Source organism: Bos taurus, chromosome 5, assembly GCF_002263795.3.
Source record: "Bos taurus isolate L1 Dominette 01449 registration number 42190680 breed Hereford chromosome 5, ARS-UCD2.0, whole genome shotgun sequence".
NCBI classification, from domain to species: domain Eukaryota; kingdom Metazoa; phylum Chordata; class Mammalia; order Artiodactyla; family Bovidae; genus Bos; species Bos taurus.
In genome coordinates this window covers 98,891,375-98,963,463 of record NC_037332.1, presented here as the reverse complement: position 1 = coordinate 98,963,463, position 72,089 = coordinate 98,891,375, and the positions used below count along the sequence as shown (strand labels likewise).

At 40.9% G+C, this 72,089-nt stretch overlaps 2 protein-coding genes across 5 annotated transcripts; both read right to left on the bottom strand.

Moving 5' to 3' along the window:
• Nucleotides 1-352: 352 nt before the first annotated feature.
• MAGOHB (mago homolog B, exon junction complex subunit) lies at nucleotides 353-10,838 on the bottom strand. The gene is given in 5 exon segments (NM_001076252.1): nucleotides 353-1,140; nucleotides 1,903-1,985; nucleotides 4,504-4,614; nucleotides 5,259-5,317; nucleotides 10,688-10,838. Coding segments are annotated over 5 exon segments (447 nt in total). The 5' UTR covers nucleotides 10,782-10,838; the 3' UTR covers nucleotides 353-1,040.
• A 6,510-nt stretch (nucleotides 10,839-17,348) lies between these two features.
• STYK1 (serine/threonine/tyrosine kinase 1) lies at nucleotides 17,349-71,534 on the bottom strand. 4 transcript variants are annotated; one of them, XM_024991664.2, is made up of 10 exons: nucleotides 71,249-71,534; nucleotides 36,481-36,577; nucleotides 35,703-35,837; nucleotides 32,849-33,115; nucleotides 28,586-28,767; nucleotides 27,962-28,045; nucleotides 25,989-26,197; nucleotides 23,178-23,218; nucleotides 22,020-22,116; nucleotides 17,349-19,087 (listed from the first exon to the last, which is right to left on the bottom strand). In XM_024991664.2, exons 2-10 carry the CDS (start codon nucleotides 36,542-36,544, stop codon nucleotides 18,883-18,885), a joined length of 1,284 nt encoding a protein of 427 aa, XP_024847432.1. In that variant the 5' UTR covers nucleotides 36,545-36,577; nucleotides 71,249-71,534; the 3' UTR covers nucleotides 17,349-18,882. The 4 variants fall into 4 exon arrangements, with proteins under 4 accessions (XP_024847432.1, XP_024847434.1, XP_024847431.1 ...); XM_024991666.2 differs by lacking the exon at nucleotides 71,249-71,534 and adding an exon at nucleotides 45,234-52,283; NM_001143868.2 differs by lacking the exon at nucleotides 71,249-71,534 and adding an exon at nucleotides 31,777-31,814 and having other exon boundaries at nucleotides 18,560-19,087; nucleotides 32,881-33,115; nucleotides 36,481-36,523.
• Nucleotides 71,535-72,089: the final 555 nt, after the last annotated feature.

Below are 72,089 nucleotides of genomic sequence, written 5' to 3'. Positions count from 1 at the left end.
ACAGAGAGCATCTCTATTATTGCACAGAAGTTTACCAGAGTTGCTCTAGTCTAGCTGCTCCAGAGCCCTGGCTAGCTGTCAGACCCCAGTTCTTCCAGCCTAAGGTCCCTAGAGGGGACCTGACTGATCTTTGGGCAAAGTGGATGATGACTGCCAGGACTGCATACTTTCAGAGTGAAGGTGCAGATGGAAAAGTAACAGAATACCAGGGTATGAGTTACTAACAGGCAAAGTAATCAAGTCTATCAGAAAGAGGTTGAAGGGAACTGGGAAATATGACTGGGACTTGTGTTCATTAGGAGTTAGGATGTAAATACAGACACACACAAACGCACACACACGGAAGTCCAAATTTTAAATAATTTGTAGAGATGAGAACTCATTTATTTCCCACAGATATACAAAACATGTGTATTGTGAAGTATGGGAATAGGCACATAATTAAAGATGTGTCTAACTTTGGATACTGACTTTACCTTTGTAACCTTGAGGAAATCACTGCTTATACAAAAATATTTAAATGTGAATAACCCCTAAGGAGTTTGTGACAAACATAAAAAATCCAAAAGCTTCTATAAACTTCTATGAGCACCAAAAAATTAAATTCGGTCAGGTGTGGCAGAAACAAGGGGAGATCTACAATTGCTTTTAAACAGATGGGAATCTGGCTATATGCTTCTACAAAAAAGATCCTCTGTCATAGGTTACACCTTCTAGAACAATTTTCATCTTTAAAATGAATCAGAGATCTGGCCTTCTGAAGAACCAAAAGCACTCTCCATCCAGGCTGTGATGTTTAATTGGAGCAAAATTTCAACAAAAGGTGGCTTTTATTTACAGTTTAATGTGTGTGGTGACTGCTCAACCCACTTGGACTAGGTGAAGATAACAATTAAGCCTGCTTAGATATTGTCTTATTTTCAATTTGCATACAAAAAAGTTTGCTTCACATTCATACAACCCGCAATATTATAAATGAACAAATCCTCCCTCACCCACCCCTTAATTAAATATAAACCCAGTTTCAAAAAACATATAGTTTAGATTGGTTTAATCTTGAAATGTAATCCAATAAGACTAAACACTAAACACTTCAGGTCCTGTACCAAATAGTAAAATACTCGAAGGCCTTCAGGATCCCTAAAATTTAAAAGATAAAAGTTAGTTTTTTATTCCAAGGATGAAACAACATAATAATATAAATTAATTCTTAAAACAAAACAGAGACCAAAAACCAAAAACAATTAAAGGAACTGAGGAGAAAGGATTTTCTGATAACTATTAATATAACTGATGTACTGGACAATTTCTATCTTTATCTTTTCTCTGAACTTTTCTCTGAAAGTCCTATCTCTCTTTTACACTGTAACCAGTTAAGCAAACAAGTAAGTTATTACAAGTTACGCTGATAACTTGAAAATAACACTAGAAGAACATTTTGAGGGGAAAGAGTGGAAAGAAGTAGTAGGAGGCAGAGAGATTTTTCAGATAATAGTAAGAGGTATCTGTCACACACAGAGCTTGGGAAGGCACATATCGCTACAGCCATACTTAAGCTATATCTGTGTTTTCTCCATTTCTTTCAAGTATTAAACCCAAGGAGGCAAATGATGTCACACGGAACTAATAAGGCTGAGATATTCAAGAAGGATTTCTTTTAAATTCTGTGGGGCTGCATCCAGACTAAGATTTTTTGGCAATCAGTAAAATACACTGTTAACTTCTTTGATAACAAGTCTTCACTAATATAAAAATGAGGATTACACATACATAATAAATTGCTATAGGATACAATTACAGTAATCTCAACAAACTGGCTATGGTTCTAAAATGAGCCTCTCTAATAAATCATGTCAATTTAGTCAAAATGCTTTAACTTTTATTAATGCTTTTAATACTCACTTTGACTGATTGACATCAATAAGAGAACCTATTTTTGATGTGGTAAAAGAAATGTGTTCATCTCCAATTACAATTTCAAGCTCCTGAAAAAAATAAAACAGAGAAATGTAGTTAATGTAAAAATTCACCTCTTACAACCAAGAGGTCCCGATTTTAGCTGCAAGTTTTCTAGCCATAATAGAGGAGGGGGTAAAAATAAAAAAGAAACAATTTGTTAACTATAAACTATGTCTGTAAAGTAAAAATCTCATCAACTCCTCAGAGTTCCCCAGTATTAGGATGAATCAAGAAATGCTTTCCGAGATCTCATAAAGAAGATGCTATCGAATGAATGACAGACTTCAGAGTTACACAGAAATGTTTCTTATGATGTCAATAAAAACTAATAATATGGGTTTAAGCCTATTTTTAATATAATAAATACAAATACATTTATCCTTTCTACCAGGCTCTACAAATAAACTGCATAATGTTAATAATAGCACTATTTAACACCTACTGTGTATCAGGCCTGCTGATAGGGACTTTAAAAACATATTCTCTGTAATCCCCAAAACTGGGCTAATAAAGCCTGTCTTTCTCAGGTCAGCTTTATTGACTGATGTTACACATGTGAAGCCCAAGACTCAAAAGCAGACAAAAAAAAAAAACTTTGTATTTGCAACCACTAATACGTGGTGGTACTAATATTTAACTCTCGGATTGTAAAACTGAAAGATTCATATTCTTTTGACTTCACAAAACAATTGCAATTAAGAACTAGGAAAACAAAACAGCATAAAACAGATTTATGCTTCCAGTGTACAAAATTAAGTATAAATTTTTCTCCATATTTTATCTGCAAATCTAAAATGAAAAATTAAGAGGCTATGTCTGTATTGAGTTTTCAGTTTAAATTAACAGATGCCATTAAAGACACTCCCAGTTCTGTATTTGATCAGAATAGATATAATCATGCCCCTTTATGGCACACACATGGGAGAAGGAAATGGCACCCCACTCCAGTACTCTTGCCTGGAAAATCCCATGGACGGAGGAGCCTGGTATGCTGCAGTCCATGGGGTTGCTAAGAGTCAGGCACGACTGAGCGACTTCGCTTTCACTTTTCACTTTCATGCATTGGAGAAGGAAATGGCAACCCACTCCAGTGTTCTTGCCTGGAGAATCCCAGGGACAGAGGAGCCTAGTGGGCTGCTGTCTATGGGGTTGCACAGAGTCTGCACACAACTGAAGTGACTTAGCAGCAGCAGCAGCATGGCACACACACAGAATGGATAACTAACTAAAGCTCTCAAGCAATCAAAATCTTTTACCTAAAAATCCAACAGACAACTTCAAGAGCATAAGTAATCCTCCCCATTATCCAAAACACATGAACACATGATCAAGTGGGTAGATGAAAACACTGCTTTCTCCTTGAGTCTAAGAGATAATAAAAGGTTTGCTGCTGTTGTTTCTGATTTTTAATGCCTATATATATACATATATATATGTCTAAAACAAATAGGGATTTAAATTTACTTCTTAAAAGTGTTCACAGTAAATACAATAAATACTGTTAACTATTACCTTTGCTTTCCTAATAATGTTTCTTTAAATAGAAGCGTTAAGTTACTGCTACAGAGCATCAGCATCTATTCTCCACATTTTCTTCTAGTCAAAGAAGTTGTTATAGAGTATAATCCTCAGGAACACACAAAAGCGAAATTAAGTGTTTCTTCCTCCTGCAGTCATATCTCATTCTTCCAGCAGTTGAAAAGACCCAATTCAGAAATCAAACTGTCTTTCTACAGAGTGAAATCAGGCCTTCAGAGCTCTTCAGCAGCCCTTTGAGAAATACCAATTTTTCTGAAGGGAATATGACAGGCAAAGGCAATGGTCAGTTTGAACAAAGAAACCAATCAAATCTCTCTCTGGAGTGTAAAGAAGCAAATAAGAATTTTCAAAGTTGTATATCTAGAGAAAGTGAATTTTTCATAGTGAGAATCCTAATTCTCAAATTTAACAAACATTTGTGTTTTTTTCTACGTATTTTTATTATTTATTAAGAACTCATTGGGCTTCCCAGGTGGTGCCAGTGGTAAAGAATCTGCCTGCCAGTGCAGGAGATGCAAGAGACACGGCTTTGGCTTTGATCCCTGGGTCGGGAAGATTCCCTGGAAGAGGAAATGGCAACCTACTCCAGTATTCTTGCCTGGAAAATCCCACGGACAGAGGAGTCTGGTGGATTACAGTTCATGGGATCAAAAAGAGTCAGAAAAGCCTGAGCATACATGCAGGCAAGATCTCATTAGTCCTAATAAAAGTACTTAACCTATAATGGAAATTAATCCTAATACTGTGAAAACATCCTAAGGTTAGCTGCGGTGGCTGCAGAGAAGACTGTTCAGAAAGATGTCTAAACTGACTTCTTTATTACTAGGAGGTAGCTCACAAATTGATGGAAAGTGAAATCCAATTATAAACCATTTACCAGGTGCCTACTAGATGAAAAAAATCTAAGATTTAATGAGGATCTATTCTATACAAATAAGGAGAAACACAACAATTCTATTAATAATGTTTACAATTTATGCGTTTAAAGAATTATTAAATACAAACCTGCCGGCCAACCCTGTCAGGGGGAGGCCACAAAGCATCGTCTTCTTTTGTAATTTCACTGTCATCAATAATTCTCTTCAGTTCTTCCATTACACTCTTGTGTACATAAGCCTGAAAGCAAGGAATAAAATGTCAGGGTCTACGTCTTGACACAACTTAGAAAGAAATAATAAAACGTGGTTACCAACCCTAAGTATTCAAATAGAACATTAGAGAAAAATTTAATTCTGATTCTAAAAGGAGAGAATCATTCATCTCTCTTACTGCTTTTTCTTCACTCTCTTGCCCTTTCCTTTAAAACGTATTTTTCCCTCTTCGTATCATTATTCCCTCCTTAAAACCTTGTATCAAATATCTCTGAGTGGTTAACACAAAATTTGTGAGGTGAACAGTGACAAATGCAAATACACATCAGAGTGCGGTAAACTCTTTCTTATACCTAACTTTTGAGACTTTCATCTAAAATGCATCCTGTGTTTAAAACATGATTGTCAATTATTTTTAAATAATGAGCAGAGTAAAAAGACCAAGTTAATTATAAAATGAATTAACTGATATGCTCAAATGTGGGACTACAACTTAATATATTCAGATTGATTCTTCTGCTGTTATAGATGCTACAAAGAATCCTTTTTCAATCTATAAATCAGCCTCTTCTCTATAGCCTTCCCTGTACTTTAAATAGGTAAGTAAAAACACAGACATGAGGAAAACAGGCTTAATGTAAAAAAATTAGACATCTGAAAAGAACGTACCTCCTTTCTGATCATGACATCATTTTTATAATTGCTGTTGTTGGCATATCTAAGTTTTCCTATAGGAAGTACAAAAAAATTCAATCTGTTAACAGCAAAAACTGCTAAAAAAAAATAATAAAGAAAGGACATCATACGCAATTTTGAAGGTAAAAACTATATTATACTACTTTTATTAATATTTCCTCCCTCCTGGTATAAGATCAATGTTGGATATGCATTTGCTGTTAAGCTGGCTGAAGTTGAAGCCAATCAACTGTTTATACTCCATGCCTTCAATATAATTTCATATAATAGGAGGGTCATTTTCAAAACCCATTTTCTTAAGCAACATCATGATTTAAACAGGGAATCTGAAAAAAGAACTAACGTTTCTTTTAAAGTTTACCTTACTTTATTGTGTGATTGTCTTATTTATGTCTTATTGGTGCTGAGTTACCCAGAGCACTTAATCTAATCTGTAAAACAACCCTAAAAAGTAGGTTTCATTCTCTCACCTATTCACAGTTAAGAAAAACAGAGAGTTAAGTAACTTGCTCAGAGTCACACAAGATTCAGACTTAAATCTACTTTGTACCAATATACACTCCTTCCTCACGACTCCAAAACGTTTTCATTTATTTTCCTTCAATTCAATGTATTATGGTAATGCTACTATTTTAGAACTGTAATTAAGAAGCAATACAAACTACATGCTGCTTCCAAATAAAGACTGGCTAGTTTGTTTTCTGATTTACATTGAATGTTGATATACTCCCTGATGTACGCTTCTCCTCATGGCTGTTCAGTTGCCTAGGTACAGTTGTTACGTGATCCAGATCCTCTAAAATGATAGGTTATCTTAATAAGGTGAATCTCTAAGGAACTGCTGTCTTTGGGTCTCATTATTACTGATAGAAAGGTTGTCAAACAGTGGTGGCAGATGAGAACTACTGTTCTGAAATGAAACTTCCCTGAAAATACTCAATCGAAGATTAAGAAGCCTCTTATCCTTATCCATCAGAGGGCAGATAGAATGAAAACCATAATCACAGAAAACTAATCAAACTGATCACATGGAACCACAGCCTTGTCTAACTCAATGAAACTATGAACCGTGACCTGTAGGGCCACCCATGACAGACAGGTCATGCTGGAGAGTTCTGACAAAACGTGGTCCACTGGGGAAGGGAATGGCAAACCACTTCAGTATTCTTGTCTCGAGTACCCCATGAACAGTATGAAAAGGCAAAAAGATATGACACACGAAAGATGAACTCCCCAGGTCGGTAGGTGCCCAATATGCTACTGGAGAAGAGTGGAGAAATAACTCCAGAAAGAATGAAGGGACAAAGCCAAAGTGAAAACAACATCCAGTTGTAGATGTGACTGGTGATGGAAGTAAAGTCCGATGCTGTAAAGAACAACACTGCATAGGAACCTGGAATGTTAGGTCCACGAATCACAGTAAATTCAAAGTGGTCAAACAGGAGATGGCAAGAGTGAACATTGACATTTTAGAAATCAGTGAACTAAAATGGACTGGAATGGGTGAAGTTAACTCAGATGACCAGTGTATGTACTACTGGAGGCAAGAATCGCTCAGAAGAAATGGAGTAGCCCTCATAGTCAACAAAACAGTCCAAAATGCAGTACTTGGGTACAATCTCAAAAATGACGGAATGATTTCTGTTTGTTTCCAGGCAAACCATTCATTATCACAGCAATCCAAGTCTATGCCCCAACACTAACGCTGAAGAACTTGAAGTTGAATGGTTCTGTGAAGACCTACAAGGCCTTCTACTAGAACTAACACCCAAAAAAGACGTCCCTTTCATCATAAGGGACTAGAATGCAAAAGTAGGAAGTCAAGAGACACCTGGAGTAACAGGCAAGTTTGGCCTTGGAGTACAAAACGAAGCAGGGCAAAGGCTAACAGAGTTCTGCCCAAAGAACACACTGGAAGAGGCAAACACCCTCTTCCAACAACACAAGAGAAGACTCTATACATGGACATCACCAGATGGTCAACACGGAAATCGGATTGATTATATTCTTTGCAGTCAAAGAAGAGAAGCTCTATACAGTCAGCAAAAACAAGACTGGGAGCTGACTTAAATTGAAGAAAGTAGGGAAAACTACTAGACCATTCAGGTATGACCTAAATCGAATCTCTTACGATTATACAGTAAGAGTAAGAAATAGATTCAAGGGATTAGATCTGATAGACAGCGTGCCTGAAGAACTATGGACAGAGGTTTGACACTGTACAGGAGGCAGTGATCAAGATCATCCCCAAGAAACAGAAATGCAAAAAGGCAAAATGACTGTCTGAGGAGGCCTTACAAATAGCTGAGAAAAGAGACGCTAAAGGCAGAGGAAAAAAGGAAAGATATACCCATTTGAATGCCGACTTCTTCCATAGCAAGAAGAGATAAGAAAGCCTTCTTCAGTGATCAATGCAAGGAAATAGAGGAAAATAATAGAACGGGAAACACTAGAGATCTCTTCAAGAAAATTAGAGATACTAAGGGAACATTTCATGCAAAGATGGGCACAATAGAGGACAGAAATGGTATAGACCTAATAGAAGCAGAAGATATTAAGAAGAGGTGGCAAGAATACACAGAAGAACTATATAAAAAAGTTCTTCATGACCCAGATAACCCCAATGGTGTGATCACTCACCTAGAGCCAGATATCCTAGAATGCAAAGTCAAGTGGGCCTTAGGAAGCATCACTATGAACAAAGCTAGTGGAGGTGATGGAATTCCGGCTGAGCTACTTCAAATCCTAAAAGATGATGCTGTGAAAGTGCTGCACTCAATATGCCAGCAAATTTGGAAAACTCAGCAGTGGCCACAGGACTGGAAAAGGTCAGCTTTCATTCCAATCCCGAAGAAAGGCAATGCCAAAGAATGTTCAAACTACTGCACAATTGCACTCATCTCACATGCTAGCAAAGTAATGCTCAAAATGCTCTAAGCTAGGCTTCAACAGTACGTGAACATCTACTTCTGCTTTATTGACTACGCCAAAGCCTTTGATGGTGTGGATCACAACAAACTGTGGAAAATTCCTCAAAAGATGGGAATACCAGACCACCTTACCTGCCTTCTGAGAAATCTATATGCAGGTCAAGAAGCAATAGTTAGAACCAGACATGGAACAACAGACTGGTTTCAAATTGGGAAAGGAGTACATCAAGGCTGTATATCGTCACCCTGCTTATTTAACTTCTATGTAGAGTATATCATGCAAAATGCCAAGCTGGATAAAGCACAAACTGGAATCAAGGTTGCCGAAAGAAATATCAATAACCTTAGATATGCAGATGATGCCACCCTTAGGGCAGAAAAGCAAAGAACTAAAGAGCCTTTTGATGAAAGTATAAGAGGAGAGTGACAAAGTTGGCTTAAAATTCAACATTCAAAAACTAAGATCATGGCACCTGGTCCCACCACTTCATGGAAAATAGATGGGGAAACAGTGTAAGACTTTATTTTCTTGGGCTCCAAAATCACTGCAGATGGTGACTGCAGCCATGAAATTAAAAGATGCTTACTCCTTGGAAGAAAAGTCATGACCAACCTAGACAGCACCAGAGACATTAAAAACCAGAGACATTACTTTGCTGACAAAGGTTCCTCTAGTCAAAGCTATGGTTTTTCCAGTAGTCACGTATGGATGTGAGAGTTGCACTATAAAGTAAGTTGAGTGTGGAAGAACTGATGCTTTTGAATTGTAGTATTGGGAGAAGACTCTTGAGAGTACCTTGGACTGCAAGAGATCCAACCAGTCCATCCTAAAGGAAATCAGTCCTGAATATTCACTGGCAGAGACCCTGATGCTAGGACAGACTGAAGGCAGGAGAAGGGGACAACAGAGGATGAGATGGTTGGATGGCATCACTGTCTCGATGGACATGAGTTTGAACTTAGCTTCCAGGAGTTGGTGATGGACAGGGAAGCCTGGTCTGCTGCAGTCCATGGGGTCACCAAGAGTTGGAGAGACTGAACTGAACTGAAGATTAAGAAAAGACTGCTTAATCCATGTGACTGGCTAAAATTGACACGGACCAACTAAAAGCTGTTCACGAGCCAAGACCCTGAAGACAGTATAAACCCAGGGATTGAACCCAGGCCTCCCACACTGTAGGCAGATGCTTTACCATCTGAACCACCAAGGAAGTCTGAAGAAAGAAAAGTTAAAGAGAATTCAAGTAAATTTGGCTCCTGAGCTAAATTTAGAAATTACCTGAGGGGAACCAGGAAGATTAGGGATGATTAAGGTCCCCAAATAATTGCAGAATGTAGTTACCCTGACTTCTACCTGACATGTCTGATATTCTTCCCTTTTCCTAGTATGTGATCCTCCCCTAATTTTTCTTGCATACTCTCCCAGAACTTTGTCCAAAGCATGAACACAGCACCTAATATGCATATAGCTTTACACTTAGTTTTATGTTTATGTTATCCACCAAGATATAACTCCTGGAGGGGAATGAAAACGTCTTATGCACTACTGTACCCTCAATTTTTGTTTTTACGTGTTGCCCAGCACATAATATGCATTCAAAAACACAGTCTATGCAGTTGGACTACTGTTGTTACAATAACAGTTCAATATACAGTACAACTATAAAGAGAATTAGTTTTAAAAATGTAGAATTTGCTGCATACTTGTTGGGGAACTGGCAGTTTCACCTCCCCTCCCCCCTCCTTCCCCGCTCATACGGCGCTCAGGAGTCTGACTCCTTTTTTCCCTGAGACCAAGAAAATATGTCCTCTCATTCCAATACTCATCTCAACTGTCGCTGTCGCCTTCTCGAAAGATTTCCGACTCTTTTTTGCAGAACTAACCACGCCCCCTTTTATAGTCTTAATGCATCCAATAGAGAACAACTGTATTTAAGCACCCGAAAGACATCATTACACTCGTTTTTCTACACGTTGGGCTTCCCGCCTTCAGAGCAGGACTCATTTGCTTTTTTCGACTTGTTGCCTTCCATACAGTGCCTGAATGAGTAAATTCATTCAGGATGAATGGGCCGTCTGAAAATTACTATTTACAGGAAGATTTTAAGCGTCCAAGGGTCCACCGTGTGGTGGGGATGTTTTCAAAAAATGTCCAAGTATTAGGTTGATTAAACTAGAAGGCCTTTAAGGTCCCTTCCGGTGAAATGATTCTAGAATTCTGATTACTATAGTTTGAACTTTAGGATCAAAGGCAGCATAGGCTTTTCTGAAATAATTGACACCGATTAATTCTCTTTTATTCCCCTAAACCAATCCACGCTTCCTACATTTTTAAGCTCCTGGACCCAACCGTACACTCGCGAGCCTGAGCAAGCTCACCCACCCACCCTGCCTCCTTCGCGGCCTCTCCGCCTCTCTTCTCCCCTGCTTAGCATCACTCCCAGTAGCGGCACTCGCCGCTCCTCCGCTCACCGTCCGGCCGAAACTCAAACTCCAGAAACTCGTGTCCAAACTTGCCCTTATGCCCTACGTAGTAGCGCAGGTAGAAATCGCTGGCCATAGCCATCTTTGTCCCCGAAAAGCCCGCCGAAGGACCGGCCGACGTGACTCCCGGCGCCTGGTAGTGACGTCAGTCGCCCAAGAATGAGTACACGTCACAGCGAGCGCGCCGCTTCAGCCTCCCTCGGCCCGAGAGAAAAGCGGGTGGGAGACGGGTGCGGTGGGCCAGCGTTGCACCGACCTGAACTTTGCTTTACTAAGGTCATATTATTTTCAAAATTAGTTAGATCATATTATATTGGGAAAGCACAAGTGATAAAATATGAAAACATTTGCCATGGCCTCCGAACTAAGTTCGGAGTTGCTCTAAGTTGTAAATTAAAAGTTGCTCTGACTTTTGGGTCTCACGGCATCCCGTGAGGTGGGTGTGGCCTTATTCCCCAGGTTAGTGGGATGAGTCAAGATAAAAGCCCAGAATTAGAATGCAGATCTGCAGTACAGCCATTTCTCTTGCTAGACTTCTAACACAGGCCTCTCCCATTTGGACAATGATGGCTCATTTTCAATGATGGCTCGTTTTCTGGCATCTAGAAGCCAGACGAGACAAAGTAGAAAGAATCCATCAAGACAGGCGGTCTGAAAATTTGAAGAGTACATTGAAGCAAAATCTCTTGACAGTCATGATACGAAAAAAATTTTTATCAATAATAAAACTTGTTCGGTTATTGGAGTTTCGGCAATTTGATCACAGATCAAGTGGTTTAGCCCAGATTTCTTATGCTATAGAGTTATACTGGGGAAATAGCGCTCATCTGGGGTGGGTTTTGAAGGATGGGGAAAGACAAGCTGAGCTTTACGCAAAGCCTGGTTTTTTTTGTTTTTTGTTTTTTTCCTCTCTTCGGATATATTGATTACCTTTCTTTTATCGACACACAGAATAATCCTGCTTGTTGGATACCCTTTAACCTTCAGTGGGACTTGATAAAGAGAGTGGCAGTCAGAAGACTGGGATTTATGCCCATTAATTATCTCTACCTAACTTAGTCTCAGACCCTATCTTTAAGCCGTTTTATTGGCTTAAATGAATAGACTACAATCAACTTTGTCAAGCTCAAAGAATTGTTGAAAGGACCAGATGAGATTATGTGAAATAAGATTTAAAATTTATGAAACAACATATGATGAGTTACAATGGGCATTTCCTATGTGCCAGAAATGGTTGGGCACTGGTAATAAAAATAGTCCTTTGTGCTTGTGGTCTAGAAAATGAACATGTAGATACATATTAGTCCATGAAAGCAAATGCTATAAGAAAATTTTGTTTGTTTAATGCTGGTAATATTGCAGAGGACTCAAGTCACTTTATTGGGGAAGAGGGGAAGTGGAAGAAAGGGGAAATATCAGGGAAGATTTGTGACAAGATGCTATTTGAATTGGACCTTGTTGGATAAATTCATTATATGTTTGGAGGGATGGAAAAGCAAACAGCCTGAGCAAAGGCACAGCAGTGTTACAATGCATGACTTTGGAAAGCCAAGAAATTCGGTATCATTAGAACACAAAGTTCATGGAAGTGGAATAACCAGAAAAACAGACTGAGCAGGTTTTGTGAAGTATTAGCAATTGTATAACTGTCAATATGGAAACCCATATTAACCACTATATAAATGTTAATACAGAAAAATTATTTGATTCCAATATAGGCTTCTATTATAGAAAATATACAAGAAACATAGCACCATCCCTCACCTCTTGGGTGACTGACCTCTCCAGTTTTGTCCAGACCAAGGCGTTTCCTGGAATGTGGGACTTTCAGTCTTAAAACGTGGAACTTCCCAGGCAAACTGGGATGAGTCAGTCACTGTGTTTATCACAAAAATGATCTACAGAAATTTGACCACAATATTCTATAGTATCTCTGGAAATATAGGCAGTAATCCATTTGGTCTGTTTTTTGTGCAATCTCTGGATTCCCTAATGCTTTTCCTTCCAGTTGTTGGCACATGTGCCAGAGTTCATGCTTACCTAGAGACAGCTACAGACGCCAGATCTGTGACTGTGTAAACAGGGCTTATGGAATGCAGGGTGTTAAGATTTTTATTTGTAACCCTTGACTGACTTTATCTCCTAAACAGAAATCTGAGCTCAAGACTAATCCTAACTCTATCTGTTATTAAGATGAAGTGTGAAAATATACTTAAATCCTTCTTATAATTAGCTGCAACAACCACCACAAAAAAAGTCGAATTGTGTTATCTCTTGTATCATGATAAAAATTGGAACGTGATAAAGCATTTGTGTATTGTGGTCTTGGATGTTATACTTCAGAGTAAAAATGTTCTGAATGTCTATTGAGCACTTGAAATGTGGCTAGTGAGACTGAGGAACTGAATTTTTTTTATTTTTAGATCTTATTTTAGTTGTGTGAACTTAATATTAAATAGCCAGACATGTCTAGTGGCTACCTGGGACAATAAATAAGAGGCAGTTCATAGGCTTCTGCATGGGCTAGAAATAGTGAAAATATTTTTGGAACACAGAAATTTCAATTTCAGTGGCTGTAGGCTTCAAACTAGAGCATACTTACTAGTATTAGTTTATGAAAATTAATGTTTGGGCTCAGCTTCAAAAACCTATGTGAAGTAATTAAGAAATAAACATTTTATTTTCCAACTCCAGCTGAAATTAAGGCTTAATGATTTAATCAAATACACAATATACATTTATAAAATAATGATTTCCCACTAGAGTTTTTAAGTTTTTTATTTTCAGCTTCATGGTGACAAGTCAGAGGGCTATGGTCAGAGATGATTATTTCTTCTAAGTGTTAATTTAGTCTTCTAAAATGTTCCACTTTTTCCAGTGTCTAAAATTCTCTCTTCCTTTGATCTCTTGGGTCTTCTCTGTCCTCATACCTTTTTTGCCTTTTGCCCCAGTATTTAAAATTATCAAATCATTCCTACTTACAATCTCCAGAAATATGTTCTGACTTTCCTGTGATAAATACTGGAAAGGGTAGTTTTTTGTCCTTATTCCCTTATCAGTAGCTTTTGAATAGTTTTGGTTTTGTATTTATAAAAAAAAAAAAAAAAAAAAGCTTTTAAGGCTAACTCATCCCATTAAAAGGATCAAAGTAGTAAATTCAGAATATTATATGGTCTAAAACAGTACTCTTAGGTGATTGAAATGTCTTTAAATGTAAGAATGACTACAGTCTATTTCAGTCTTTATTCCATCCACCACCTTTCTCTCTTCTCTCCTGAAGTAACTTCTCTCTTTCAACCATGTATGTCTTTTAGAGCACTCAGTGGTGTTACTTTTTTAAAATAAGAGAACCATCATTGTGCAGAAACACCACAACTTCCACACCATTGTTTTTCAAACATGTTCATATATAGTGAGCACTTGAAGGTATTGCTGATTATTAAGACATGGTGATATACTCAATTCCATTATTCAAACTAATGATTTTTCATGCATATGACAGTATTATATGCTTCTAACACATAGCATAACCACTGACTCTTATATCCAAAACAAGTAAAGCCAGTCTGCTAAATTAAGCATAATGGCTTATTTTCTCAGTCTTCTGTTGTATTTAACACATATTTATTTTTTATGAGTCATGGTAGAGCAAAAATTTAGTAACAGCTGTTGTTCAGTTGCCCCATCATGTCTGACTCTTCAAGTCCCCATGGACTCATGCCAGGTTTCCCTGTCCCTCACCATTTCTGGAGTTTGCCAAGTTCATGTCCATTGCATCGGTGATGCCATTTAGCCATCTCATCTTCTGTTGCCCTCTTCTCCTTCTGCCTTCAATCTTTCCCAGCATCAGGGTCTTTTCCAATGAGTTGGCTGGTTAAGGTTAAGATTTAGAAGATTCTATTTACTTTTTCCATTTACCGAGCAGTCAATCCTAAAGGAAATCAGTCCTGAATAATTTGGGAGGACTGATGTTGAAGCTGAAACTCCAATACTTTGGCTACCTGATGCAAAGAACTGACTCATTTGAAAACACCCTGATGCTGGGAAAGATTGAAGGCAGGAGAAGGGGAATACAGAGGATGAGATGGTTGGATGGCATCATAGACTCAATGGACATGAGTTTGAGTAGACTGCGGGAGTTGGTGATGGACAGCGAGACCTGGAGTGCTGCAGTCCATAGGGTTGCAAAGAGTAGGACACGACTGAGCGACTGAACTGAACTGAACTGAACTGATTTACTTTTTATTTAAAATGGTGAAAAATATTATTCAAATTTAATCTAAGTGCTCAGTCATGTCCAACTCTTTGCGACCTCCGTGGACTCCAGGCTCCTCTGTCCATGGGATTCTTCAGGCACAAAATACCTAAAGTGTTGTGCACGAACATGATTTGAGAACTCTGGTTCAGATTATTCTAAGTTAAGTTACATTGTCAAGTTTCAATAGGACATGATTTCCAGGTCGGCATTCGCTCAGTTCCTAGATATGTTAGAATTGTTTTTTAACCATAAAGGATAAATTGGAAAAGAAAGACTGGGAGATGAGGAAATCAAAACAATAAAACAAATCCTAACACGGATTCAACTTGATTAAATGGTAGACATTATAATTCTCTTTTCTATTCATTACCTTGGAAATACCTGATTTGAATGATAAGTGAAATATGCCAGAAATATAACTGTCCTTTTGGAAAAAGCCTGGCCAATTGAGGGGAAAATCCAGTTTTCTTTGAATAAACAATTACTATATCCAGTTTTCCAGATCTATATGTAGAAAAACAAATCAAGTTGAAAATAGCAATCGTCTGTTTCTTTGTCTTCTATCAAAACAAACATTAACATACAATGTGAAATAAGTTAGCAAAATATTTTAAAAATAAATTTATTTCACCTTTATCTTACCCCTTTAAATTTATATTGCATTTATTTTATACTGTGTATATTTTACATCTCTATATAAATTACTATACTTTTATTAGGATCAAGTGTTCAAAATATTGTTCCTAATAAAGATATGTAATAAAAAAAAATGGAGGCACCAGTTTACTACTAAATAAGTGACTTGAGGACTTGAGTCATTCAGGTTTGTCTTTATTTTCTCCAGGGAGACTAACTTTGAGCTTTGTATGTGGTATAAAATGAACAACTATTTGCAGAATTAATATTTTGTTCCTCTTACATATTTTTAAAACTGTACTTTTCCACTGAGTCTATTTTTGTACATGGTGGGTATTTTGTGAAGTATTCTCTCCTGGATCATCTAACTTATTCCCAGAATTTTGATAGAGTTGATTTTTATTATTTCTAAATTACCCGTGATGGATGAGTATCAAGTACTACTTTGAATATTGTTGCTAAAGGCGAATTCATTATTTCCCTTGGGGAAAAAAAATACAGTGTGAAAGAGCACCGCTCCGTTTCATCGGCACCACTCCCCTCCTGCCTCACTGTGCCTCCCTGCAGTTCCTCAAACTGCTCTTTTTCTTGCCTCAGTGTTTTCATGTAAATAATCTTTCTCCTGGAAAGCTCTTCTCTTCACTGTCAGGCTTACTCACCCCCTTTCTAAGGTCTCATTTCAAATGCCACTTTTTTCAGCCAGGTCCCCTCTTTTTACTCCCTTCCATTTACCCTGTACTTTTTCTTCATAGCACTTACAACGGTTTGTAATTCACAAATACACATTCTTGTTGTTCAGTCGCCAGGTCGGGTCCGACTATTTGCGATCCCAAGGACTGCAGCACACTGGGGCCTCCCTGACCTTCACCATCTCCACACCACACGTTATGCATACAAACATGTCTATAACGTCCCTTGCTTTCTAGACTCTAATCCAACACTGTTTCTTTTATCCAGCATCTAGCACAGTGTCTGGCACAGATGCCCTTAACACTCAATTCTTTGAAAATATTGAATAAATATTTTGTAAATTAGACATAAGGGAACAGCTGAGAACAATGACAATCCATAGGATTTCATTGTTTTGTGCTGAGCCATTCTACCTCCCTTCTCCCTATTGCTACTTAGCACATATTAAAATTCTGACTAGTCACTATAGTATTCCTACAGGTGCAAGAATTGTTATGCAGTTGGGTGACTCCATCAGGATTATGCAAACTTTTTAAACTGCCAGTCAGCTTTCCTATAGTAGCCTTGAATGTCTCTTCAAGAGTAACTGATGTATTCTTTAAAATCAGACCATGTGTTCAACTGAATTGTGATAGTCATGATACTTCTAGTATGTTGAAATAGTAGGAGGTGACTGCCATCATCCAGACACTCACACAAAAATAATGACTTCCTCATTTCAGTCATGTGGTATTTGTACTATAGGCTTCCCCGGGTGGTTCAGTGATAAAGAATTCGCCTGCTAATGCAGGAGGATGTGGGTTTGCCCCTGGGTCAAGAAGATCCCCTGGGGAAGGAACCCATTCCAGTATTCTTGCCTGGGAAATCCATTGGACAGAGGAGCCTGGGGGGCTACAGTCCATGGAGTCATAAAAGAGTCAGACGCAACTAAACAACAACAACAATTTGTACTATACCATCATCTTTAAGTATGTCCTGCCTTGCAATGTGACTGGCAGACCAAGGTTCTCTTCTTGGTCACCACAGATGTTAAATGAAAAATATATGAAGGAGGACCTAGGATAGTAAAGGGGTGGGTAAGGAAATTAATATTTATTGTCATATAGTACATGCCACATGTGGTACAAATAACACCCTTTCATTCCATTCTCACAACAACCCTGTGAAGTGGGTATTATCCCCTTTTTACACATGAGGAATCTTTTTTGACAATGTAGATTGTCTCTTGAATTTTCCTGTTGACATTAATTCACATTTATTTATTTTCGTCCTCCTTATTGTCAAGATTTTGGCAACTGTATAACCCAAACTGTATACTTTCACTCAATAAATATTGATTTAATGAAATAAGTTTCACAGTACATCATTGAATGATTGAAAATCAGAACCTACCATCCTTCTATCTCAGGTTACATCTTTTTCTAGCACTCCTTGAAGGCATCCTGACCTAGTGAGCACCCTTGCTGGTTTCCATATTTCCCACTTATTAAATACATACACAGTCTATTCATCATCAACCCTATTGGACTGTCTGAGCTCAGTCTCCATAGTCTCATTTGTCATTGTGCAGTCACTCAGTCATGCCCAACTCTTTGTGATCCCATGAACTGCAGCACACCAGGCTTCCCTGTCCTTCACTATCTCTCGGACTTTGCTCATTCATGGCCGTTGAGTCAGTGATACCAACCAACCATCTCATCCTCTGTCGCCCCCTTCTCCTCCTGCTCTCAACCTTTCCCAGCATCAGGGTCTTTTCCAATGAGTCAGCTCTTCACATCAAGTGGCCAAAGTACTGGGGCTTCAGCTTCAGCATCAGTCTTTCCAATAAATATTCAGGGTTGATTTCCCTATTCTAACGGGGACCAGAATGCCAGCCTGATGGATGATACATAACCAATGCTCTTAATCATGGAATCACCCCTCCAGCTTCTAGTTAGAATAGTACCAACAGGATTTACCTATCTCAGAATTAGATAAAAGGGGGCTGCATTTCTCCATATAGGGTGAGCTTATACCTTAGGGTGAGCTCAGAAATCTTCCTTAATGGTTCTCCTTCATCCCTGCACGAATGGACCAGAAGTGAAGAACTATATGACCTTCCTCTCCCTTCTCTGTGAAGGATGGACCTTGGTCTTCACCTATACTCCTGAGAAAATAGAACCTTTCATTTTCTTTTCATAAATTTCTTTATCAACTTTCTCTTCCCTCATTTGATTCCAATTTTCTGGACCTTACTATAGTCAGAGTTTGGAAACAAAGGAAACAAGCCTGTGGTAGGAGGGACCAACTTATCCATGCCATGTTGCAACAAAGATTGCAAATTTGTAAAACCTCCCTTGAATGGACACTGTCCAACCCATCTACCCTGTGTCTTCAGAATTGGGACAGCAGAAATGAACTGCATTTCTCCGTCTCAAGGGTACATGGTGAGGGCAGTCTCATTCAGCATCATTTCAGGTTTCTAGTGAAATGTGTAGGGGAAGATTCAAGATTCATGTCCCATTTCTCCTTTTAACTCCCACTAGAAAAGTCTTTGTTCTTGGAGAAACTGCTTTCAAGAGTATACGATCTCCCCAAAGTGGGTGTTGTCCCAGGACCTTCAGAAGATGCTGTAGCAGTAGGAGACACTCTCCACGCTGACACCTGCCACAGCTGCGTACAGTTCAGGTACCACCAACTCCGGTACTTGCAACACAGCCTTGTCATTTGCACTTTGAGCAGCAGTTTCGAGACATGAGTGTAGCTTTCTAAGTGAGGGGCGGCTGTCCTCACTCCAACGCCAGCAGGACTTCATGAGACCATACCTGAAAGGGGAGCAAGAGAAACTGACTTCCTTGACAAGGCAAATGTTTGAAAAACATGCTTCTTCGCTTACAAATCTTAACAAAAGAACCCTACAATTCTGTAATCTATTCATCACCCTGTCCCACACTCTTCCCAGAGAATACTATTCCTTCTCACCTTCCTAAATACTAAATCTCTTAATATCTTAATCTTTTTTATAATAAGAATGACTGATGATTTTTTTCTACTGTAACTTTTATTATGGAAAACATTGAACACACATAAGTGTAGAGAATAGTTATACTAGTCACACGAATAGTATACTAGTTAATACTAGTCAATAGTTATACTATGGGCTTCCCTAGTGGCTCAGTCAACAAAGAATCATTTTTTTTTACATGAATGCAAACTTTTTTTACATGAATGTGAATTCACATGAGTTCCTTTATTCAGCATAATACTAAAATCTTCTAATCCTATTTCATCTATTTATCACCTTATTCTTTTTCTTTTCCTTTTTTAAAAAAATTGGGATATAGTTGCTTTATGGGCTTCCCTCAGGGCACAGATGGTAAAGAATCCAATACAGGAGACCTGGATTCGATCTCTGGGTGGGGAAGATCCCCTGGAGAAGGGCATGGCTACCCACTTCAGTATTCTTGCCTGAAGAATTCCATGGTCACAAGAGCCTGTCAGGCTACAGTCCATGGGGTCAATGTCATGTTGGTTTCTGCTGTACTACAATCAGTATGACAGAACAGTTTTGTTGTTTTTTCTATTACCAAAAACTCTTTCAGAAGTTAAGTGTTTTCATCCTACATATTATGAACTTGCATCATTCCAGACCACTGCTATAACTTACCTACTAGTATGAGCTACATTACAACAGGGGAAAATAAGAAGATGTGGAATAACATGATTCATAGTAATTTCAGATACTATAATCAGATAGTTCTTTCCATTAATCCAGGTCATTTTCTCCCTTTATTATTTAGCTTCCCCAGGAAATGGCCTTAGATAATGTGTTTACCACCTTCAATCTGTCTTTGTTTCAATCCAGTTTCTAGAGAATGTGTAACACAGTCTGTTATCAAACGCTCTTTGTCAAGTCTCATTCCCGCCCAAGAACTTACAGCAGCTTCCTATTGTTCATCTTATAAAGTCGGCATCCTACCCCCAGCTTCTTACCACATAGGCCTTGCTTAGCGGGATCCCTCTCCTCCTCCTAAGACAACATCTAGCTATGCCCCAGACATGGTTAATAACACCCAGCTTTTTCTTTGCTTATGCTCTGCCCAAGGCATTAATATCCTCTCCCTGGTTATTCTTTCCTATTAGTATAAGTAGGAATTTTCAATTCCTTCCCTTATAACCTGTGTTATATGGGAAACACACTGTGTTTCCCATACTCTTTAATGTTGTACCATTAGACTTTGTATAAGATGTTATGTTACTCTACTAATACTGATACCATTTACCAAGAACATACTTATTATAAAAGGCATGGTGTGCCTAGTCGACTATTCAGTCATGTCTGACTTTGCAACCCCACAGATTGTAGCCCACCAAGCTCCTCTGTCCATGGGATTTTCTAGGCAAGAATGCTAGAGTGGGTTGCCATTGCCTCCTCCAGGGGATCTTTTCAACCCAAGGACCCAACCTGAAGTCCTGTGTCTCCTGCATTGCAGGCAGATTCTTTACCCACTGAGCCATCAGAGAAGCCCAAAAGGCATGGAAAGGAAACTTAACATGCATTATTTCATTGCAGCCTCACAATTACTTTGAGGCAGGACTATCATTTTACCTATTTTAAGTTAAGTAAACAATGTAACATATAGGACTAAGACTGAACATGTGTCTTTTTGACTATGACATGAATCTGAGCTTTTAACCAGTCTACTCATTGCTTCACACTTTCTGTTGATTTTCATGTTCTGTCAGGTATTCCTCATCCAAATATTACATGGTTCAAGATCAGGTACTTTTTCAGTTAAATGTCTCTACCTATCCCCAGTATCAAGGACAGCCATATATATACATATATATATATATATATATATATATGGCCTTCAAGAAATATTTGTCAATAATTTCATTCTAGTATACCCAGCAGTATCATCACTATACTATGTGTGTATAAGTATATACAATTATTATTTTTAGCTTTTTTTAATATGCTTGATACAATTACTGTTTGTATTTGTGGGAAACTCAGGTGCTAGAAAGTTACTTTTCCAGTACTGAAGAATTTACAAAATAACAGCAATTTAAACAGAAATGTATATCAATATATTATCCCCTGCTTTCTTAAAAATAATTGAAGCCTTTCTTATAGTCTATCATAACCTGCTTTGTACTTTATTGTTTATGAAATTCTGCATGTAATTTTTACTTTTCTGCTTCTATGTTAGTTCACCAACTGTCCCTTTCTGCTGGCAATTTGATATCTTCCCTCTGCTGTCTAATTTCTTCTCACTGTCTTTCTTCTGATGGGCTTCCAACATGCTTAGAACCAGGAAAAATTTTTTTAAGTTAAATATCAAATAAGAACCAGTGAATAACTGTGGATTTTATGACAACTATATTAGAACTGAAGCTGGTAGTCTCTGAGACTGACATTTATATAGCTAAAACAGTGCTGTACCTGCATTGGATTTCATCTGTTTTAAAAGATTCCAGAGGAACTAAGATTTAACAATGTTAGCAAATCTAAATTTCTAATATAGCATTCAGTGGCTGCCTCCATATTGTGTATGTGTGTGTTTGTGTCGCACACATACACACACACAAATGTAAAGACACATATACACATATATATAAGCAGATGTATTTTCTGCATAGGTTTGGTTTAAGGTTGTACCTTAGCACATAGAGGACAGCTGAGGATCATCTGAGCCACTTTACAAACAGCATGACTGATAAAGAGCAAAAAAGATTTTAAAAGCCACTTACATGGTGTGTGTGCAACTACTGGGTCTCTCCATGACTTGCCCTCTTTGGAGATGCTGTAGGATATTGGTAGGAGGGACTTCAGGATATGGAGGTGCCCCTGTTGGTATGGAAAGAGTGAGACGAGTAAGACAACTTTAGGGTCTTCTAGAACATAAACGACTAAGTGACTTCACTTTCACTTTTTACTTTCACGCATTGGAGAAGGAAATGGCAACCCACTCCAGTGTTCTTGCCTGGAGAATCCCAGAGTCAGGGGAGCCTGGTGGGCTGCCGTCTATGGGGTCGCACAGAGTCGGACACAACTGAAGCGACTTAGCAGCAGCAGCAGCAGAATATAAACTATAACTAACACTATTTTCCATCTACCCGGGCTAATCACCTACAAAAGTAGGAAACCTAATAGGTATAATGTAGTTGATCCCTGGTGATCAGATAAGGGTATAACTTGGAGAATTTTGGAGAAAGGAGATGTTGGGGGAAGGAGACCTGATAATTTAGGAATATGTCAAGTCTTTAGGAATGTAACAAAATAAAGCTAAGCGAGAAATAAGATCTGCCCTCTACTTCTCAAACAAGAGAAAGTGCTGCAGTTTCTCAGTCAAACGGATTAATAAATCTAAAGACAACATTTATATATTTATGCAAGATCAGCCTAGGGGCTTCCCAGGTGGCGCTAGTGGTAAAGAATCTGCCTTCCATTGCAGGAAACTCAAGAGATGTGGTTTCGATCTCTGGGTGGGGAAGATCCCCTGGAGAAGGAAATGGCAACTCCCTCCAACAAGAATTTGCCTGAAAAATTCCATGGACAGAGGAACCTGGCGGATAACAGTCCATGGGGTTGCAAAGAGTTGGACACGACTGAGCACCTGAGCACACACAAGATCATCCTTGGAATACTCCTTGGATTTTAAAATATGCCATGGAATTGGTAAAGCCTTTGGGGAAAGAAAGAGGAAGGAGGGAGACAGTTAGGGAGGGAACCATGACTTCCTAAGACTATCTCAAAAATCAAGCTTGGATTCTGAAAATGTGTCAGCTCAGTTAGATCTTCAGCAATTGTGCTGAAACCCCTTCTCACAGCAAATGCCATCTACCACACAAATAAACATCCTCGCATATTTCTATAGGGGGTGCCACTACTTTGGGGATTTTCCTTACCTAGAGTCACCATCTCGTACAGCAGGATCCCAAAAGACCAGCTGTAAAAGAAACAAAGCTGTTTACTTCACTTTTATTTCTGCCTTTCATAAAGATGGCTCACTTAAATACCAGAGACCTTCAGTAAGAAACCATGACAACGGCAGTGAATGGGAATCAAGGGTGATTGGTACAATAAGCAATGTAGTTATGCCATTAGAAAATATTTCTGTCCAGTCCCCTTCGAATCTAATTTCCTTGAGAGCTCGATTTATGTCTCCTTTCTTCACATTAATAGATATTTACTATTATTTGTTAAATATTATATATGAATAGATATTATACATTAATAGGTATTTACACACTAATAGATATTTACTCTTATTTGTTAAATGCTATGAGCGCTTATGCAAATGCAAACATTCACTCAAACATATAAAAATTCTCATGTATCTTTTTCATCTTTTCCATTCCTTCCTGCTGAAATTCCAGCTTTTATTCTTCAGTTCAGTTCAGTCGCTCAGTCCTGTCCGACTCTTTGCGACCCTATAAATTGCAGCACGCCAGGCCTCCCTGTCCATCACCAACTCCCAGAGCTCACTCAAACTCACGTCCATCGAGTCAGTGATGCTATCCAGCCATCTGCCTCCAATCCCTCCCAGCATCAGAGTCTTTTCCAATGAGTCAACTCTTCGCATGAGATGGCCAAAGTATTGGAGTTTCAGCTTTAGCATCAGTCCTTCCAATGAACACCCAGGGCTGATCTCCTTCAGAATGGACTGGTTGGATCTCCTTGCAGTCCAAGGGACTCTCAAGAGTCTTCTCCCAACACCACAGTTCAAAAGCATCAATTCTTCTGCACTCAGCTTTCTTCACAGTCCAACTCTCACATCCATACATGACCACTGGAAAAACCATAGCCTTGACTAGATGGACCTTTGTTGGCAAAGTAATGTCTCTGCTTTTGAATATGCTGTCTAGGTTGGTCATAACTTTTCTTCCAAGGAGTAAGTGTCTTTTAATTTCATGACTGCAATCACCATCTGCAGTGATTTTGGAGCCCAAAAACATAAAGTCTGACACTGTTTCCACTGTTTCCCCATCTATTTGCCATGAAGTGATGGGACCAGATGCCATGATCTTAGTTTTCTGAATATTGAGCTTTAAGCCAACTTTTTCACTCTCCTCTTTCACTTTCATCAAGAAGCTTTTTAGTTCCTCTTCACTTTCTGCCATAAGGGTGGTGTCATCTGCATATCTGAGGTTATTGATATTTCTCCCGGCAATCTTGATTCCAGCTTGTGCTTCTTCCAGCCCAGCGTTTCTCATGATGTACTCTGCATAGAAGTTAAATAAGCAGGGTGACCATATACAGCCTTGACATACTCCTTTTCCTATTTGGAACCAGTCTGTTGTTCCATGTCTTAGTTCAAGGCCAAGCAGGGTTTATCTTTTATCTACTATATCCTCAGTAGATCTAACTGCCCAAACCTAGGTAAAACATTAACAGAGCAAGTTTTGTACATAAATGGACTAAGTAGTTGCCTAAACAATATGATTTGAGAGACATATGTTTCATTATTCTACAGCATCATTGTGAAATGAGCAGTATCTCCCAAGGAAGTTTATTACTTCCAGACCTCTGTTGAAAAGCAGATATCAGGGAAACAGCAATGAAATGAAAAATCAGTGTCTTAATTGATTCACCACATTAACTGGTGTTCTAAATTTCCCCTGAAGCTCCTAACATTCATGGCTGGTAAGATATCCTGTATTATACCTACCTGCTCCTCCAAGCAGATGAGTCATATGGTTACCAAAGTCAATTGTTATTCTTTGCAATCCTGTTTATGCCAATCATACATGTAGCTATAACTACGTTATCAATTAAATACTATGTAGATTGGTTAAATATACATGCCAAAAGCCTTAGCTCCCTGAAAACTAGGTTGAATACTTTCAAAACATTCTCTAAAATCAAGCCGCTAAAAAGAGAGTGTTGTCGAACTGTGTGAGTGAGACAACTGTAGAAAACTGGGGGAAATTTAACAATAAATGCCTGCAGTCAAACTTCATCACAATTGTTTTATACAAGAAATACAACATGTAACTTCATTTAGCACAGCACGTGTAGCCTCTTGGCCTTCCTCTGAAAGACTGATAAATATCCATTTATATGTTTTAAGTTAAAATAAATTGAGTATATAAATACACATATACATGGGCTTCCCTGGTGGCACAGTGATAAAGAACCTCCCCACCAATGCAGGAGAAGTAAGAGATAAGGTTTGATCCCTGGGTCAGGAGGATCCCCTGGAGGAGGAATAGGCTACCCAACTCCAGTATTCTGGAAACTTTCATGGACAGAAGAGCCTGTCAAAGTCAGATACAACTGAAGCGACTTAGCACAGCACATACATATATATATATGTAAATATATATATTTTTTCTTTTTAATAGCTCCTAGTTTAAACTTTTGATTAAGTGGATCTGCCTCTTTCAGATAAAACTAGATAAAGAGATAGAACTATACCAAATCAAGTCCTCAGATATTGGTGTGAATAATCTATTCATTTTTCATTTTTTCTCTCCTAATCAAGGCTTCTAATCTGACACAGAGGGAATACTTCAGGAGGCACTAAAAAGGATTGCAGACAGCTGCCAACTATGAGCTCTGCCACATAACACACATTTTTGCTTGAGAGTCTGTCTGACTTCAAAGCAGAGACTTCATGCATAGACTTAATTGACAACAGACCCAGTCATGTTCACAGGCAGGAGGACACTGAAGTCAAGAAAGGAGGAACTCCACGGGGCAGGAACAAACCGTACATGTCTCCTTTGATGCCAGCTGGTTTCAGCAGAAGCCGTTCTGGGGCAAGCCACTTGAGGGGTACCACGCGAGTGGAGGAGATGGCCCCTCGGGAATGAACTTCATAAGCCAGGCCCAGCCCGCAGAGCTTAGCAGTGAGGTCACACTGGATTAGAACATTCCTGGCTGCCACATCGCCATGGAACAGACGCTTCTCCTGGAGAAATTCCTGTCAGAGTGATGTCAAAATGGATCAGCTCTCCGAGGTCATGGCTTGGGTCCCAGATAAAGTGAAGCAGATCCTCGAAAAGACATTTTCTACCCTGAACAAGCCGCATTAATAATGACATATCCATTCTCCCCCAAACTCCCTCCCATCCAGGCTGCCACATAACACTGAGCAGAGTTCCCTGTGCTCTACAGTAGGTCCTTGTTGGTTATCCATTTTAAATATAGCAATATGTATTTATATGGCTGAGTCCCTTTGTTGTCCACCTGAAACTATCACAACATTGTTTATCGGTTATACTGCAATACAAAATAAAAAGTTTAATATAAAAAAAAAATAATAACATGTCACGTCCACACAGCTACTAAGTGGCAGTGACCAGAACCAAATATTCTAATTCATAAAAAGCACAGTACTTATAATGAATCAGACATGTTTGCATTGTGTTTAAGATCAACAGTTTCCAGAAATTCATTCTTTAAAAAAATTAATAAAAACTTTATTATGTTTTTTTATGAGTTGTTTTAGGGTGAAAACAAAGTTGAGTGGAAAAGCCAGAGCACTCAGGCCTCCTGCCCCTTAGTTTCCTCTATTAACAGCTTGCACTACTGTGATACATTTGTTACAACTGATGAACCTATGTGCTCAGTTGCTCAGTTGTGACTCTTTGCAACCCCATGGACTGTAGCCCACCAGGCTCCTCTGTCCATGGGATTTCCCAGACAAGAATACTGGAGTGGTTTGCCATTTCCTCCTCCAGATCTTCCCGATACAGGGATCAAACCCGTGCCCCTTGCATTAGAAGTGCAGAGTCAACCACCAGACCACTAGGGAAGTCCCTATTTAGGTTAGTCTAAAATAAAGACAAGATCTCATTTTCACCCCCTTCTTATTCCTCCTCTTCCACTTGTTCTTTGTTCCTTTTCAAGTATATGCAATTCCTGTCACATTCAGTATTACAGCAAGTCTCCTGCCTAACACATTCTGAGCTAGTATTTCTTGTTCTTTAGGTATAAATTATAAACATTCTTCTGGCTCTGTAGCCTTTCACCCATTCGTTTTCTCTTCCCAAATCTTCTACCAACTTATCTTTTCCTCTTTTACATCTGCTAACAGTATATATAGGGAAGTATGAGAAGGGGCCAGCAGAGGATGAGGTGACTAGATAGCATCACCAACTCAATAGACATGAATCTGAGCAAACTCTGGGAGATAGTGGAAGACAGAGGAGCCTGGCTGGCTACAGTCCATACAGCTGCAAACAGTCAGACACGACTGAGTGAACAACATGTGGGCATATAGCTCTTGGCCCTGGTGCCTTTACCTTTAAGACTGAGAAACCTTTTAAAACCCTTCTTGGGACTTCCCTGGTGGTCCAGTAGTTAAGACTCTGTGCTTCCCGGGGCACAGGTTTGATCCCTGGTCGGGGAACTAAGATCCTGCATACCTCATGGTGTGGCCAAAAAAAAAATTATTTTTTAATAAGCAATAAAAGAAATAAAACCTTTCCTGTTTCTTCTAGAAACCCTAAAGTGACCACTTTCTACCTAGAATTACTAATCCTGAATTATATTATCTAAATAATTTCATAAAGAGAAAATTGAAAACAATTAGTCGATGCTTGAGTTTCTGCCCCCTAACTTCCACCAGATTTCATTTATAATATATACCCCATTTGAGAACATAAATATAAGAAATATGACATTAAATACTAGGCTAACAAAAAAGATCACTGCCATCTGTTGTCACTTCTCCAAGCCTTACCAAAGCCAAAAGGACCTGCTTCCCAATGTGATATATTTGTTTCTCTGTGAGGTCATAGGGAAGACCATCCATGGTCATCACATCCTAAAGAGATAAAGAAAAAGGCATTACATCAAAATGACATGAACAGATCTAAAGGGAAAAATAAGGAAAGAAATATTCTTAAATGCAGTTACTGAAGCTAGGGCAAAGACACAAAAATATAAGGACTTGGGAATTCCCTTGGCAGTCCAGTGGTTAGGAACCCACACTTTTACTGCAAAGGGCCTGGGTTCAATCATTTATCAGGGAAGTTAGTTCCCATTAACCACATGACATGGCCAAAAATAAATAAATAAGAATTTAAAAACAAAAAAATGTACAAAAGCTAAAAGATTCAAGGAGAGATGGTATGAGAGATTCCCAGGTATGCAGAGAAGTGCCATGATTTACTGGACCAGGAAGACAATAAAGAATGTAGGTGAATAGCAGAATGAAGGAAGAACAGAATTTGTCAGGCTAATTGGTATGTGCATAGCTAATCAACCAGGTCAAGCCTTTCTTCCTAGTCAGGCTAATTGGTATGTGCACAGCTAATTAACCAGGTCAAACCTTTCTTCCTAACACCTCTGCCCCACCACTCACCCGGCGACAGGTCCAGAGAAAGCTGAGCAGGTCTCCGTGGGCCACATCCTCCAGAACCATGTAGAGCGGCAGCCTGTCTGTGCAGCAACCTTCCAGCTGTACCAAGTTTTTGTGCTTCCCCAAGTATAGATAGAATTGGATTCGCCCTAAGAAATCCTGCACCTCTTGGAGCCCAGTTGGTTCTGTGGAGGACAGAAGAACCATGGGGAATGAGCAGTCAGAGTGCCAATAAAGTGGGGAGTATGAGGCAGGAAGCAACATCAGATATAAATTTCAAAGCTTCAAAGGGGAATGAGCGTAGACCAAAAGTAAACAGAAAGGGGATCAATTAGATGATCTTCGATGTCACTGTTCTTTTATCAAAGGTAACATAGACCCACAGTTCTTCCCAACTAGTTAGACTTTCCTCTGCCTAATAAAATTGTTCTGTTTACATTAAAATATTATCACACATGCTATTTTCTTGTTGTTACATGCTATGAGGTCCCAAAAGAATCAGACATAACTCAGTGACTAATGTCTGATTCTTTTGGGACCTCATAGACTGTAATCCACCAGCCTCCTCTGTCTATGGGATTCTGCAGGCAAGAATACTGGAATGGGTTGTCATTTCCTTCTCTAGGGGATCTTCCTGACCTAGGGGTTGAACCTGTTTCTCCTGCATTGCAGATGGATTCTTTACTGCTGAGCTACATGGAAGCCCCTGACTATAACATCAGCTCAGTCGCTCAGCCATGTCCGACTCTTTGCGACCCCATGAATCGCAGCATGCCAGGCCTCCCTGTTCATCACCAACTCTCGCAGTTCACTCAGACTCATGTCCATTGAGTCTGTGATGCCATCCAGCCATCTCATCCTCTGTCATCCCCTTCTCCTACTGCCCCTAATCCCTCCCAGCATCAGGCTCTTTTCCAGTGAGTCAACTCTTTGCATGAGGTAGCCAAAGTATTGGATTTCAGCTTCAACATCAGTCCTTCCAAAGAACACCTAGGACTGATCTCCTTTAGGATGGACTGGGTGGATCTCCTTGCAGTCCAAGGGACTCTCAAGAGTCTTCTCCAACACCACAGTTCAAAAGCATCAATTCTTCTGCACTCAGCTTTCTTCACAGTCTAACTCTCACATCCATACATAACCACAGGAAAAACCGTAGCCTTGACTAGATGGACCTTTGTTGGCAAAGTAATATCTCTGCTTTTCAATATGCTATCTAGGTTGGTCATAACTTTCCTTCCAAGGAGTAAGCATCTTTTAATTTCATGGCTGCAGTCACCATCTGCAGTGATTTTGGAGCCCAAAAACATAAAGTCTGACACTGTTTCCACTGTTTCCCCATCTATTTCCCATGAAGTGATGGGACCAGATGCCATGATCTTCGTTTTCTGAATGTTGAGCTTTAAGCCAACTTTTTCACTCTCCTCTTTCACTTTCATCAGGAGGCTTTTAGTTCCTCTTCACTTTCTGCCATAAGGGTGGTGTCATCTGCATATCTGAGGTTATTGATATTTCTCCTAACAATCTTGATTCCAGCTTGTGTTTCTTCCAGTCCAGCATTTCTTATGATGTACTCTGCATGTAAGTTAAATAAGCATGGTGACAATATACAGCCTTGATGTACTCCTTTTCCTACATGGAACAGTCTCCAGTTCTAACTGTTGCTTCCTGACCTGCATATAGGTTTCTCAAGAGGCAGGTCAGGTGGTCTGGCATTCCCATCTCTTCAGAATTTTCCACAGTTTATTGTGATCCACACAGTCAAAGGCTTTGGCATAGTCAATAAAGCAGAAATAGATGTTCTTCTGGAACTCTCTTGATTTTTCCATGATCCAGCGGATGTTGGCAATTTGATCTCTGGTTCCTCTGCCTTTTCTAAAACCAGCTTGAACATCTGGAAGTTCACAGTTCAGGTACTGCTTAAGCCTGGCTTGGAGAATTTTGAGCATTACTTTACTAGCATGTGAAATGAGCGCAATTGTGTGGTAGTTTGAGCATTCTTCGGCATTGCCTTTCTTTGGGATTGGAATGAAAACTGACCTTTTCCAGTCCTGTGTCCACTACTGAGTTTTCCAAATTTGCTGGCATATTGAGTGCAGCACTTTCACAGCATCATCTTTCAGGATTTGAAATAGCTCAACTGGAATTCCATCACCTCCACTAGCTTTGTTCGTAGTGATGCTTTCTAAGGTTCGTAGTGATGCTTTCTAAGGTTTCTACTTGACTTCACATTCCAGGATTTCTGGCTCTAGGTGAGTGATCACACCATCGTGATTATCTGGGTCATGAAGATCTTTTTTGTACAGTTCTTCTGGGTATTCTTGCCACCTCTTCTTAATATCTTCTGCTTCTGTTAGGTTCATACCATTTCTGTCCTTTATCGAGCCCATCTTTGCATGAAATGTCCCCTTGGTATCTCTAACTTTCTTGAAGAGAACTCTAGTCTTTCCCATTCTGTTGTTTTCCTCTATTTCTTTGCATTGATCGCTGAGGAAGGCTTTCTTATCTCTTCTTGCTATTCTTTGGAACTCTGCATTCAGATGCTTATATCTTTCCTTTTCTCCTTTGCTTTTCGCTTCTCTTCTTTTCACAGCTATTTGTAAGGCCTCGCCAGACAGCCATTTTGGTTTTTTGCATTTCTTTTCCATGGGGATGGTCTTGATCCCTGTCTCCTGTACAATGTCATGAACCTCTGTCCACAGTTCATCAGGCACTCTATCTATCAGATCTAGTTTCTAAATCTATTTCTCACTTCCACTGTATAATCATAAGGGATTTGATTTAGGTCATACCTGAATGGTCTAGTGGTTTTCCCCACTTTCTTCAATTTAAGTCTGAATTTGGCAATAAGAAGTTAATGATCTGAGCCACAGTCAGCTCCCAGTCTTGTTTTTGCTGACTGTATAGAGCTTCTCCATCTTTGGCTACAAAGAATATAATCAATTTGATTTTGATGTTGACCATCTGGTGATGTCCATGTGTAGAGTCTTCTCTTGTGTTGTTGGAAGAGGGTGTTTGCTATGACCAGTGCGTTCTCTTGGCAAAACTATAGTTTTTGCCCTGCTTCATTTTGTACTCCAAGGCCAAACTTCCCAGGTGTCTCTTGACTTCCTACTTTTGCATTCCAGTCCCGTATGATGAAAGGGACATCTTTTTTGGGTGTTAGTTCTAAAAGGTCTTGTAGGTCTTCATAGAACCGTTCAACTTCAGCTTCTTCAGTGTTACTGGTTGGGGCATAGGCTTGGATTACCGTGATATTGAATGGTTTGCCTTGGAAACGAACAGAGATCATTCTGTCATTTTTGAGATTGCATCCAAGTACTGCATTTCGGACTCTTTTGTTGACCATGATGGCTACTCCATTTCTTCTAAGGGATTCCTGCCCACAGTAGTAGATATAATGGTCATCTGAGTTAAATTCACCCATTCCAGTCCATCTAGTTTATGACTATAACATAGATATTAATATTTTGTTGAAGGAATAGAAAACTAATGGTTGATATGTATATAGGTTCAAATTTCATAATTCTCATTTGATGCATAAAGAATGACTTTCCGACAGAGCTTTATAGATTTGAGAATAAGGAATCCAGGATGGTGTGCAGGTTACAAATATGTGTGACTATTACACAGATTAAGCTGAGGTGACAATCTTCTCCCAAACCTCAATATTCTAAACCAAGAAAAGATCTGTATTCTGCTGCTTTCTTAAAGCACTTTGCTTCTGTTTTGTTTACTTGTTTTCTTTTGTTTGCTGGACAAATTGTTTATTGTTCCTTCTGCTTTTAATTACATTCAATAAAAACAGCAATGATAAAAAATGTTATCACACATTAAAATATTATTATTTCTAGACCTTTTGATTATGATTCTTGCTAATCCTATCTCTGTTCCGTTTTATGTATCCATCATTACTGGTCCACATCATGAGTATCAGTCAAAAAGAAAATGAAGTATCTGGAAAAGGAATCAAATAGGCAAGAAAAATGAAGAAACAACCTCAAAATCCTCATCCAAGAAATATTCAATAGGCAAAAAGTTAATTTTAACAGCCTTAATAGGCAAGGTTGAGCTAGGGAAAGACCCAAAGAAGAAGTTTTCTGCTCTTGAATTTTTACTTTCTATTTCCTTCTTATTGTGGGCCAGCTGTGGTCACAAGTATCTGCTGATTAACATCCTAATGTCTGAAAATCCTGTTAGCATTCCCTGTTGAGGGTTCACAGTAAAAATGTTAAAAGAGGAAAAGAAGTGCAGTACTCCTCCTTTTACCTTTTAAAGTCTTGAGGACCACACTCCTGGGCTTCGCAGGGTTCCCAGTGTGTATTGTGGTGCGATAGATGGCCCCATAGCTACCACTGTGGATTTGCTCCAGAACTTCAGAGAGTTGCTCCCGGGGCACCTGCAGCTTAGCCAGGACTTGTGCAGAAGTTCGCAGAAGGCTTTCCACCGAGGTCTCCTCAAGTGGTACAAACACAGTTCCCCCAGGTCCTGCTGCTTCCTGGCTTAGGTTCCCAGATGGAGGCACGTGGGCAACACCTAAAACAAAGAGGTGACACCAACCAGCTTTTTTCTGGCCCCATGGACTCCAGGAAATCAGAACCTCAAACAAACCAGCAAGAAGTCCCTTCAGAAATTTTCTCTCTTGGGTCAATGTGAGGTACCTTCAGGTGCTTCTCAATGAACCAGCATCATCTACAAACCTTGTAGAATATATGTCATAATCCCATTACTTCTAAGGCAACTTAAGATGGACCTCTGAAAACTGGTAAAGACATTTCTGTTCAGTCTTTCTCAGAATTCCAGTTCAGTATGAGTAGAGTCTAGAGACAATTCAAAAAGCTACTGAATATATCTTCAAACCACAGACACCTAAAGTGATGGTAACTGCGAGGGGAGCTATCATTTGAGTCAATAAAGTGACTTTCAAGAGCAAAACAGAGGTATGGATAAGTACTCGGCTCTAAGCTAAAGTTATTCTTCTTCCCTCAAGTTGTCCCCAAAATCAAATTATTCCATATTTCCCAGAGTCTCAATCAAGAAAGTCTTGGATTTCCCTGGCAGGCCAGTGGTTATGGGCTTCCCTCGTAGCTCAGTCGGTAGAGAATCTGCCTGCAATGCAGAGGACCTGGGTTAGATTCCTGGGTGGGGAAGATCCCCTGGTGAAGGAAATGGCAACACACTCCAGTATTCTTGCCTGGAAAATCCCATGGACAGAGGAGCTTGACGGGCTACATACAGTCCATGGAGTCGCAAAGAGTCGGACATGAGTTAGTGTGTAAACAACAACGTTGAAATCGGTGAGCCTGGAACCAAGTGAGATAATAAAAGAGTTACAGGAGATGAGGCCAGCAGAGAGGACTCTGATCATGTTAGGCCACTGAAAGAATTTAATCTATTTTTCATTCTAAGATGACAAGCTACTGGAGGTTTCATGCAGAGAATTAACAGGGCTCACTTAGGCCTTAAAAGAATCATTCAACTGCTCTGAGGAGTACAGACAGTGAAAGGATACAGGCAGAAGCAGGGAAACTAGGTAACGGTGTATTACAATTTTCTATGAGAGGTGAGGGTGACTTGAGTCTCTTTTGAAGGTACAGTTAAACAGGATTTGCTAATAGATTGGATACAGAATGTGAGAGAAAGAGGAGGCAAGGACATCTTCAGATTTCATTTAGACTTCATTTTAGATTGAACACATAGTGAGCTGGGCTTGCCATTTATTATGACAGGGAAGACTATGAAGAGGAAATTGTGAGGGGAATTTCAGGACTTTTGTTTTACACATGCTATATATTTTAACTGTGGTGCTGGAGAAGGCTCTTGAGAGTCCCTTGGACTGCAAGGAGATCAAACCAATTAATCCTAAAGGAAATCAGTCCTGAATATTCGTTGGAAGGACCGTTGCTGAAGCTGAAGCTCCAATTCTTTGGCCACATGATACGAACAGCCAACTCACTGGAAAAGACCCTGATGCTGGGAAAGATTGAATGCAAAAGGAGAAGGGGTTGACGGAGGATGAAATGGTTAGATAGCATCACCAACTTAATGGACATAAACTTGAGCAGACCTGGGGAGAGAGTAGAGGACAGGGAAGCCTGGTGTGCTGCAGTCCATGGGGTCACAGAAAGTTGGACACGACTTAGTGACTCAACAACAACAACAACAAATAAGAAAATCAGGATACAATTTAGAGAAGGAGAAGGGATCCACCACTCTAGAGATTCATATCGCTGTCAGGATTTTTTTCCCTTCTTTTTTCTCTGAGTTTTCCATTCAAGCTGGCTCTCTTTCATCATATGCTCAGTGATACTCCAGAATAGCATGCTATCATCTCCTACCTAGTGCTTCAAAGACTATTATGGGACTTCCCTGGTGGTCCAGTGTTTAAGAATTTGCCTACCAATGGAGGGGATATGGGTTCAATCCCTGATCCAGGAAGATTCCACATGTCACAGGGCAACTAAACCCATGCGCCACAACTTCTGAGCTTGAGTGCTCCACAGCCCATGTTCCGCAACAAGAGAAGCCACCAGAGTAAGTCCGTGTACCACGACGAAGAGTAATCCTGGCTGGCCAAAACTAGAGAAAGCCAGGAGCAGCAGTGAAGACCAGAACAACCATAAATAAATTTTTTAAAATCATTAAGAAAAAAAAAAGACTATTATTAAGGCTACTCCTTTACATCAGAAATTCCAGAAGCACAAAGTAGAGGTGGAATGTATTATAGAGTAAAATGTCATCCTTCGAAGCTCATTACAAAGCCTTTGGCTTTATCCCCAGGCTTCCTCCCCAGTCCTTAGACACTCACATGGCCAAAGATTTGATGGTGCAATAGGACAAAGAAAACAGAAAGAGGTTACATGAGGCCTCTCTTGCCTTCTCTTCTTTCAGCTAACAAGAAATTCTGAAATTTCTTGTTATATAAATATATGAAATTCATATATTGAATTTCAACTCATGACATTCCTAAGAAAGGCTCACCTGTTGCTCTCAACTCCACAGGAGGGGACCCATACCATCTATCTCATCAGAGTCCTTGAGATTTGACCTCACTGAAGGTTGGGTCTTCTTTCCTACCATCTCCATCTTTCTCAAGTCACTGCCCAGCCTGTTTGAGTCTTACCTCGAGGTCCTGGAGACTGCTGTTGGGCTCTCTGTCCTCTGATAAAAAGCCACAGGATGACACCAAGGAGGATGAGGAAGGTACCAACTAGGAGGGTTGGGATGATGATGATTTCATACTGCTGTTCCCGGATAACTACGTAGGAGATCAAGCAAGAAGAGATTGAAGAAGCCCCCTAACCGGACTCCCCCTCCCCTGAGTCTTCAGCTCACCGTATGTGACATGATTATCTCTTCCTTCTGATCAGCTCCCTGATCTGAATCCCTATGCCCCTGTTTCTCAGCCCAGCCCTGTGCCTCCTCTCTCATTTTTCCTGCTGAGATGAAAGTGCAGTACATCTTTATCTCCCATTGCCACTCTCCCCTACCCTGCCCCCCTCCTTCAAAGAAAATGGTCCCTAACGCCAATTCCTTTCTCACCACTCTCTTCATTTTATTAGAAATCAAATGATCTTTCTTCCAGAATCTCTTCAGATCTTGTGCGTGCATGCTAAGTCACTTTAGTTGTGTCTGACTCTGTGCGACCCTATGGACTGTAGCCTGCCAGGCTCCTCTGTCCATGGGATTCTCCAGGCAAGAATACTGGAGTGAGTTTGTCATGCCCTTCTCAAGGGAATCTTCCCAACCCGGGGATCAAACCCGTGTCTCTTACGTCTCCTGCCGTGGCAGGTGGATTGTTTACCTCTAGCACCACCTGGGAAGCCTTGTTCTGAAGCCCTCTTCAGATGTTAATCTCCATCAAAAATCAGGGGACGGATCTCTGTATCACCTGTACTTACTACACAGCTTGTCACTGAGACTGCATTCCAACAGCATCCGCATCACGCCCCTCTCATTTCCCATCACAACGCAGTGGTCCACTCCAGCGCTTGACCCCTTGAGGACGCACAGAGCACCACTGAGAATGATTCCCAAGGCTTGAGTTGTTTTGACAAAAATAAAATGGAGCACACACAGAACTTTAAAACACCTCTCCAGATCACTGGTTATTAAGTATCTGGCTAGCTGGAACTCTCTGAGCCACCAATTCATCTCTATCTATCTATCTGATAGTCGAACAGGAAGAAATTGTTTCTTCCTGCCATTATCATTTTATACAGCTAATCCAGCCTTGATCTGGTCTGATCCTTTCATGCCGTTGTTTCTAAAATTATTTTAAAGGCTCCCCTCCTGCCCTAGACTCCTGCTCTGATGGTCAGGTTCACAAATGATATAAAATTGTGGTTCATGGGAACAGATGTGGGAAAGATTTATCTCCCTAGCAGTCCTTAAGCAGGTCTAATTTTCTTTTTCTGTGTATCTCCTAATTTTTTAAACAAAACACTTAATTTCATTTTTATACAAACCTAATTCAGACCATGAACAAATAGTTGGTGGATTTCAAGAGAGATGAGTTATACACTTGCTTTCCTTCTCTGACATACCCACCCCACCCCACCCCCCACCCCACCCCGCACTGCATTCACACTACTAATGAACAGACAGCAGCTATGAATAAAACTATTTAGTTTTGCAGCTCTCGAAGCTTCCTCTGTTCTTCATATAAAGATAGATACAGACACTCATTCTTACCAGGGTATGGGTTAAAGAAAGTGTCAGTGCTAAGCTCTCTTCATTTTTTTTTTAAACAAAAAGTAAATATATTCATGATTCAAAAATAAAACTACAAAATGGTATACCATGAAAATATTTTTTCTACCCTGTCCTTCTCCATCTATCCAGTTCCCAATTCCCCTTCAAGTAGTATATAGTTACCGGTGTCTTGTTAACCTGGCCAGAGATTCTTTTTATTGTTATACTCTACACCATCAGCATATGCTGCATTTAGTCGCTTAGTCATTTCCAACTCTTGGTGACTCCATGGATTATAGCCTGCCAGACTCCTCTGTTCAAGAAGATTCTCCGGACAAGAATACTGGAGTGGGTTGCCATGCCCTCCTCCAGATCTAATTCCATATTATCAGCACATATTTCCAAAAACCCAGTTCTTTCTTTCTGAAGAGAACTGGTGGTTACCACTCTTCCATATATGTAAAAACTTAATTTTGCCCTTGGTTAACATAATTCTGTGGCCAGCAAAGCCAAAGTCTTTAATTCTGATTGGTCTGAAACAAATATGGTGATTTCCCACTCTAAACAGGTGACCTAGTTCTGTAAAGATTTAATCACAAGGTAAAATTTAGAAAATCAGAATCGTAGCTTATATGATATTATACTATATTGTACAGTATGACATTAGTCATCTTATGCTCCCTTCTGTTACATCACATGTTTTGCTTTATTATTGATACTGCTTGCATATGTGCTGATTCACTTCAGTTGCGTCTGACTCTGTGGCACCCTATGGACTGAAGCCCTGCAGGCTCTCTTCTGTCCATGGGATTCTCCAGGCAAGAATACTGGAGTGGGTTGCCATGCCCTCCTCCAGGGGATCTTCCCTACCCAGGGATTGAACCCACTTCTCTTACATCTCCTGCATTAGCAGGTGGGTTCTTTACCTCTAGTGCCACCTAGGAAGCCCTATTATTGATACTAATAACCACTAATATCCTATCGAGGCAGAGTGTCTCAATTCTGGAAACAAATATGCAAAGAAACCTCCCAGCCAGTTGAATCTTCTTTTCACTCTTCCTGGAGCTCCATGAGTTTGTCTGAGGGAATGAAAATTAAACAATTTCCTTACAACTCAGACGACAGACAGGTGTGTGACTGGTTGACAGAAGCCTAAGTCAACAGAGGAGTAGCTAGGAGGAACATCCCAGAGAGAAAAGGAAAGTTTGATCGTCTTATCTGTGGGTTTGCACATAGTGAGGGATCTATGAAGTTAATGAATTGTAAGATAGCAAAGTCCCTCTGATCTAGTTTGTGAGGCAAAAAGGCAAGGTGAGAGTTCCCACAATTCCACAAGACCACATGAAAGGGAAAACACTCTGTAAGAAACAGCAAGCCTTGAAAAAGGGTGGAGAGAACAAGGTCCTAAAAATAAAACGTTAGCTCAGCCAGGACAATCAAACATAATTTGAAAACGTCATTCTGATTCTTATTTTCCTTTCCACTTACTTCCTTTTCGGTGCATTATCAGAGGTAATTATTTTTATTCAGGGAGCAGCCAGTTAAACGAGTTTGACTCTGGGAAGTCAGTCCTGTGAGTACCTCTCTTACCACACACAGGAGAAAGAAAGGGGAAGGTGGCAGCTCCAGCTCATGAGCTCTGCCCAGAAACCAAACTACACACCCACTGACACATACTTGAGCACAAAACATAAAGTCCTGTGTATGTGTCCCCACATAGAGTTGCTCAGGGTGGAAACCCCTAATGACAACACATAGCCATGCACACCTATGTCCAAAGACCCAAGTCCACGCTCATACCCTTTCACTTAGACGTCACACTTACACAGAGCATTCACCTTTGGATGCAACGTGACCTTCTATGTCATTTCCAGAGCAAGGTTCTCACAATCAGTTTTATTTGATCAGCCCTTTGTGAGCTTCCCTGGTAGCTCAGAGGTTAAAGCGTCTGCCTGCAATGTGGGAGACCTGGGTTCATTCCCTGGGTCAGGAAGATCCCCTGCAGAAGGAAATGGCAACCCACTCCAGTATTCTTGCCTGGAGAATCCCTTGGACAGAGAAGCCTGGCAGGCTACAGTTGATGGGGTCGCAAGGAGTTGGACACAACTGAGTGACTTAGTCCAGCACACACAGCACAGAATTTAAAGACACAGCTTAATAACAAGTAGCAATCCGATGAAACTGGACACTGGAGCAAGGAGATAAACCTATATTCTGTTGTTGTTTAGTCACTAAGTCATGTCCGACTCTTTGAGACCCCATGGACTATAGCCCACCAGGCTCCTCTTTCCATGGGAATTTCCCAGGCAAGAATACTGGAGTGGTTTGCCATTTCCTTCTCCAGAGGATCATCCTCACCCAGAGATTGAACCTGCCTCTCGTTCACTGGCAGGCAGATACTTTACCACTGAGCCATCATGGAAGTCCAATAAGATATATAAAGAAAGATATATATGTATATATATTAGATCATAGGAAAGAGCACCTGCTTGGACTCCCTTCAGTGACTCTCTTCAGTTACCTTCTACTTAAAGGACTATCCATTTTGTTGCAACTGGTGGAATTTCATTCTTTTTAATGGCTGAGTAGTTATTTTATTGAAGATATATAAGCATGCGTTTCTGCAAATAAAGTACTCTTGTTTCACTCGAGACTTGGGTCCCCCACGTCCTTCTTTTCACTGACTCCAGTCCCCAGGTCCCGGTCTGTAAAGACCATAACAAAATAGGAATTTGCTCACAAGGCTATGGAGGCTGATAAGTCCTACAATCTTCCACCTGCAAGTTGAAAACCAGGAAATCTGAGACCGTAATTCAACCTGAAGCTGGAGGCCAGAAAACAGGGGTTATAGCGTCGGAACTCCAGATTTTCCTTATGCCAACATCGCATGGTCTTAATCACTGAAGCTTTGTAGTATGTTTTAAAATAATTAAGTTATGGGGATTCCCTGGTGGTCCAGTAGTTAAGACTCAGCATTTCACTGCCAAGGGTCTGGATTCAATCCCTAGTCAGGGAACTAAGATCCTATAAGCTGCTCAGTGTGGCCTCCCCTCAAAAAAAATGCAAATTATTAACTGAGTCCTACAGCTTTGTTCTCTTTTTGAAGATTGTTCTGGATACTTTCAATCCCTTGTGTTCCTTTTTAAATGAATTTTAGAATCAACCTGTTGCTGCTGCTGCTGCTGCTAAGTCGCTTCAGTCGTGTCTGACTCTCCGCGACCCCATGGACTGAAGCCCAACAGGCTCCTCCGTCCATGGGACTCTCCAGGCAAGAGTGCTGGAGTGGGGTGCCAACCTGGCCATCCCTAAAAAAAAGGCCATCTGGAATTTTGGCAAAGACTACATTGACTGTATCTATCAACTTGGGAATATTGTCGTCTTAACAATATTAAGTCTTTCTACTTCCTATGGGATGTCTTTCCATTTACTCTGTTCTTGCTTCATTCCTTTCAATGATATTTTGGAATTTTCAGTATACCAATCTCATTTGCTATCAATAGCATTTACAGTTCCGTGGCCTTGAGAGGATAATTAGAATCTGTGTATGATTGGGAGATACCACTTAATGTTGTGTCTCTAAGAAAATCAGTTCTAGAACAGGTTGGACAATACATGCTTCCTAGAGGCTGGCCAGACATGCCATATATAAGATAATAGAAGCCCACTACTGATCTTTCTCATATCTGGATAATTACACAGACTGTAGAGCACCACTTTTTTTTTCTGTGGCTCTCAAAGTTAGAACCCAGTGTCTTTTTTTTTTTTTTTTTTACTGTCCTGAGTTGGTATAAATTTCTTAGGATGCCATGAATTGGTGGGACTAGAGAGGGTATCCAAAGAATCACAGCTCTAAATTCCTACCTAAAGGGACTTAAGACCACATTCCAATGCAGGGGGTGCAGGTTCATTCCCTGGTCAGAGAGCTAGATCCCATATGCCACAACTAAGTTTGCTTGCCACAACTAAAGGTTCCATGTGCCACAACTTGGTGACATTGGTGAAGACCTGGTGAAGCCAAATAAACAAATATTTTTAAATGAATAAATAAATTGTTTTCCAGGTGTTTGTACAGTAAGCTCTTTCCAATGATTACACTTTGGCCAGAGAAATCTATACTATACCAAATAAATGTATATAATTTTTAAAGAATGCACACCTGGCATACTCATATATCCATGAAAGCCTACAGGAAACCTTACCACATAGAGCCTACCAAAGCATTCAGATCATAAAATTCTTATATTCACTTGTAACAATAATATTTCTCTCTACATCATTTTTGTCTCCGCCATTCTCTCTGAATACTAATATATAAATTCCCTGGTGGTTCAGTGGTAAAGAATCTGCTTGCCAGTGCAAGAGATGCAGGTTCGATCCCAGGGTTGGGAAGATCCCATGAAGCAAAAAATGGCAACACATTCCAGTATTCTTGCCTGGAGAATCCCATGGACAGAGGAGCCTGGTGGGCTACAGTCCATGGGGCCACAAAGAGTGAGACACGACTTAGCGACTAAACAATATTCAATGATCACCTGACCACTTGCCCATTCTGTGTCAAGCTAAGAAGAGGTATAGCTGGATGCCAAAACCTCCTGGGATGACCCTTCCTATGAGTCCAATTCTAACTGACCTGACTATTAGAAGAATGTTCTAAATCTGTGACCAACTCTGTCTCCTTCAACTATATCTCACTATGTTAAAAGAAAAATGTTGGCTACTGCTTCATCTCTTAATCAGACTGTAAAATCCTTAGGGATATAAAACACTCCTATATGCCTTATGCTTTCATGCCATTGCCTCTTAAATTATTTTTAAAGGCTCCCCTCCCATCCACGACTCCAGCTCCAGGGCTCTAGTAAATGTTGACAGCACCCGTCTGAACAACAGTGGTCAGCGGTTTATGGGGGAAAACTTTATCTCCCCCACAGTCGTTGAAAATGAAAGTGTTAGTCGCTCAGTCGTGTCTGACTCTTTGTGACCCCATGGACTATAGCCTGCCACCCTCCACTGTCCATGGAATTCTCCAGGCACGAATACTGTAGTAGGTTAAGCTGGTCTAGTTTTCTTTGACTGTTTCTCATTTCTTTTCTAAACAAAACATTTAATTTCATTTTTTAATATTTATTTGGCTGCTCCAGGTCCTGGTTGTGGCACTCAGGATCTTTGGTTGTGGCATGTGGGATCTAGTTCCCTGACCAGGGATCAAACCTGGACCCCCTGCACTGGGAATGCTGAGTCTTAGCCACTGGACCACCAGGGAAATCCCTAACTTCACTTTTATACAAAGTAATTCAGACAATGAATAAAGAACTGGAAGACTTCAAGCTCTCTCTTCAGTGCCATGTATTGCTAAATGCAGGAATCAAGGGTCCAGTGAGGCTGTGAAACTATTAATTCTGATAACTGTATTTGATGATTGGAAAATATGTACATAGCCTGCCTACAGTTTATACATACCTATGGTGTCAAATCTCCCAGGCAGGACTCTAATCAAAACAACATTACTGCATTTGTGGTTATCCTTCTTTGTTTTTTCTCTTTTCATTTACTTCTGACCTTCTATTAGCATATTAAAAAGTGTAGTTTGGGACTTCCCTGGGGGTCCAGTGGTTAAGAATCCACCTTCCACCATGGGGGGTGGGAAGCAGGGTAGGGAGGGAGCTGCCCTCGTGGCTCAGTGATAAAGCACCTGCCTGCCAATGCAGGAGACACTGGTTTGATCCTATAGGCCTCGGAGCCACTAAGCCTGTGGGCACAACGATGGAGCCTGTCCTCTACAGCCAGGAGCTACAGCTACTGAGCCCGCACACCTAAAGCCTGTGCTCTGCAACAAGAGAAGCCACCACAGTGGGAAAGAAGCCCACACACCACAACCAAGGAGTAGCCCCTACTTGCTGCAACTGGAGAAAAGCCTGCGTAGCACAAAGACCCAACACAGTCAAAAATACATAAATTACCTAAATTACTTTTTTTTAAAATCTATCTTCTAACGCAGAGGACACGAATTCGATCCCTGGTCTGGGAACTAAGATCTCATATGCTGTGTGAAATAGCCAAAAAAAAAAAAAAAATTCCCCCCTTGAAGGGAAAAACTTTCCCTCCTCTAAAGGGAAGAATAGAGCTATGAAGGAGATACAAATAGAAAGAGAGTGAGAGTAAAATGGGAAGTGAAATCCACCCCAAATGTTTGCAAGACTATAGTCTAGAGACCGTAAAAGTTAATAATCACAAGTGATATTGAACTAAACATTCATATTAATTCTCCCAACGCATACATACTTAACAATCCAAGTGCAATGCATATCTGTTTTATTACATGCAGAGACAGTTTATTTTCAACAATAACACAACTCTCACTGGGGACATTTCTGTTCAGTTCGTACAGTAATGTCACAGATACAATCAGCAACTCACTCATGAATGTCCAGAAGAAACTCTTCTTACCAAAATATATGTACGAATAGAACTTCAAAAATTCAACATACGATCCTGTACTCTGTCTGCCTACATGTTGTGAGAAATTCCTTAACAGACTGTATGACACCTGGTTCCACCTCATAAGGGGTTAAATCTGTTATGCCAGCCTCGCCCTCAAGCTTACCACCCACATTTCAACACAAGTGGTTCTGCCAAACACATTCTTTCCATACAGACAAATGACCTGTGGCCTATAGACAAGTGACCGCACTGAGTTAAGGATGTTATTAACAGCTGTGGGCTATGGGGCAGAAGATGTGTGTGCAGGCTAAGTTACTTCAGTTGTATCAGACTCTTTGTGAGCCTATGGACTATAGCCCACCAGGCTCCTCTATCCATGGGATTTCCTTGGCAAGAATACTGGAGTGGGTTGCCCTGCCCTCCTCCAGACGATCTTCCCAACCCAGAGATAGAACTCAATCTCTTTTGTCTCTTGCACTGGCAGATAAGTTCTTTACCAATAGTGCCACCTGTGAAGGCAAGGGGCAGAAGACAAAAAGATCCAAAGTGAGGAAGATAAAATATATGGAGATGACACCCTGAGATGGGGACCATCTGCCTCTGGTTCAGTCGTTCAGCCTTCCCGTCTCTTCTGCATCACCCTCACCCCAAGCTTTCTAGCCAAAAATAATTCACTTAATAAATAGAGTGACCATATTAAGTTGAAATCAAGACAGAAGAGAACTGCTCAAATCTAGAGGATTCCAGAGTTACTTTATCTTACTGCTTACTTTAACTAAGCAGTCCTTCCTGTTTTCAGGGCCAGCATACTGATGAAGTACAAAGTTCATGTATCATGCTGGGCACTTTCACACTAGGAGGAAACTGAGGTTCAGAGAGATTAAGGTCTGAATTAGCCTGGGTTGAAAACAAAAAAGAGCAAGTAAGTAAACTTCCAAGAAGGGTTTCATAAGTAGTTTTTTTGTTTTGTTTTGTTTTCCTTTTGGCCATCCTGCTCGCAGGATCTTAGTTCCCAGCCCCTCAGCAGTGAAAGTACAGAGTCCTAACCACTGGACCACCAGGGAATTCCCCAGGCCTCAACCCTTTACTACAAACCCAGTGTTCTTTAACCTGCTTCGTGACATGTATGTCCTTGTCACTCAAATGGACAAGACACATAGTATCACGGAGTTATGTCAAAATCCAAAGCAATCACGGAAACCACAATGCTGAAACTAAACTTCAACAAATACACCATAAGTTGGAAAGAATGTGTGAGCAGAATCTGCCTCGGTGTTCTTCCCTGTTACCTAGGAGCATGTGTGCATGTCTGTCTTCAGAATGCATTTGGAAAATAAGTATAAATCAGAATTTGCTTCCTCGGTCCAAGCAATTTCCCAGGCAAGAGTACTGGAGTGGGTTGCCATTTCCTTCTCTAGGGGATCTTCCCAACCCAGGGATCAAACCCAGGTCTCTTGCATTGCAGGCAGATTCTTTGCCATCTGAGTCACCAGGGAAGCCCAAATTTGCTTCCAGTACTCACCAAATGATGGAATCCGGGATCACTTGTTTTGTTTGTTCATTTTCCTGGATCTGAGCCCAAGCCTATTTCTATCTTCCGTTTTAGGGAGAAGGACCTGAATTCAGACTTCCACTGTGAGCTCCGGAGGGGTTGGGGTAAGGAGTCAGGAAGGGGCCAGAACCCCGAGGGGACAGAGCATACAAATCATTCAAGACTTCAAGACGCCCTGCCAGGTATCAGAGAGCCTCAGGCTCCATCACTCTCCTGACGCCTGCTCCAGAGAGGACAAACGGACAGAAGAGCTCACTGAGCGGCGGCTCTCTTTAAGCCCAGAGACCTGCACAGATAACCCGCCCCTCTGCCCAGTGATATCTCCTGGTGATGAGGTGGAGAGCAGAGGAGTTACCAGCACATCATTCACCCTCCGGTTCTTCTCAGATAGGAAGGATTGTGACTCTTCTGATCTTCACCCTCCTCCTAGAGACCTGGGGCTTGAAATGCCCTTTGAACCGTAAAAAAAAAAAAAAAGAGGCTCCGTCATGCTGCCTGAAAGTCCTGACCACATTCAAACAAATTCTTTTGACAGTAAGAGCGTTATCAGCTTTTCTTGCTTCCTTTAAGTCAGGACTTTTCATCTTTTTGGGAATTCCTGAAATACATGTGATAGACAGTAGAGATGAGAAGTTCTAAACTTTATCTTGGCTCCTCCTGAAACCTCGCTCCATAGGGGAAGAAATGGAACCCAAGATAGGGAGCCCTGGGACACCTAGGGAAATCAAATGGCATCAGATTTAAAATATCATTGCCAACATGAACACATTTTATGTCCCTTCAAGTGTTATATAAATTCAAGAGGTTTTTATTATAATTATCATTTTACTTATGACATTCCTGATTTCATAACCCTCCATCTACTATATGCAAACCTCAAAAGTCCAAAAATAATATATCTTAAAATATATGCTGGCTATTTTCTCTTCCTTGGATTACTGTTGTTGTTCGGATGCTAAATCATTCCCTGCTCTTTGAGATCCCATGAACTATAGCCCGCCAGGTTCCTCTGTCTATGGGATTCCCCAGGCAAGAACACTGGAGTGAGTTGCCTTCTCCAGGGGATCTTCCCAAGCCAGGGGTTGAACCAGCATTTTCTGCACTGCAGGCAGATTCTTTAATGCTGCACCCCAAGCACAGAATAAGGGTTACTGATAAGAAAGAAAAGCCAAGAACACACAACCACCGCCTGCTCTCAGCACAGAGCTGCTTCTGACCCATCTGTGTTCACTTTTTCCTACCTGATGGACACACCAAAGAAGCCCGTACCTGCTGCTGGAGGCTTGTTTCACACACCTGGCTTCCACCGCTATCAGTCACACTACATTTCCAAGGACCAGTCCCCACTTAGCTGTTCACCCTGCTTGGTTTTTTCTTTTAAAAAAGGGGCTTCCGGGTGTCAACTACAAATTGGCACTTACCAAGAGCACTGCCAACGACTGAACAACAAAGGCATTTGCCATCTGCCTCTATGGAGATTGAAGCCCATGCTGCTGTAAGTGTTGACCTTCAACAACCCCTGAGGGAGTTCAGGGTGGAGGGAGGCACTCTGTGCTCCAGGGAATCTGGTGTGACAGGTCTTTAGATAGTTGGATGCTTTTAGGAACAGATTTTATGATCTCAATCCTTGCATCTCCTTATATCTAGAAGTCAAGTGAAGTGAAGTGAAGTCGCTCAGTCATGTCCAACTCTTTGTGACCCCATGGACTGTAGCCTACCGGGCTCTTCCGTCCATGGGATTTTCCAGGCAAGAATACTGGAGTGGGTTGCCATTTCCTTCTCCAGGGGAACTTCCCGACCCAGGGATTGAACCCAGGTCTCCCACATTGTGGGCAGATGCTTTACCGTCTGAGCCACAAGGGAAGCCCTCATATCTAGAGAAGCACTAAATTCCTTCAGGGAGACATCAGATCCTCACAACTAACAAAAAACCTTTTGTAAAATGAGTGCTTCATGGTATTGAACTCCCCCTTCACCAAAACCTTATATATTTACTTTCTCCCACTGCCGCTTTGGAGCAGTCTCTCAGAGCTATCTGAGATGCTGCCTCCCAGGCTGCAGTCCTGATTTTGCCCCAATAAAACTTAACTCAAAGCTCTCAAGTTGTGTATCTTTTTTTTTAGTTCACATGGAACTTTAAATATCTTTTGGCAGTTTCCCCCTCCTAAGCAAGGAGATCTGTTTTGTTGTCCTGTCTTTCTAGCCCACAGCCCTCTGCAGAGAAAAAGGCAGAAAAAAATGCAGTCTGCAGAAGATTGCAGGAACACACACACACACACACACACACACACACACACACGTACAGTTTCTCATTCTCTAATAAATGAGTCCCAGACCCAGGCAGGCACAATCAGGGAGTCAGCTCAGCTGCATTGTAACCTAAATGCTGTGTCACACAGGGTGTGTCCTCCTAAGGACTCTAGATATAGAAGGGAATTTCAGGGAAACAATAATAAAGGCCTGGCAAGATGAAATAGGCACCTGTGGGAAAACATCACTGTCTCATTGTGCAAGGAAATCCAACCAGTCCATCCTAAAGGAAATCAGTCCTGAATACTCATTGGAAGGACTGATGCTGAAGCTGAAACTCCAATACTTCGGCCACCTGATGCAAAGAACTGACTCATTGGAAAAGACCCTGATGCTGGGAAAGATTGAAGGTGGCAGGAGAAGGGAATGACAGAGGATGAGATGCTTGGATGGGGAGCGTCAGCACTGACCCTGGTGCAATGATTACAGAGGCAGAGGTTTCAATTTCTAGTTCTGTGTTGGTAGGTGATTCACTGAGCATATCACCTGACCTTGTCATTCCTTCTCATCCTAATTTTGGGGCCAGGACACCTGCTTCTCTCCTGTGGGCAGTAAAGAATTACAGACAGCAGGAGGAAGTGAATGACACCAGAAAAGGGGCAGGCCAGCTAAGTCCACATACCTAGTCTCTCCCCCTCAACTCTCTAATTCTGAAGTCTCGCTTGCAACTGCATCTTGCAACCCACATCATGGTAGCCCCACCAGTTTTCATTCCTGTCACTACCTCTGCCTGTAATTTCCTATGGGGTAATCAGAAGAGCTTCCCCGGGTGGCTCCATGGTAAAGAATCCATCTGCTAATGCAGGAGACTTGAGTTTGATCCCTGGGTCAGGAAGATCCCCTGGAGACAGGAATGGCAACCCACTCCAGTATTCTTGCCTAAGAAATCCCATAGGTTGAGGAACCTAGTGGGCCACAGTCCGAATTGCTTGCTGATGGCATTGTGTTTTCTACCTGGGAGAAAGCTAAGTTGGAACTTTTGGAAACAAAGTTAATATATCGTCTCCATCCAACTGTGGCAAGTAGAAGGAACACAGGGACCAAGGTCAGGGACGCAGGATAGATTTATCTCAATCTTCTAACGTCTTGGTTTTCTAATCTTTAATCTGAGATTATCATGAGCACTTACCTCAGAGGATTCTAGTGAGAATTAATGAGAATGTGAAAATGTTCTTCAAAGGAACAAACTGTGCCATTTGAAGAGACTAATATGGACCTAGAGACCGTCACACAAAGCCAAGTCAGAAAGAGAAAAATGCATTGTTTATTAAAGCATATATGTGGAATCTAGAAAAATAGTACAGATGAACATATCTGCAAAGCAGAAATAGAGACATGGACATAGAGAACAAACAGACACCGGGTGGGGGTGGGAGGGAAGGGCTGGGATGAAATTGGGAAATTGAGACTGACTTCTATAAACCATTATGTATAAAATATACAACTAACATTAACTTATTGTACAGCACAGGGAACTCTACTCAGTGCTCTGTGGTGACCTAAATGGGAAGACAATCCAAAAAAAGGGGGGATATATGTATACCTCTAGCTGATTCACTTGGCTGTGCAGCAGAAAATAACACATTGTAAAGCAACTATACTCCAGTAAATATTATGGCAAAAACCACCACAATACTGTAAAGTAATTCTCCTCCAATTAAAATTAAAAAAAAAAAAAAAAAACCTGATGCTAAAAAGGCAAGTAATAAAGCTTCTAAAGTTAAAAAAAAAAAAAAGGTAATGTAATAGTTACACCTTCCTCTGTGTGTTTACTTTGTATACATAATTACTTTTGGATACATAATTACTTTTATATAATTATGTAGACATAATTACTTTTCAGACCAAAGGTTTCAACTCAGTGTTCCTAAATAACACATTCTACCTGACAGTCTCTAACTCTAATTTCTACTGCCCCATCAGGATGATCTCAAGACAGTGTGGCTTTCCTTCAAAGCAGTGGCATAAATGTGGATATATTCCATTTCCTCTAACACAGGCACCATATAATGAAAGTGCCGAATGACTTCCTTAGTATTGCTCTTTCCTTCTCCAGGGGATCTTCCCAAACCAGGGATCTTCCCAACCCAGGAATCAAACTCAGGTCTCCTACATTTAGCTTAGTCGTGTCCGACTTTTTGCAACCCCATGGTCCACAGCACACCAGGCCTCCCGGTCCATCACCAACTTCCGGAGTTTACTCAAACTCATCTCCATTGAGTCAGTGATGCCATCCAACCATCTCTTCCTCTGTCATCCCCTTCTCCTCCTGCCTTCAATCTGTCCCAGCATCAGTGTCTTCCAATGAGTCAATTTTTCACATCAGGTGGCCAAATTATTGGAGTTTCAGCTTCAGCATCAGTCCTTCCAATGAACATTCAGGATTGATTTTCTTTAGGATGGACTGGTTGGATCTCCTTGCAGTCCAAGGGACTCTCAAGAGTCTTGTTCAACATCACAGTTCAAAAGCATCAATTCTTCAGCGCTCAGTTTTCTTTATAGTCCAACTCTCACATCCATACATGACTACTGGAAAAAACATAGTTTTGACTAGACAGACCTTTCTTGGCAGGATAATGGAGGATAGTTGGAAAATAAATTCAGTGAGCAAAAAATGCAGAACCACTGTGTGTGTTCATGAATGTGGGTGTGGATGATGAAAGTCCGTAGGTGTGTATTTTATTAAATAGCAGTGAACAACTCTACTGGCTTGTTATCTTAATATAGCCTCAGTGCAGCCCCACAGTGGCCCCACCTCAGCTGTGCTTCCCGCTCTGAACTTACATGCATGAGAAAGGTGCTTTGTTTACAGATGTGTCTTTGCTTGAAGTCATTTATATCGTCCACAATAAAGACCCAAAAGGCATACCCCTAGGCTTTGGCTACCTTTCAGTATTTTTATGACAAGTCTCAGAAGTATAGCCCAATGAATTTTGAAACCCAATATACCCATATTGTTGTTCGTTAATTGCTCAGTCATGTCTGACTCTGCAACTCCATGAACTGTAGCCCACCAGACTCCTCTGTCTGTGGGATTTCTCAGGCAGGAATACTGGAATGGGTTGCCAGTCCATACTCCAGGGGATCTTCCCAACCCAGGGATCGAACCCCTGTCTCCTGCATCGGCAGGAGTATTCTTCACTGTTGAGCCACCAGGAGAACTCCGATATACCCGTTTCTGCCATTAATGAGCTGTGTTCTCTTGAGCAATCTCATTTTTTTCATCTGTTAAACTGAGTTTATAGTATTATCTATCTCCACTAGTCACTGTAAGAATTAAATGATACTTAGAACAATACCTAGCACATAACAAATAATAGTTATTACTAATTACGCCTATAATAATTATAGAAATAAAATACTCCCATAATAATTACTACTATTATTCTTCAAATTATGATATCTACAAATGATTTCTCCTTTTGGATAAGATTTTCATCATAGGCAGTATTACTATAATGACATAATACCACAATTAGAATACTTAAATGTCTATGGATCAAGGGAATAAGAAAATTGCTTCCTGAAATTTAAATTTAATATGGGCTTCCCTGGTTTGCAGAAGGGACTTCCCTGGTGGTCCAGTGGCTGAGACTCTGCACTTCCAATGCAGGGTGTCTGGGTTCAGTCTCTATTGAGGAACTAGATCCACATGCCACAGCTAAGAGTTCACATGCTGCACCAGAGACCTGACACAGCCAAATAAATTAAAAATATCCTTACAGTAAATATTACCTAGGCTTCTACTATAATTTTCTCACCTTCCTTCTGAGAAGTACCTGGTTTTTATAAATGTTAAATTTTCAACTCTCCTGCTCTCTTTTATAAATTACTTCATGGTTTTAAATTTATATATCATATACTCAGAATAAAAGTAAATAAAACAGATTTCAGATTTCCTTTTTTACACTCTAACCCCCCAAATTTAAAACCAGTGAGGTCTCCATCAGCAGATTAATGGATAAGAAAGCTGTAGTACAAATACACAATGGAGTATTACTCAGCCATTAAAAGAATACATTTGAATCAGTTCTAATGAGGTGGATGAAACTGGAGCCTATTATACAGAGTGAAGTAAGCCAGAAAGAAAAACGCCAATACAGCATACTAACACATATATTAGGAGAAGGCAATGGCACCCCATTCCAGTACTCTTGCCTGGAAAATCCCATGGATGGAGTAACCTGGTAGGCTGCAGTCCATGGGGTCGCTAAGAGTCAGGCATGACTGAGCTACTTCACTTTCACTTTCACTTTCATCCATTGGAGAAGGAAATGGCAACCCACTCCAGTGTTCTTGCCTGGAGAATCCCAGGGGCAGGGGAGCCTGGTGGGCTGCCGTCTATGGGGTCGCACAGAGTTGGACACGACTGAAGTGACTCAGCAGCAGTAGCAGCAGCAACGCATATATATGGAATTTAGAAAGATGGTAACCATAACCCTGTATTCGAGACAGCAAAAGAGACACAGATGTATAGAACAGTCTTTTGGACTCTGTGGGAGAGTTGGGGTGGGGTATGATTTGGGAGAATGGCATTAAAACATGTATAAAATCATATAAGAAGTGAATCACCAGTCCAGGTTCAATGCAGGATACAGGAACCTTGGGGCTGGTGTGCTGGGATGAACCAGAGGAATGGTATGGGGAGGGAGGTGGGATGGGGGTTCAGGATGGGGAACACATGTACACCTGTGTCGGATGCATGTTGATATATGGCAAAACCAATACAATATTGTAAAGTAAAAATAAATAAATAAATAAAATAATAATAATTTAAAAAAATAAAAATAAATAAAACCAGTGAGGTCAAAGAAACTTTGTAAAAGTTTCAAAGCCCAAGATGATGCATCAATTAAGTCAGAATCAAGAAACAGTCTTGGGAATGGGAGCCGAGTCCTGGGATCTGTTAAAGCTCCAAAAGTTAATTCCAACATGGAGCCAATTTCAGGAACTTTGCCTTAAACCCTCATCACCTTCCTTTCTTATTTCAGTTCAGTTCAGTCGCTCAGTCATGTCTGACTCTTTGCAACCCATTGAATTGCAGCACACCAGGCCTCCCTGATCTGCCTCTTGAGAAATTTGTATGCAGGTCAGGAAGCAACAGTTAGAACTGGACATAGAACAACAGACTGGTTCCAAATAGGAAAAGGAGTTCGTCAAGGCTGTATATTGTCATCCTGTTTATTTAACTTATATGCAAAGTACATCATGAGAAACGCTGGACTGGAAGAAACACAAACTGGAATCAAGATTGCCGGGAGAAATATCAATAACCTCAGATATGCAGATGACACCACCCTTATGGCAGAAAGTGAAGAGGAACTCAAAAGCCTCTTGATGAAAGTGAAAGTGGAGAGTGAAAAAGTTGGCTTAAAGCTCAACATTCAGAAAACGAAGATCATGGCATCCGGTCCCACCACTTCATGGGAAATAGATGGGGAAACAGTGGAAACAGTGTCAGACTTTATTTTTTGGGGCTCCAAAATCACTGCAGATGGTGACTGCAGCCATGAAATTAAAAGATGCTTACTCCTTGGAAGGCAAGTTATGACCAACCTAGATAGCATGTTCAAAAGCAGAGACATTACTTTGCCAACAAAGGTTCGTCTAGTCAAGGCTATGGTTTTTCCTGTGGTCATGTATGGATATGAGAGTTGGACTGTGAAGAAGGCTGAGCGCCAAAGAATTGATGCTTTTGAACTGTGGTGTTGGAGAAGACTCTTGAGATTCCCTTGGACTGCAAGGAGATCCAACCAGTCCATTCTGAAGGAGATCAGCCCCGGGATTTCTTTGGAAGGAATGATGCTGAAGCTGAAACTCCAGTACTTTAACCACCTCATGTGAAGAGTTGACTCATTGGAAAAGACTCTGATGCTGGGAGGGATTGGGGGCAGGAGCAGGGGATGACAGAGGACGAAATGGCTGGATGGCATCACTGACTTGATGGACGTGAGTCTGAGTGAACTCTGGGAGTTGGTGATGGACAGGGATGCCTGGCATGCTGCGATTCATGGGGTCGCAAAGAGTCGGACACGACTGAGCGACTGATCTGATCTGAGGCCTCCCAGGACTGATCTCTTTTAGAATGGACTGATTGGATCTCCTTGTAGTACAAGAGACTCTCAAGAGTCTTCTCCAACATCACAGTTCAAAAGCATCAATTCTTCAGCACTCAGCTTTCTTCACAGTACAACTCTCACATCCATACATGACCACTGGAAAAACCATAGCCTTGACTAGAGGGACCTTGTTTGGCAAAGTAATGCCTCTGCTTTTGAATATGCTATCTAGGTTGGTCATAACTTTCCTTCCAAGGAGTAAGCGTCTTTTAATTTCATGGCAGCAGTCACCATCTGCAGTGATTTTGGAGCCCCCAAAAATAAAGTCTGACACTGTTTCCCCATCTATTTCCCATGAAGTGATGGGACAAGATGCCATGATCTTCCTTTTCTGAATGTTGAGCTTTAAGCCAACTTTTTCACTCTCCTCTTTCACTTTCATCAAGAGGCTTTTGAGTTCCTCTTCACTTTCTGCCATAAGGGTGGTGTCATCTGCATATCTGAGGTTTTTGATATTTCTCCCGGCAATCTTGATTCCAGCTTGTGCTTCTTCCAGCCCAGCGTTTCTCATGATGTACTCTGCATATAAGTTAAATAAACAGGGTGACAATATACAGCCTTGACGTACTCCTTTTCCTATTTGGAACCAGTCTGTTGTTCCATGTCCAGTTCTAACTCTTGCTTCCTGACCTGCATATAGGTTTCTCAGGAGGCAGGTCAGGTGGTCTGGTATTCCCATCTCTTGAAGAATTTTCACAGTTTATTGTGAGCCACACAGTCAAAGGCTTTGGCATAGTCAATAAAGCAGAAATAGATGTTCTTCTGGAACTCTCTTGATTTTTCCATGATCCAGCGGATGTTGGCAATTTGATCTCTGGTTCCTCTGCCTTTTCTAAATCCAGCTTGAACATCTGGAAGTTCATGGTTCATATACTGCTGAAGCCTGGCTTGGAGAATTTTGAGCATTACTTTACTAGCTTGTGAGATGAGTGCAATTGTGTGGTAGTTTGAGCATTCTTCGGCATTGCCTTTCTTTGGGATTGGAATGAAAACTGACTTTTTCCTGTGGCCACTGCTGAGTTTTCCAAATTTGCTGGCATATTGAGTGCAGCACTTTCACAGCATCATCTTTCAGGATTTGAAATAGCTCAACTGGAATTCCATCACTTCCATTAGCTTTGTTCGTATTGATGCTTTCTAAGGCCCACTTGACTTCAAATTCCAGGATGTCTGGCTCTAGATGAGTGATCACACCATCGTGATTATCTTGGTCGTGAAGATCTTTTTTGTACAGTTCTTCTGTGTATTCTTGCCACCTCTTCTTAATATCTTCTGCTTCTGTTAGGTCCATACCATTTCTGTCCTTTATCGAGCCCATCTTTGCATGAAATATTCCCTTGGTATCTCTAATTTTCTTGAAGAGATCTCTAGTCTTTCCCATTCTGTTGTTTTCCTCTGTTTCTTTGCATTGATTATTTAATAATAATAATCAAAAACCTTTCTTATTTAATACAGAGGAAATCCACCAGGCTCTAATTTAATAATAAAGTTCTAGATTGGCTGCTATGTTTATTATCCTCTCTCTCTCTCTTGCTGTCTCTCTCTCTTTGACCAAATTTTATCACTTCCCTGTGTTTTAATTCCTAATCTATAACATCATGGATTATCATTATCCTTGTAGTATCTAATCAGAGACATTCTGATAAATGAGATAAAACATGTGAAAGGACTTTTAAAGTTTTAGAATAAAAGGATTTCAGAAACCCAAGGTAGAATTATTCTGCTCCAAACACACACACACACATATACATATACACACATGCACAGACATATACACATACATACACATATATACACACACATACATATACAAACTCATATATACACACATGTACACATGCATACATACACATACACATATATACACACATACACACATGCCCACTGCCATCTCTTTTGAAGAATCCTGGCTTCCCACAGGTAAAGCTTTTCTATAGTAAGAACTGGGAATCTGTTAAGCCCTGTCTATATATTTCAGAGAACTTCAAGACAACTCTGCTCACTGCCCCATCATTTACTAGTCATACTTTTTCTCCTTTCATAGATCACTGGGGCTTCTCAGATGGCATGGTGGTGAAAATTCTGCCTGGGGCAATGCAGGGGCTGTAAGAGACCATGGTTTGATCCCTAGGTCAGGAAGATCCCCTGGCATAGGAAGCTCATTCCAGTATTTTGCCTGGAGGAGTCCATGGACAGAAGGGCCTGGTGGGCTACAGTCCTTGTAGTCGCAGAGTTGGACACAACCAAGCAGGTACTCGTGCATCTTTCCCTCAAAATGGCTATGTAAACCAGTCCTTCTATTAGAATCTCTATTTGCTGTAAGTAAATTGAGATCCATAGGAAAATCAAGAAATTTAAGTGTACCTTCACAAAGATGCAGAAAGCAGTTTAAAGCAAAGTGATGCAAATATTTCTTGAAACACCTGCTACCCTCCTGGGTTGTTGATGCATCCTGGGAATAAAAATGTGGCAGTGACATGAACTTTACTTGATCTTATTTTGCTTAATCTTGATTTTTGAAATGAAAGAGCAAAAGATGGGACTTCCCTGGTGGTCCAGTGGCTAAGACTCCAAGCTCCGAATGTAGGGGGCCCAGGTTTGAGCCCACATGCCACAACTAAAAATCCTGCATGCCTCGACTATAACCTGATGCAGGCAAATAAATATATAAAAATAAATATTTTTAAAAAGAGCAAAAAAGATTAAAACAAAGACAGGACAAGAGAACAAAAATCATGAGGTTTGTGTCTATGCTCAAGAGGAAAACCCTCAGAATTTTTGCCTAACATTTATTTAACTGAACAACAAAAATACATTAAGTACTGTTCACCATCCTTTGCTCTGGTTTCCTCCATTTGAGCTTCCCAGGTGGCACTGTGGTAAAGAATCTGCCTGCAATGTGGGAGACCTGGGTTCGATCCCTGGGTCAGGAAGATCCCCTGGAGGAGGAAATGGCAACCCACTCCAGTAGTCTTGCTTGGAAAATTCCACAGACAGAGGAATTTTGTAGCAGGCTACAGTCCATGGGGTAGCAAAGAGTCAGACATGACTGAGCACACAATGTATTTTTGGACCTTTTTCCAGAACCCAGGTAAGAGGATTCAGTTTAGGCATTCCACATTATCTCCCTCCTTTCCGGATAAGCCCAGGCTCTTTCCCTGAGTGAGCATGGAGCGGAGTTCAGACAATAAACCAAGTGAAGCAATCCACTTTGGACTCCACCCTTAACTGATACAAATCAGCACAGCTTTCTTGACACTGGTTTCTGCTTCCCACCACTGCCTGGTACGTTTTATGGCATATAGTTAAAACGACAAACACTTATACATTGCTCACCACCTGTCAGGCACTGTTCTAAACACTCTACATATAGATAGTAACTTGCTCTAGATCACACAGCTAGTAAGCAGGGATTTGGAACTTCAGCCCAGGTTGTGTGGTTTTAGAATCAGTGCTTTTACATTACACGGTACGCTGCTCCCCTAACAGATTCTCAAAAATAATTTAAAAAAAAAATTAAAATTGCCTTTAATATTGCTTTTGTGGGTTTTTTGGGAAATAAAGTTTACAAAGCATAAAATGCACCCTTTTAATGTGTACAATTTAGTGGTTTTTTTGTATATTCACAAAGTTGTACAACCATCACTGCTATCTAGTTTTAGACTATTTTCATCACATCCTTTAAAAAAAAAAACCCTGTCCTAGAGGCTTCCCTGGTGGCACAGTGGTAAAGAATCTGCCTGCCAATGCAGGAGACACCAGTTTGATTCCTTTTCCAGGAAGATCCCACGTGCCGAGGAACAACTAAGCCCACACACTACAACTATTGAGCCTGTGCTGTAGAGCCTGGGAGCCGCAACTACTGAGCCTACGCACTCTAACTACTGAAGCTGGAGCACCCTAGAGCCGATGCTCCACAAGAGAAGTCACTGCAGTTAGAAGCCCGTGCACTGCAATGAAGAGTAGCCCCCCGATTGCCACAACTAGAGAAAAGCCCGTGTAGCAATGAAGACCCAGTGCAGCCAAAAATAAATAAATAAATAGATAAAAACCTGTACCAAGAGCAGCCACTTCCCAGTGCCCACCTCCCCACCACAAGCTCCTGAGCAATCACTAATCTATCTCTCATCTTTATGGATTTGCCTATTTTGGATATCTTATATAAATTGAATCATATAATCTGTGACCTTCTGTGTTTGGCTTTAGCAAGTTTCCAAGTTTCATCCATTGTATTAATGAGGGTTCTCTGGAGAAACAACCAATAGGAGATCTATATATATATATATATATATATATATATATATATATAGAAATTTATCCTATATATAATAGGATATATATATATATATATATGGAAATTTATTATAGGAATTGGCTTGCAAGGCTATGGAGGCTAAGAAGCCCCACAGTCTGCCATCTGCAAGTTGGAAGGTCAGGAAATCTGGGACTATAATTCAACCTGAGGCTGGAGGCCTGAAAACAGGGATCCCAGGGTCTGAAGTCCAGATTCTCCTTATGCCTATAATGCATGGCCTTAATCACTGCAGCTTTGTAGTACGTTTTAAAATAATTAATTCTGGGGACTTCCCTGGAGGTTCAGTGGTTAGGACTCAGTGCTTTCACTGCCAAGGGCTGAGGTTCAATCCCTGGTCAGGGAACTAAGATCCTGCAAGTTTTTATATACCTTACCTACAGAAATCACCGCTCCCCAGACACCCAAAATTTATTTAGTTAATGTTGAAATAAAAATCAAAAGGTGCAGCACCTAATATCACTGTGAAACCATACAACTCAGAGTCCTCTCCCAGGGTTCAGTGAACTTTGTCTGAAGGATTTATCTCACACACTATCTGAATTTATATAAACCCACAACCCGTGGCCTGCTGATACTATCAAAGCTTTACTGCTCTTCTGTTTGTAGATAATCTAAGCTCATACCTTTAAATCAGCTTGCCTCTATTTCCCAGCCCATGTTAAGTCAGTCAATTAAAAATAATTTTGATAGCAATTCAAAGGGATGGATGGGAGGGGGTTCAAGAATGAGAGGATATATGTATACTTATGGCTGATTCATGTTATTGTACGGCAGAAACCAACAAAACATTGTAAAGCAATGATCCTCCAATTAAAAATATTTTTTTTTAAAAAAAGAAAAAAATAGCAGCCCAAGATGAGATCTAGAAAGATCAAGGTAGTGGTGGTGAAGAGGAGGTGCTTTACAGATAATGATAAAATCACATTTCATTTATCTGCATTTTTTTCCAATCCTGAAAACTTGGAGTGTTCTTCAAAGTTATCTTCAGTCTTAGGAAAGAAAGCCACTTCAGGACAACCCATGACCATGTTAACAACTTCATAGTGCATGTGGAAAATAAGGTCTAAGTACAAAGGTGACTCATCTAGGGTCAGAAAATAAATCAGAGATCTGATCGGATGTGGGACTTTCTGATCATGAATCCATTATTACTCTTAATGAACATGGGTGAGGACAAGAAAAACAGGGTGAGACTTTGAGGTCATTTAGTGATAAGGGAACTATTTGGGCCTCAAGAAGGAATATAGGTTTATGTACGGCTGATTCATCTTGCTATGCAGTAGAAGCTAACAAAAGTGTGAAGCAATTCTACTGCAATAAAAATTAATTAATAAAAATAAAAGAAGGGATGCAAACATGCCAAGTTAAATTCTCAGTGTCAAAAAATCATTCTGTTCCCACACTGTAATTGAAGAAACCAGCACTGTGTCTCCTGGGCCACTTCAGACACACCCCCCTGCTAAAGAAACTCTAAAAAGAGCAACCCTGCATTCCATTTCTTATTCCATTTCTTATTCTTATGAGATGCAACATGAATTCCACAAATGAATTCTAAACACGTACAATCAGAAGAGCCTTTTGAAAGCAATTAAACAAACCTAGCCTCCGTAACACCCACTCCAGTGTTCTTGCCTGGAGAATCCCAGGGACAGAGGAGCCTTGTGGGAGGCTGTCTATGGGGTCGCACAGAGTTGGACACAACTGAAGCGACTTAGCAGCAGCAGCAGCAGCCTCCGTAACTAGCTGATGAGGAAACAGGCGCAGGGTTCAGGTTTTTTCCAATAACTAATTAGCACTTGAGCTAAGACTAGCCTTGTGTGCCTTGAATGTCCATCTGGTCCTCTTTCATTATAATTTTCCACCCTTCAGAAGGCTGACTGGGTATTGGTTCTCTTTTTATCCAGTTTTGTACGGATGAGGATAAGGAAGATGAGCATAGTTGTTAGAATTCACCATGTGCCTACAGTTTCATAGTTTCTTCTGCCTGTCATGCCTTTGGGTTGTATATGTGTCTGAATTAACCTCAGAAAATCTACCGCATACATTTCTGAGGTTGAAGAGACTTTACATTCCAGTTGTATTTTCATTGCTGGCACTGCAGGGCTTTAAGAATGTTCCAGTGAATATTCTGCTTATTTATTCCTCCACCAAAACTCATTTTGATTCATACTAAGAGGTGAGCCCCAAAGAACACTAAAGGGGTCAGGAATTGGGACCCATGGGGAAAGACCACGGAGGTAGCAGAGCAGCTTCAAACCAGACTGGTTGGATCTGTGGTGTTTGCTTATAAATCTGATGGAAAGCAAGGCAGTCAAGACAGATTTTCAGCATTCCCTTAGCTCCCCGCCCCCTTCCTTGAACCACAAGCCTAGCCTGTCACTTCTACTCAGATAAACAAGCCCTTCCCCGCTGCTGTAGCCTTTAACTAGTCTGAAGCAGCACTGACTTTGGGCTCCGGCTGGTGGGGCATCACACAGCACTTAAGCAAGGGGCAGTGGACACTTGCTCTGTCTGGGCTAAGCCAACCCCATCCAACTTAAAAGCGACTTTGGAGAAGCGGATCCTAAGGACACAAACTCAGGGTAGTTTGGTCTACAATGGGTCTTGAAATCTGATTACTATCAGAAAAAAAAAAAAAGAAATTGCTTAGGGTCATCTTCTCTAAACTCCAAATTATCATCTTTGGCAAATATTTTTCATCATTCAGGTAACAGCATAATATGAATATAACATCTATGGTGTCTCCCAGAGTTGTTCAACACAACAGCCCATGTGTACCCAACAAGACAGGCCATTTGGTTAAATCATTCAAAACTGATGCTCTGGTGAAACCTAATAATTTTGAAGTTTTCTCCAGGAAGCTAACAGACTTCAAATATGAGTATTATATATGTATTATTGAGATTTTTCTATGGCCACAGTGTATGTGGTTCAGTGTAAAGAATCCACCTACCAGGCAGGAGACACAGATTCGATCCCTGGGTCAGGAAGATTCCCTGCAGAAGGAAATGGCAATTTGCTCCAGTATTCATACCAGACTCCATGGACAGAGGAGCTTGGTGGGCTATAGTCCATGGGATCTCAGAGTTGGATACAAATGAGCAGCTAAACAACAACAATTGACCTTTGAAGCACTTTTTTCCCTCAAACTTTAGCATCCCCTACAATTTCTTAGTAGAATTCTAACGTAACCCAGAATTACATACATACAATAACTGTAATTTAGATCAATGCTCTGAAAACAGCACCATATTTCTACGTATTTTGTTAACTGACAAAATACATATTATGCATATACACACTGTTATGTGTGTGAAAATAGGGTAGTTTACTATGACTGAAGGTGTAAGATGTTAACAGCTGTATAAGAAAAAACTTAAAGCAGGATTTCTTCTCATTTATCATTCTTACCAGTAATTTAGTCCATAAAAGTATAAAACTGTAGGTATAAAACATTCAGTCACTGTCTTCAAGTTGCTATGATTACTCAGTTGCTAAGAATTGGCTTTATTGAGGGATTTCTGTAGCAATTTTGTGGCTCAGATCCCACACTTACAGTGTACGTGGGGACGGGTTTGACTCCTGGTTGGGGACTGAAGATCCCACATGTTGCATGGTATGGCCAAAAAAACACCAAACAAACCAGGAACTGCTTTTATTGAGGTGGTGAGGCCCGGAGGGTGGAGTAAAAGAACCTGAACTCACCTCCTATCACCAGGACACCAAAATTACAACTATTTACAGAGCAACTATAGATAAAAGACCTGAGGAAGAGCAGGAAAGGTTTTTGACAACTACACCTATAAGAAGGACGATGAGTAGGAGAAGCAGAGTAGGAGAAGTCAAGACCCATGCCTGCAGCTAGGTACCCCACAAACTGGAGGATAGGAACTATTACAGAAGTTCTTGCCAAGTAGTGGGGTTCCGAGTCCCACACTAGGCTCCCAAGCGTAGGGTTCCTGAACCACTGGAAAGATGAGTGAAGGTCAGTAGGGCTTCCCTGGTAGCTCAGCTGGTAAAGAATAGGCCTGCAAGGCAGGAGACCCTGGTTTGATTTCTGGGTTGGGAAGATCCACTGAAGAATGGATAGGCTACCCACTCCAGTATTCTTGGGCTTCCCTGGTATCTCAGCTGGTAAAGAATCTGCCTGTAATGCGGGAGACCTGGGTTCAGTCCCTGGGTTGGGAAGATCCCCTGGAGAAGGGAAAGGCTACCCATTCCATATTCTGGCCTGGAGAATTCCATGGACTGTATAGTCCATGGGGTCGCAAAGAGTAGGACACAACTGAGCGACTTTTACTTCACTTTCACGGCTTCCCTGGTGGCTCAGATGGTAAAGAATCAGCCTGCAATGCAGAAGACCCAGGTTCAACTCCTGGGTTGCGAAGATCCCCTGGAGAATAGAAGGGCTACCCACTGTAATATTCTTGCCTGTAGAATTCCATGGACAGAGGAACCTGGCTGGCTACAGTCCATGGGGTCAAAAAGAGTTGGACATGACTAAGTGACTAACACACAAATGCTGTGTTAGTTTATATAAATAAACACAGAGAATTAGACAAAATGAGGTTACAGAGGAATACACTCCAAATAAAGAAACAAAATAAAACACCAGAAAAAGAACAAAACTAAACGGAGATAAGCAACATATACCCAACAGTTTAGGGTAATGATCATCAACAATAATAGGAGAACTTTAACACCCTGCTTACATCAATGGACAGATCATCTAGGCAGAGAATCAATAAGGAGGGAGTGTGCAAAAAAGGAAACCCTTCTACATGGTTGATGGGAATGTAAACTAGTACAAATACTATGGAGAATAGTATGGAGTTTCCTCAAAAAATAAAAATAGAATTACCATATGATCCAGCAATTCCCCTCCAGGGTATTTTTCTGAAGAAAAAAATACTAATTCAAAAAGATACACACACCCCATATTAATTACAATATTGTTCATAGTAGCCAAGGTATGGAAATAGCCTAAGTGTCCATAAATAGTGTATGGAAGTGAAAGTGAAAGTTATTCAGTCATGTCTGACCCTTTGTGACCCCATGGACTATACAGTTCATGGATTTTTCCAGGCCAGAGTACTGGAGTGGGTAGCTTTTCGTTTCTCCAGGGGATCTTCCCAATCCAGGGATTGAACCCAGGTCTCCCGCATTGCAAGTGGATTCTTTACCAGCTGAGCTACAAGGAAAGCCCAAGAATACTTGAGTGGGTAGCCTATCCCTTCTCCAGTGGATCTTCTCAATCCAGGAATCAAACTGGGGTCTCTTGCATTGCAGGCGGATTCTTTACCAACTGAGCTATCAGGGAAGGCCTAAATAGGTGGATGGATAAAGAATATGTGAGATAGATACACAGACAGACATAGAGAATGGAAAATTACTCTGTCATGAAAAGAATGAAATCTTACCATTTATGACAACATTAATGGATATAGAAGGTATGGTAAGTGAAATAAATCATACAGAGAAAGACAGAAAAATACCATATGATTTCACTTATATGTGAAATCTGAAAAAGAAAGCAAATGACTAAACCTAGCAAAACAGAAATAGACTCACAGATACAGACAAAAACAGGTAGTGGCCAAAGGGGAAGAGGGTGAGGTGATGGGTGAAACAGGTGAGACTTCCAGTTATAAAATAAACAAGTCATGTGGATGAAATATATAACATGGGGAATATAGTCAATAATATTGTAATAACCGTGTATGATAACTAGACTTATTGTATTGATCCTTTTGAAATGCATAGAATTATCAAATTACTATTTTGTCCACCTGGAACTAACATATGTTGTAGGTCAATTATACTTTAATTAAAAAGAAAAAGAATTAGCTATGTTGGCAACTGGCTACCTCAATGCCAAAAAAGGTTATTAGTATAAATTAGAAAACAAATTAAGTGCAGATTAGGTGTGGCAGCCAAGAAGGCAATGGCAACCCACTCCAGTATGCGTGCCTGGAAAATCCCATGGATGGAGGAGCCTGGTGGGCTGCAGTCCATGGGGTCGATAAGGATCACACACGACTGAGCGACTTCACTTTCACTTTTCACTTTCATGCACTGGAGAAGGAAATGGCAACCCATTCCAGTGTTTTTGCCTGGAGAATCCCAGGGACTGGTGAGCCTGGTGGGCTGCCGTCTATGGGGTCGCACAGAGTCGGACACGACTGAAGAGACTTAGCAGCAGCAGCAGGTGTGGAAGGGGCAAACCTAATGCTTAAAATCTGAGATAGAACTTAGACTGATGAGGGTTAAATAAACCATGAGCATCAAGGAAACCCTTGTTCCCTGGAATCTCACTTTTTAGAAGTGACTTTCACAGCATGGTATAGCTGGAGTATACATTGCCCAGTTCACCTGGAGTTGTAAGCAGGGGAAAGTTGTGGAGAAGGCTCCCTGAGCTTAGGAGTGTAAGAGTAACTTTAGGAAATTGAGCTGAAGTCAAGGCATGGATAGGAACCCCTTCACTTTATCCCCACTTCCTTTTCCTTATCCAGAGCTGACAGTCTCTGCAGCTAAATTCTAACCTATTCTCCTCATGATCATTCTGGTTAGGAAACTCAGAGAACTTACAAGAAATTCAAAAATAAAAGACTCATTTTTTTAATCAAAGAATCTCCCAAGATTTGCCAGTCTATCTCAACTCTTCATTTTCTAAGACAGAAAGATAATAATAACAATAAAACAATAAAGTACATTGACGTAAGTACCTTGTTCTTGGCTAACAAAAAGAGTGCCAGTACTTAAACCAGATTTCAGGTCCCTGGACTCCTTCCATTCTACACAAGACTCTTTCCACACTACACAGGTATCTGTGTCATATCTCCTTTTCCTTTGTTTACACTTATTCCCTTCTACTTTTATTTTCCGCAGATGATAGGCTAATATAAAGACTGAATACCTCACCTACTTATTCAGTACTTAATCAGTTTGCCTACAGTCATCAGTTTCTTTCCAACCAGACAGTAATGTCCCTGATGGCATACTCAGCTTCTTTATGCCCTTTTATTGCATGCGTGCATGCATGCTAAGTCGCTTCAGTCGTGTCTGACTCTTTTCGACCCTATGGACTGTAGCCTGCCAGGCTTTTCTGTCCATGGGGATTCTCCAGGCAAGAATACTGGAGGGGGTTGCCATGCCCTCCTGACCCAGGGATCAGACCCACATCTCCTGTGGCTCCTGCATTGCAGGCAGATTCTTTACCACTGAGCCACCAGAGAAGCCCATGCACGTTTATTAGCACAGCCCAGAAGCAGACATAGAGCAGTAGCCTGGTGGGGAGCTAGAAGAGAAGCATGAAAGTCTTCATGAGAACAAGAATTTGGGGACTTTGGCTATTTTCCTCCTAGCTGTATCCCTAACACTTGGAAACAGGGCTTTTTCCAGGTGAATTTCAGTGTGGGTGTGTTACACATTACAGTAGCTTAATGCCTTTATCATCACAACTACCAATAGCTGTCAGTAACTAGGGGGAAGAAAGCTTGGTCTCAAATGTGTGAACCGCTCAGATGAGGAGAGGATTCATAACAGGAATCCACAAACACAGAAATAAAAGGGTAAGAAAGGAGACAAAATGGGAATGAGGCTGAGAGACTGATGAAAAGGACCAACAAATTAAGAAAAAGAGGAACTTCCCTGGTGGTCCAGTGGTTAAGAATCCACCTTCCAATGCACGGGGTGTGTGTTCAATCCCTGGTCAGGGAACTAAGCTCCCACATGCCTTGAGGCCAAAAAGTCAAAACATAAAGCAGAAGCAATATTATCACAAATTCAATAAAGACTTAAACATATGGCCCACATTTTAAAAAATCTTTAAAAAAAAAAAAGAAAAAGGAAAGACAAAGATGGCATCAAGATGGTGGAATAGGAGGAGGCGGAGAGCACCTCCCCCCATGAACACGTCTAAAATTCATCTACATATGGAACAATTCTCACTGAAAACTAGAGACTGACAGAAACCAAGTTCCTGCACAACCAAGGCTGTAAGAAAGATGAACACTTAATCCAGTAAGAAGAGAATTAAAGTGATCAGGTCAGGACTTGGGAGGAAAAGGAAGATCACACGGGTAGAGAGCCATGCTGGGGAGTGGGCAGTTCAAGCCACATATCAGGCACCCCAGTCCTGGGGTCCTCTGTTGGGGAGATGGGTCCCCTTGGCAGGTGGGAAGACCACCAGGACTAACAGGAGAGCTGTGGGGAACCTGGACTTACTCAGGAGGAGCGCACATGCACTGGCCTGCCCCCACAGGTGGAGTGGAGGTGCTGTGGCCCCAATTTTCCCGAGACAGCCTGGGCGCACGCCCCAGCTGACGCAGGGGGAATGAGCCAGCCCCCATTTACCCTGGGTCACAGCGTGACACTGGATCTGGGTGGCCATGACCAGGAAGAAAGCTCAGCTGTGGGAAACGCAGGGGTGATCTGGGTGGGGCAGAGCCTGGGTGAGGCAGCAGGAGCCATTGTCAGAGCTTATTCAACAGTACCTCAGAAGCAGCCCAGATCTTTGAGGTGGCCGACCCACCATAGCTCCTGCCTGCCCACCAAGTCATTTCAGTCATGTCCAACTCTTCGTGACCCCAGGGACTGAGCCCACCAGGTTCCTCTGTCCATGGGATTCTTCAGGCAAGAATACTGGAGTGGGTTGCTATGCCCTCCTCCAGTGGATCTTTCCAACTTAGGGATGGAGCCTGAGGCTCCTGCACTGCAGGTGGATTCTTTACCACTGAGCCACCAGGGAAGCCCCTACCCCAGCTCACTCAGCCTGCCCTGAGGTGATGCTCCACAACAGGGATGGACAGTGATCAGCCGTGAGGGACAAAGGGACTTGAACCCAAAGCTACATCTGAGCAGAGTGAGAGAAATGACCGTAGGCATTGGCACAGGTAGCCCATCAGAGACAATTCGGATCTCTGTCTGTGACTGGAATGAGTGGACAGACCCCGTGGACCCCCTTGCTTCAACACTACTCCCTGTAGGACAAGGGTCCCAGAAAAAAGAGAGGGGAAAACACACTTAGAGGAAACAGAGGGGCTTCCCTAGTGGCTCAGCGATAAAGAATCCACCTACCAATGCAGGAGACACAGGTTCAATCCCTGGTCCAGGAAGATCCCACATGTTGTGGAGCAATTAAGCCCATGTACCACCTCTACGGAGCCTGTGATTAGAACCCAGGAGCCCCAGTGACTGAGCTCCCATGCAGCAACTACTGAAGCCCATGCTCCCTAGAGCCCTTGCTGTGTAATGAGAGAAGCACCGCAATGAGAAGCCCAAGCACCACAGCAAAGACTAGCCCTGCTCGCTGCAACCAGAGAAAAGCCAGTGGCAACAGAGAGACAGCACAGCCAAAATACATAAATAAATAACCTTTAAAAAATAAACACAAGGAAACCAAGCCAGCTTGGCCCAGCCCTCAGGAATTCTGCTTCAACAACTTGGAATTAGCCCTTATCCACAATAGAGCAGTCATGGCCACTGGGAAGAGGGGAAGTTCCTGCTCACACCAGCTTCGGCTCTTGCCCCTACATGTCCAGCCTGACCTCCTATTAAGATGGCAGCTTCCAGCACTGCTGCTAAGTCACTTCAGTCGTGTCCGACTCTGTGCGACCCCATAGACGGCAGCCCACCAGGCTCCCCTGTCCCTGGGATTCTCCAGGCAAGAACCCTGGAGTGGGTTGCCATTTCTTTCTCCAATGCATGAAAGTGAAAAGTGAAAGTGAAGTCGCTCAGTCATGCCCGACTCTTAGAGACCCCATGGACTGTAGCCCACCAGGCTCCTCCATCCATGGGATTTTCCAGGCAAGAGTACTGGAGTGGGGTGCCATTGCCTTCTCCAAGCTTCCAGCACACCCTGAGGAAAGATGTGATTACATCCACATTAAATCCAGCTCTCCCACCAAAGGCACTGGGCACACCGAGTCTACACAGAGATGCTCCCGCCCAAGAACACCCCTTTAAGACTGCAAGAGGTAACTATTTCACCTGAATTTAGGTCAGAGAAAGTTAAACAAAACAAAACAAACAAACAAAAAAAAAGGCAGAGGAACTGCTCTCAATTGAAACAGCAAGAAAAATATCCTGAAAAAAATATAATAAAACAGAAATAAACAATTACCAGAGAAAGAATTCAAAGCATTAGTAATAAGAATGTTAACTAAATTAGAGAAGAGAATAAATGAACACAGTGAGAATTTTAACTAGAAAATATTTCTAAAAACTCTAAAAAATGGAGAATTCAATAACAAAAAGCACACTAGAAAGAATAAATAGCAGATTAAGTGATATGGTAGAATGCATAAGTGATCTGTAAGATAGAGTAATGGAAATCACTTGATCATAAAAGCAAAACGAGAAGCAAATTTTAAAAAATAAAATCAACCTAAGAGATCTCTTGGATAAGATTAAATGCACCAATATTTTCATTAAAGGGTTTCCAGGGAGAGAAGAGAGAGGGAAGGGGATCAAAACTCATTTATAATCATTTCAAAAAGAATAAAACACCAAGGAATAAACCTGCCTAAGGAGACAAAAGAAATATACTCCAAAAACTATAAGATGCTGATGAAGGAAATTGGAGATAACACAAACAGATGAAAAGCTATATCATGTTCCTGAATTGGAAGAATCTATGTTGTTAAAATTACCATACTAACTAAGGCAATTTACAGATTCAATGCAATCTCTGCCAAAATATCAATGGCATTTTTTATAGTTGTTGTTCACCAAGTCATGTCCAACTCTTTGTGACCCCATGGACTGCAGCACACCAGGCCTCCTTGTCCCTCACCATCTCCTGGAGTTTGCCCAGGTTCATGTCCATTGATCGGTGATGCCATCAAACCATTTTTCATAGAAGTAGAACAAATAGTTAAGAAATTGTTATAGAAACACAAAAGAGCCAAATAACCAATCTTGAGAAAGAAGAGATGTGGAGAAATCACTCTCCCTGACTTTAGACTAGACAATAAATCTATAGTAATCAAAATAGTATGGTATCATTGACTCAGTGGACATGAACTTGGGCAAACTTTGGGAGATAGTGAGGGACAAGGAGGCCTGGCCTGCTGCAGTCCATGGGGGTCAGAAAGAATCAGACAGTGAACAACAACAACAACAACATAAAGTGACTGAATAACAATAACAACATAAAGCAGTGAGATCAGAACATTTCTTTACACAAGAAATTCAAAGTGGTTTAAAGACCAAAATGTAAGACCTGAAATCATAAAATTTCTAAAAGAAAACATAGGTAGAACACTCTTTGACACAAATTATAACGATATTCTCTTGGATCATTCTCCTAAGACAAAAGAAATAAAAGCAAAAAAAGAAAAAGAAATAAAGAAATAAAAGCAAAAAGCCCAAATGGAATCTAATTGAACTTAGAGGCTTTTGCACAGCAAAGGAAGCACCAAAAAACAAAAAGACAATGTATGGAATGGAAGAAAATGTCTAAAAATGATACAACTAACAAAGGCTTAATATCCAAAATATACAAACAGTTCACACAATTCAATATTAAAAAATAACCCAATCAAAAAATGGTCAGAAGACCTACATAGACATTTTCCCAAAGACATACAGATTGCTAAGAGGCACATGAAAAGATGCCCAACAACACTAATCAGCAGGACAATGCAAATCAAAATCACTGTCACCTCACACCTGTCAGAATGGCTGTAAATAACAAATGTTGGAAAGGAGGTAGAAAAAAGGGAACTCTTGTACACTCTTGGTGGAAACAAAAATTGGTGTAGCTGCTATGGAAACAATATGGATGTTCCTCAAAAAACTAAACACAGAACGACCCTCTTGTTGTTTAGTCACTGAGTCGTGTCTGACTATCTTGTGACTCCATGGACTGCAGCCCGCCAGGCTCCTCTGTCCATGGGATTTCCCAGGCAAGAATACTGAAGTGGATTTTCATTTCTTTCTCCAGGGGATCTTCCCAATCCAGGGATCAAACCTGCCTCTCCATTTGCAGGTGGATTCTTTACCATTGAGGGAACTGGCAAGCCCAAACCCACCATAATACCCAGCAATTCCACTCCTGGGTGTCTATCTGGAAACACAAAAACACTAATTTGAAAAGATTCATGTGACCCAATGTTCAAGGCAACATTATATACGATATACAAAGTATATTGCAATAGAAGCAACCCAAGTGGCAATCAACAGATAAGTGGATAAAAAAAGACATGGTATAAATATATATATATATATATATATATATATATATATATATATATAGCTGAGTAATTTTACTCAGCATTACTCAGCCATAAAAAAGAATGAAATTCTGCTATTTGCAGCAACATAGATGAACCTAGAGAATATTATGCATAGTGAAATAAGTCAGACAAAGACAAATACTGTATTCACACTTACTTGTGGAATATAAAAAATAAAGCAAATGAATGTACATAGCAAAACAAAACAGACCCACAGATATGAAAACAAACTAGTAGTTACTAGTGGGGAAAGAGAAGGGAGAAAGGGCAAGACAGGAGTAGAGGATTAAGAGACACAAACTACTCAATATAAAATAGATAAGCATATTGTACAGCACAGGGAATTATAGCCATTATTTTGTACTAACTTTTAATGGAGTGAATGAAACCTATAATAATACTATAAAAAATCAATCACTATGCTGCACATCTGATACTAATATAGTATTTTAAATCAACTACACTTCAATACAAAGAAAAAGAGAAAACAAGAAGAAAACTGAAATTCCGGTAAACAAAGAATAGCATATCACACTACAATTTTTAAGCGTGATTACAGATATTATCTCACTTAAATATCACAACAACTACAAGAGATAATTACCATTCTTAATTATGCTTAGCAGATGAGAAGCTGAGCTGAGCCCAAAGGCGGACTGAACGACCTTACTGTCCTGTGACAAGTAATTCCTGTACTAGACTGTTTCTATCTCCCCTCTCACGATGGCCTCCTCTCCAGGAATACACAGAGACCCCTCATCCCTTCGCTTTCTGGCTGCCTCTCTCCTTGCCCAAATGGCTGAAAATTGCCAAAATTCTGTCTTAAAAAAAGACAGAAGCCCAAACTCGCAAGATGCCTGTTCGGAAGAAATACAGATTCATTCACCTGGTGATTGCTGTTTGTTCACATAAATACAGACAGCCACCCACAGCCATCCCCCTTTCGGCCGCATCACTACCATCCTCCTCTCATCCTTCATACCCCCAAACCATTTCCAGTACCTTGTCCCTCCTCCGGTTCCTCCTCCGGTCACTCTGTATTTCAGATGAAACTGGCTCAGCCAGGGAAGGGGGGAAAAAAAAAAAAAACAAACTCGTTTTGCGTAGGGCAAGTTGTGCCGGCCTCAAGGAAATGCTTTTCAGTCCCTCCTTCCCACTGTGGGGCGTGGCCGCGGGCAAAGGATGGAGTTTGGGCGGGCTCCCCACAAAAGGAAAAGTCTGCGGGCACTGAGGTTTCCGGGCCTCACCACACCGGAACCAGAAGGAAACCTCTGCCGAAATTGTAAAAGCTGGACTTGTTGCTGATCAACTTATTCATTTCCTTCTCAAGCGATTGCTAGACAGTCAGGTATAAAGAGACCTGCCTGTCCAGGTGATAATGCAATCACGATGAGGCGCAACAGCGCCACCTTCTGTGCGACTCAGTAACAGTTGCCTTCTTCGGTGCTCAAAATGGCCAGGATTTGACCTTGGGCACAGGGACAATCGCAACCCCAAACCTTTACTGAGTGCCCCAGTTAATACTGACCATGAGGCAATAGATAGGGAATAATTGAACATAAAAATCTCCGGAGTAAGTAATCAATCATTCACAAATGCTTTTAAAATAATCTATGTGCTGGGTTTTCCTCTAGGGATACAGTAATGAGCCACCTACTTTGGTTACTGGCCCACAAGGAATTTACATAGAAGACCCTGAAGAAAACACTCGGCTGGGAGAACTCCAAACTTGATACTAGCACCGAATACACGTTCTACTCAAGAAATATAGGCCACATAGTGTATAGATCGAAGAAGGCGATGGCACCCCACTCCAGTACTCTTGCCTGCAAAATCCCATGGG

Coding starts and splice junctions, on each gene's coding strand:
- STYK1 (XM_024991663.2), bottom strand. CDS start 36,733: ATGAATTGGTGGCTCAGAGAGTTCCAGCTAGCCAGATACTTAATAACC. Junction 28,768..32,848: donor GGTCCTCAAGACTTTAAAAG/GTAAAAGGAGGA, acceptor TGTCCTCCACAG/AACCAACTGGGCTCCAAGAG. Junction 19,088..22,019: donor AGTAGTTGCACACACACCAT/GTAAGTGGCTTT, acceptor CTCCCCTTTCAG/GTATGGTCTCATGAAGTCCT.